At 42.5% G+C, this 67,345-nt stretch overlaps 3 protein-coding genes across 13 annotated transcripts; 1 reads left to right on the top strand and 2 right to left on the bottom strand.

The window, feature by feature from the left end:
* Positions 1 to 8,818: 8,818 nt before the first annotated feature.
* On the bottom strand, positions 8,819 to 21,030 carry LOC105475728 (chromobox 3). 3 transcript variants are annotated; one of them, XM_011731215.2, is made up of 6 exons: positions 20,476 to 21,030; positions 19,010 to 19,061; positions 15,600 to 15,742; positions 13,573 to 13,735; positions 10,395 to 10,489; positions 8,819 to 10,072 (listed from the first exon to the last, which is right to left on the bottom strand). In XM_011731215.2, the coding sequence occupies exons 2-6, from the start codon at positions 19,031 to 19,033 to the stop codon at positions 9,946 to 9,948; spliced, it is 552 nt and encodes a 183-aa protein (XP_011729517.1). In that variant the 5' UTR covers positions 19,034 to 19,061; positions 20,476 to 21,030; the 3' UTR covers positions 8,819 to 9,945. The 3 variants fall into 3 exon arrangements, with proteins under 3 accessions (XP_011729517.1, XP_011729515.1, XP_070951046.1); XM_011731213.2 differs by lacking the exon at positions 20,476 to 21,030 and adding an exon at positions 20,211 to 20,350; XM_071094945.1 differs by lacking the exon at positions 19,010 to 19,061.
* Positions 21,031 to 21,243: 213 nt separating this feature from the next.
* Positions 21,244 to 32,373, top strand: LOC105475729 (heterogeneous nuclear ribonucleoprotein A2/B1). 9 transcript variants are annotated; one of them, XR_011622248.1, is made up of 14 exons: positions 21,245 to 21,468; positions 24,208 to 24,243; positions 24,342 to 24,452; positions 24,617 to 24,763; positions 25,058 to 25,268; positions 25,413 to 25,514; positions 25,588 to 25,668; positions 26,170 to 26,232; positions 28,363 to 28,482; positions 28,717 to 28,839; positions 29,501 to 29,583; positions 29,740 to 30,656; positions 30,950 to 31,022; positions 31,617 to 32,150. XR_011622248.1 is itself a non-coding variant. In XM_071094944.1 (12 exons), exons 1-11 carry the CDS (start codon positions 21,463 to 21,465, stop codon positions 29,560 to 29,562), a joined length of 1,062 nt encoding a protein of 353 aa, XP_070951045.1. In that variant the 5' UTR covers positions 21,245 to 21,462; the 3' UTR covers positions 29,563 to 29,583; positions 29,740 to 32,150. The 9 variants fall into 9 exon arrangements, 1 of the variants encoding a protein (XP_070951045.1); XR_983610.3 differs by having other exon boundaries at positions 30,950 to 31,085; XR_003016634.2 differs by lacking the exon at positions 29,740 to 30,656 and having other exon boundaries at positions 21,244 to 21,468; positions 31,617 to 32,373.
* A 2,489-nt stretch (positions 32,374 to 34,862) lies between these two features.
* LOC105475727 (NFE2 like bZIP transcription factor 3) lies at positions 34,863 to 65,460 on the bottom strand. Its single transcript, XM_011731211.3, has 4 exons — positions 64,586 to 65,460; positions 43,750 to 43,929; positions 38,259 to 38,342; positions 34,863 to 37,485 (listed from the first exon to the last, which is right to left on the bottom strand). Exons 1-4 carry the CDS (start codon positions 65,156 to 65,158, stop codon positions 36,241 to 36,243), a joined length of 2,082 nt encoding a protein of 693 aa, XP_011729513.1. The 5' UTR covers positions 65,159 to 65,460; the 3' UTR covers positions 34,863 to 36,240.
* Between the last annotated feature and the right edge of the window lie 1,885 nt (positions 65,461 to 67,345).

The raw sequence follows: 67,345 nt of genomic DNA, 5'->3' as shown, positions 1-67,345 counted from the left end.
AGAAGTTGCAGTGAGCCAACATCGCGCCACTGCACTCCAGCCTGGGTGACAGAGCGACACTCTGTCTCAAAAAAAAAAAAAAAAACAGACAATGATAAACACAAGTAACGCCATTGTAGATTATGTGGGGTCAATTAAAGCAGGCTTCGTGATTTAGAGAGGGAAAAAAAAGTAGTGTTCATTCCTAGGACTATCTTATTAATCCAGGCATTCAGGCACCTGACTATAGCACTTTTTTTTTTTTTTTTTTGAAACGGAGTCTGCCTCTATCACTCAGGCTAAAGTGCAATGGTGCAATCTCGGCTCACTGTAACCTCTGCATCCCAGGTTCAAGCGATTCTCTTGCCTCAGCCTCCCGAGTAGCTGGGATTACAGGCACCCGCCATCATGCCCAGCTAATTTTTGTATTTTTGTAGAGACGAGGTTTCATCATGTTGGCCAGGATGGTCTCGAACTCCTGACCTCGTGATCCGCCCACCTCAGCCTCCCGAACTGCTGGGATTACAGGCATGAGCCACTGCACCCAGCAGCGCTTTTAAGTTACAAAAAAATATATATATATATATATACACACACAATTTTGCGCTGTCTAGCCTTAATATATAATCCATATGCCAAGCTTGCTGTCTTGCATTTTTAATAGTAGAACTGGCTGGGTGCGATGGCTCACACCTGTAATCCCAGCACTTTAGGAGGCCGAGAGGGGAGGATCACTGAAGGTCGGGAGTTTGAGACCAGCCTGGCCAACATGGTGAAATCCCGTCTGTACTAAAAATACAAAAATTAGCCGGGCATGGTGGTGGGCACCTGTAATCCCAGTTACTTGGGAGGCCGAGGCAGGAGAATTGCTTGAACCTGGGAGGTGGAGGTTGCAGTAAACTGAGATTACACCACTGCACTCCAACCTGAGAGAGCAAGACTCTGTCTCAAAAAAAAAAAAAAAAAGTAGAACCACTGTACTTCAAGCCCAAATTTAAATCTCGGGCCCTTCCTCCAACACTCCTTTCCCCAAATAGATGCTAGGTCCTCTCTTCCAGGTGCTAGGCATACACCAGTGAAAAAGACAAGTACTTGTTCCCATGTTCTAGAAGAGGGGAAAGCAGAAGATTCAGTCATCCTCTGCCCTGGTTTGCCTAACAACCACCTGTGGAAAGATCAGTATCTTATTTTTTCATGATACTACAAAGGAGCAGTATAATTTGCTTTAAAAATTCTGTCCTACTAGATGTCATGTTTTGGTGCTAGAAAATGGTTGACTATGGCTTTCCGTGGTGAACAACTGGGATTTCAGAGTAAATCTGAGTTTTTCATTGTATTGCCACTCTATGTAACCAACTGCAAGAAAGCTACGGCATTCTCTGTGCAAAATGTCCCAATTTTTATCCTTTTCATTAGGTCAGAGATAGGTTTCTATAATATTACCTAGAAAGTTTTCTTGGGGCAAAGAAATCAGATATTCATAAAAGTTAAATAAAAAGACTAGAGAATTAAGAGGGAGGAATCTCCCTGCAACACTGTTTGCTAGAAAGATGAATTTCCCTTTAAAATGTGCCCATCTTGGGGTCTATCCAAAGGTGTTCAGTTACTGAAATACCAAAAAGGCCTTAAGTGATGGCATGGATATTGAATATATATCTTCTTTGGTTTCTTAATTTCATTCTTAAACTTCCCAATACCCATTCTCACCTACACTTTTCCCCTTGATGTCTGCCCCTTGATTTTCTCCTACTTTCATCAAAATGAATAAGAGCATAGAGACACTAAAAGTGGCTTTAGAGCACTAAAAATATTAGCTTAATATATAAGAATGACCAATTCAGCATATTAAATTATGGTATAATGGGTGTCTAATAAATGCATAAGGGAAATAGGTAGTGGTTGGATACCATTGAGCTTGACTGAGCCTTATAGTAGAAGTTGAAATATGGCCAGGCGCGGTGGCTCCTGTCTGTAATCCCAGCATTTTGGTAGGCTGAGGCGGGCAGATCACGAGGTCAGAAGTTCAAGACCAGCCTGGGCCAACATGATGAGAACCCTGTCTCTACTAAAAATACAAAAATTAGCTGGGGCATGGTGGCACACGCCTGTAATCCCAGCTACCTGGGAGGCTGAGACAGCAGAATCATTTGAATGCGGGAGGTGGAGGTTGCAGTGAGCCAGGATCACACCACTGCATTCCAGCCTGGATGACAAGAGTGAAACTCATCTCAAAAAAAAAAAAAAAGAAATTGACATATAAGGAAAAAGGGAAGGTTGGTAGGTTGGTATGAAAGATTCTTTAATATTAGTTTCGGTGTCATATTATTTTCTCCTTTAAGGAGCTAAAATGCAGAACTTCTGAATAAGGATAAAAAGGAGTCTATGATCTTAAGTTTTCTAAAAAGTGGCCAGGCGCAGTGGCTCACACCTGTAATTCTAGCCCAGGAGTTTGAGACTAGGCTGGGTAACATAGTGAGATCTCGTTCTACAAAATAAACAAAATTAGCTGGATGTGGTGGTGTGTGCCTATAATCCCAGCTATTTGGGAGGCTGAGATGGGAGGATTGCTCGAGCCTGGGAAGTTGAGGCTGCAGTGAGCTGTAATCATGCCATTGCACTCCAGCCTAGTGACAGAGCAAGAGCATCTCAAAATTTAAAAAAAAAAAAAAAAAAAGATCTAAAAAGCAAGAACAAAAGATATTTTAAGAAGGCATTTTCGGCCAGGCATAGTGACTCACGCCTATAATCCCAGCACTCAGGTGGAACATCTGAGGTCAGAAGTTCAAGACCAGCCTGGCCAACATGGCAAAACCCTGTACGTACTAAAAATACAAAAAAATTAGCCTGGCATGGTGGTGTGTGCCTGTAATCCCAGCTACTTGGGAGGCTGAGGCAAGAGAATTGCTTGAACCTGGGAGATGGAGGTTGCAGCGAGCTGAGATCACACCACTGTACTCCAGCCTAGGGACAGAGCGAGACTCCATCTCAAAAAATAAATAGATAAATAAGAAGGCATTTGCAAATTGGCTGAAATTCCACATGTTAGTTACACATTTTGTTTATATAGGGCAAATATCCATCTTTTCCTGGAAAGCTCTCTTCTGGTGATTGATGTAATCATAGTACTCCACACATCTCCTTATGCTTGATAGTTCCAGGGAGGACATCTGATGCAAGCCGGGACAATCAGAGATCTTTTAGAGGAATTTTTTTTTTTTTTTCCTGAGATGGAGTCTCGCCCTGTTGTCCAGGCTAGAGTGCAGTGGCGTGATCTCGGCTCACTGCAACCTCTGCTTTTGGGGTTCAAGTGATTCTCCTGTCTCAGCCTCCCGAGTAGCTGGCATTACAGGCACGCACCACCACACCCGGCTAATTTTTATATTTTTAGTAGAGATGGGTTTTCACTCTGTTGGCCAGGCTGTTCTCGAACTCCTGACATTGTGATCCGCCTGCCTCGGCCTCCCAAAGTGCTGGGATTACAGGTGTAAGCCACCACGCCCAGCCTTAGAGGATTTTTTTTGTTTTTTTTTGAGACTGAGTTTCACTCTCGTTGCCCAGGCTAGAGTGTATGGCCTGATCTCGGCTCACTGCAACCTCTGCCTCTCAGGTTCAGGCGATTCTCCTGCCTCAGCCTCTCGAGTAGCTGGGATTGCAGGCGCCTGCCACAATGCCCAGCTAATTTTTTGTATTTTTAGTAGAGATGGAGTTTCATCATGTTGGCCAGGCTGGTCTCAAACTCCTGACCTCAGGTGATCCACCTACCTGGGCCTCCCAAAGTGCTGGGATTACAGGCGTGAGCCACGGCACCCAGCTAGATTTTTTTTTTTTTTTTTTTTTTAGACAGAGTTTCGCTTTGTTGCCCAGGTTAGAGTGCAGTGGTGTGATCTCTGCTCACTGCAAGCAATGTCTCCCAGGTTCCTGCCATTCTTCTGCCTCAGCCTCCTGAGTAGCTGGTACTACAGACGCCCGCCAAATTTTTTGTATTTTTAGTAGAGACGCAGTTTCATCGTGTTAGCCAGGATGGTCTCGATCTCCTGACCTTGTGATCCACCCACTTTGGCCTCCCAAAGTGCTGGGATTACAGGTGTAAGTCACTGCGCCTGGCCAGAAGATTTTTAAACTGGACACTAGAGTGAATCTCAGTCTCCTTAGAACAAACCTGGGGAGCTGGGAGTTGCTAGCAGCTGTTTTCGGTTTGTGGAGATCAGTCCCAAAGAGGAGAGCTAACGTAAGGAAAGCAGCAGAAACCAGGGATGGCAAGTCTTGAGGTTGTGCTGGGTCAAGGTTCCAGACATCTGAGGCTTACAGTGGAGACTGGCAATACTACTGACCTGGTTCTTCTTCTTGTATACCAGATAATCAGCTCTAGGTGTTTTTCACATTTCACATTTAATCCTGAAAACCTCATGAGGTAAGTACCATCATTATCCTGCCTGTTTTACAGATGAAAATATTGAGGTGTAGGGAAGTTAAGTAACTTGCCTAAATTCATACAATAAATAGCTGAGTTCGGATTTAAACTGAAGGGGTCAAGCTCCAGAGCCAGCGCTCTGAACTACTTTGTTATTGTCTCTAGGCCAGGAATTTCCTTTATTTTTTATTTATTTATTTTTTTTTTGAGAAAGAGTCTCGCTCTGTCACTTAGGCTGGAGTGCAGTGGTGCAATCTCAGCTCCCTGCAGCCTCTGCCTCTCAGGTTCCAGCAATCCTGCCTCAGCCTCCCGAGTAGCTGGGATTACGGGCCGATCGACTACTAGAGAGCTCTTGTTAAAATTGCTCCCCTTGTTCAGTGAATATTCAAGGCATAAATTCACTTGATTCAACAAAGGATGAGTCTCTATTGTATAGGTAACATACAAATACAGACACAAAACATTCACATTCCACTTCATATTAGAGATTGTTTTGTTGTTGTTGTTTTGAGATGGGGCCTCGCTCTGTTTCCCACACTGGAGTACAGTGGCACAATCATAGCTCACTGTAGCATCAAACTTCTGGGCTCCAGGGATCCTCCCGCTTTAGCCTCCCAAAGTGCTGGGATTACAGGTATGAGCCACCACACCCGGCCTCTTTTTTTCTTGATACTCAATGTCCATATTGGCTTAATAAAATGAAAGGGCCAGGTATGGTGGTTCACACCTGTAATCTGAGACAGGAGGATCACTTGAGATCAGGAGTTTGAGATCAGCCTAAGCAACAGAGTAAGACCCGGCTCCAAAAAAAGTAGCCAGGCATGGTGGCACGTGCCTGTAGTCCCAGCTACTCAGGAGGCTGAGGTGGGAGGATCACTTGCCCTCAGGAGTTTGAGGCTGCAGTGAGTTATTGTCCCACTGCTCTCCAGTGCAGATGACAGATGAGGACCCCCATCTCTGGGTAGGGGGGGGGAGATAAAAGCCTACTGTAAGAATCAAATATAAGACAGCTTATGAGTTTTTCCCATTAAAACACATTTGTCTTCATTAGCCTTCTGGGGGAATAGAGCCATACATATGAGTCCAGCTAGGAGTCTGAGGGTTGTGTGGTTAAGACAAAATAAACTGGGCTGTTTTTTGTGTGACAGAAATAGAAAAGGAAGATCTAGTAATAATCAAACTCAAATGCATGATTTCCTGTCATGCATTGCTTAATGACAGGGATGTTCTGAGAAATGCATCATTAGGCAATTTCATTACTGTGTGAACATCACAGAATGTACTTAGGCAAATCTAGATGGTACAGCCTACTCCACACCTAGGCTAGATATTGGTCCTAGGCTACAAACCCATACAGCATGTTACTATATTGAACACTGTAGGCAACGGTAACACAACAGTAAGCATTCGTGGATCTAAACATAAAAAAGGTAGTGTAAAAATACTGATATTATAATCTTATGGGATCCACTATCGTATATGCTGTACATCATTGATCAAAGCCTTGTTATGCAGAGCATAACTAATCTACATAAAAGGAAATGCAAATAGTTAAGTATGAAAAGAATGCTCAACAAAACCAAACATGTAAAATTAAACCAAGATGGCATCAGATTGGCTAAAAATTAGTAAAATCGGCCTAGCAAGTGGTTCATGCCTGTAATCCCAGCACTTTGGGAGGCTGAGGTAGGAGGATCACTTGAGGCCAGGAGTTCGAGACTGGCCTGGGCAACATAGTGAGGCCCCATCGCTAAAAAAGATTAAAAATTAGTAAGATCAATGTTGTTAATTTGTAGTACTAGTGAGGAAATGGGGTAATGGCTATTGATAGAAGAGTAAATCACCGCAATCTTGACTTCTCTGATGACTTCTGAGAATCCATCTGTCTGCTAAGTGTCACTATATGTAAGAATGAGCACTACATTAATCTTTTTTTTTTTTTGAGATGGAGTCTCGCTCTGTCACCAGGTGCGAGTACAGTGACATGATCTCAGCTCACTGCAACCTCCGCCTCCAGGTTTCAAGTGATTCTTTTACCTCAGCCTCCCAAGTAGCTGGGACTACAGGTGCGTGCCACCATGCCCTGCTCATTTTTGTATTTTTAGTAGAGATGGGGTTTCTCCATGTTGGCCTGGTCTCAAACTCCTGACCTCCTGATCTGCCTACCTCCGCCTCCCAGAGAGCTGGGATTACAGGCATGAGCCACCTCGCCTGGCCTCCCTACATTAATCTAATAGCAGGAAACTACCAACCACCTAGGTACTCATACCCAGCAATTGGTTAAGTTGGGGAGCTGCCATATGATATCCTACTATGTCCCTATTAAAAAAGGTAAAACACATCTTGATTACTAAACAAACACAAGGCACTGTTCTGTCTCACATGCATACATTTCACCCTTATACGAGCCCATGAATAACAGATGAGGGAACTAAGACACAGAGAGGTGAAGTACATTAATTTGTTCGGAATCAAAGAATAGACAGCAGATTCCAACCCTGGTAACTTTTCTGGAGTGGTTAGCAGCTATGCTAGAATATATTTTAGTGTATTAAGTAAGATGGCTCAAGATAAGAGTTGGTTGAAATATAAGTTGCAAAATAAAATTTAAAAATAAAATTATTTTTGTTAAAAACAAATTTTTTTGAGGCAGAGTTTTACTCGTTGCCCAGGATGGAGTGCAATGGTACAATCTTGGCTCACTGCAATCCCCGCTCCCTGGGTTCAAGCAATTCTCCTGCCTCAGCCTCCACAGCAGCTGGGATTACAGGAACACACCCCCATGCCTGGCTAATTTTTGTATTTTTAGTAGAGAGGGGGTTTTGTTATGTTGGCCAGGCTGGTCTTGACCTCAGGTGATCCATCCACCTCAGCTGCCCAAAGTGCTGGGATTACAAGCATGAGCCACCATGCCTGGCCTAAAAACTGTATTTAAATGTATAAAGCTGGGTCGGGCACAGTGGCTCACGCCTGTAATCCCAGCACTTTGGGAGGCTGAGGTGGGCGGATCACCAGGTCAGGAATTTGAGACCAGCCTGGCGAATATGGCGAAATCCCATCTCTACTAAAAATACAAAAATTAGCCAGGTGTGGTGGTGAGTGCCTGTAGTCCCAGCTACTGGGGAGGCTGAGGCAGGAGAATAGTTTGAACCTGGGAGGCAGAAGTTGCAGTGAGCTGAGATCATGCCACTGCTCTCCAGTCTGGGTGACAGAGCAAAACTCCGTCTCAAAAAAAAAAAAAAAAAAGAAGTATAAAGTCATATACACAGAGATATGGGTGTCAATTAAACTTTTGAGTTTGAAGCAAGGAAACTGGCGAGGTGGCCTTACTTCTACAGCATCTGAGTTGTTACAAGAAGCCTATTACACAGACATCAGAGAGTAGAAATGATAGAAAAAGGGTTTTCTCTTCATCTAAAGATCTAAGCTCCAGGAATTCAAGAACTTGAACGAATGGTTTGGCTCAATCCTTCCATAATACACCGTGGTAGCCAGGAGAGATGGAAAGAGGAAGAGGGGAAGGGGGAGAAAGATAATGCAAGATGCTCTACTGCTTGCTGGCTCTGAAGATGGAAAGGGCCAGGAACCAAAGAATATAGGTGGCCTTTTGAAATGGAAGAGACAACGAAAAAAGATTCTGCCATCAAAAACTCCAGAAGGAACTCCCGATAACCTGACTTCAGCTCGCTGATTTTTGGACTTCTGACCCACAGAACTATTTTAAGCCATAAATGGGCTAAATTTGTGGTAATTTGTTAAAGCACCAATAGGAAAGTAATACAAACACGAGTATAAAAGGACAGTATTTTAAAAAATTTTTTGAGAGACAGAGTCTGTCATCCAGGCTGGAGCACAGTGGCATGTATATACTGTCTTAAACTCCTAGGCTTAAGGGACCTTCCCAAGTAGCAAGGACTACAGGTACAAGACACCACACCCAGCTAATTTTAAATTTTTTTGTAGAGGTGCGGGTCTCGCTATGTTGCCGGGCTTATCTCAACTCCTGGGATTCAAGTAATCTTCCTGCCTTGGCCTCCCCAAATTTTGGGATTACAGGACATCAATTATTTCCTTTTCTGTATGGATTTTGGAAATCAATTAAAATGTGTCTATCATCACACTGAGCCCTATCAGAATACTTTACGTTCTTTAGAAGACAGTTACAACCACCAGATTTTAAAACCTCATTTTAATGAGACAATTCCTCCTAGTGATCACATGAAACTAACTTTTATCTCCCAACTGTGGAAACACTCCTGTGGAAATACATATTCAAGTTTAAAACTCATAAGCTCAAAAGATCTAGGATATGTACTCTAATGCCTTACTGGTATCATCCAACTTATAAACAAAGATCATCCAATGAGTGTGGGCGTTTCTATTTCTACCGTAAAGGCGTATCAAATAAAGAAAAGTCTAATAATTGCATAAAGGAATATAAAACTATTTATTAACCACTGTTCACCAGTATTTACAATAAAGTAAACAATATACAGTTGGATAACACTCTGATTACTACAAAGTTGTTCTTCCTGGCTTTTGTTGAACCAGTAAAGCAAATAACTGAAGATTGAGCCTACATGTAAGGAATCAGTTGGGGTAAAGAAAAAACATGCAGGTCAATAGATTAGATTACAAAAGGCTGTTCACACATTTATGGCAGCAGGTCCTCAACTGCCAACATCTCTAACCATCTGATTAGGTTTATATGAGCCAAATCTTCCATATTCCATTCATCATTACCTTTCAGTCAATGTAGCAACAGGGATTTCAACATTTTGTTAAGGAACGGCTCACTAGGGAAAATTTTAAATTTTCGTTTAACTTAGTTTTGTTTAGCTAGTTAAAACACACTAGCATTTGTCTAGTGTCCTCATCTGGATGAAGAAACCTGCTGTGACGGCAGTGATAAAATTTTTCCTTTTAGGAATTTTGCAAATAAACCACTGCAATTATAGATACTTTAAAATTATCCAATTTAAATTGTCCTATTTAGAATTACTTATTCTACTTGAAATGTATGGCTTCAGGAAAAATTTCAATTTAACTTGAAGTGATTATCTCTTATTTTGGTCAGAATAATGGCATCTCAGAAACATGGGTTTACCTGTGATTTTTTGTTTGGGTGAATGCTTAAAAACAAAGAAAAATTTACATATGCATTTTATGGATACACACACACACAAAAACATGTAAAAAACCTAAAATGGTCCTTAGGCTTATGAGAACACAAGTTTTGATTAATGACTATGGACATTTCCCCCAACATTTAGAAAAGCTGTTCTTCAATGAAGAGGAAATAATATACCATGGTATCAAATGTTCTTTTCTGATAAAGGAAGCAACTACAGAAAGCTTTTATTTATTTGTTCAAAGTAACCAGTGCTATGAATGCAAAAAACCCCCCAACAACTCTTCCAACGCTACTTTCAAAACAAACATATCAAACTTGATTTTCATTAGGATGTAGTTATTTCGTCACACTAGTAAATCAAAATCCAAGACCCAAATTTTATATATATATATAAATATATATAAAAAAACAATGTGAACAATTATTGAGCTTCATCTTCTGGACAAGAATGCCAAGTTAGTCTCTCTTCATAAAAAGCAATTACAATTTGAGGACACTTCATATTTGCCTCTTTCGCCAGCACCAAGTCTGCCTCATCTGAATCTTTCCTGTTTTAAGAAAAAGAAAAATTCAGTTACAAGTCTAAGTTGTTTGTCAACTGACAACCATTCATTTAAAAAAATAATAGTCCAAACAAAAGGTATTAAGTGCTCCAGGAGGGTTATATATGTATACTTGTTGCTATGTTCTAATAAACTTCATTTTCAAAACAGGCCACAGTGTGCTGACCCTTGCTTTAAAACACTACTAGTAAAACCAGAATCATCCTCTCGGCAGATAATTTTTCCCTGCCTAATGATAAAAACCATTTCACAAATTAAAAAAAAAGTCTATTCTTTCTTTCAAATCTAACAGTCCCTGCATACTCACCATTTCATAAGAAACATCAATTCTCCACTGCTGTCTGTGGCACCAATTATTCTTTCAGGATCAAGACCTCTGGCAAATCCTCTTGGTTTGTCAGCCTGTTTAGAAGACATTTTTTTCATACAGCAAACTCAAGAGTATTAAATTGTTTTCATGGCATTATTTTAAATAAACACGTTCCAATAGCGAGACAGACACGACTACAGCAAGAACCCATATTTGGTAATTAAAAACATCTGATTTCCATTAACTTTACAAGTAGAAAAACAACCTGAGTTTGATATGCAGAACACTTAAAATTTCCAAAAACATTCAGAATCAAAACTCAAGAAAATTACTGCGTTCAGTGACACCAAAGGCAGAGTTGTGTGGGCATACAGAAAAACTAATCTCTTTATTTCTGGTAATAATAAAGTCTTAAAAGTTAATATATTTCAAATTACTTCCAGGAATTAGTCTGAATTACCAATGCATTTTAAAAGCATAAACAAAACACAAACAGTGAGAAATATTAAAAATGTTAAAACTCACACCAACTATCTGTGATCATTCTAAATGATAGGAAATGTTAGAACAAACTTGTCTAACCTGCGGCCCAGGACGGCTCCGAAGGCGGCCCAACACAAATTTGTGAACTTTCTTATACTGAGACTTTCTTGGGATTTTTTTTTTTTTTTTTTTTAGCTCATCAGTTGTGGTTGGTGTTAAGTCTATTTTATGTGTAGCCCTAGACAATTCTCCTAACGTGGCCCAGGGTTGCCAAAAGATTGGACGCCCTGCATTAGAAAGTACTTAATATAAACCAGTGGTTCTCAAAATGTGGTCTACGGATTCATTGGGGATTCTAGAGTTCTTTTTGGGAGGGGGTTGTGTAAGGCCCCCTTTTTTCACCTATTTGTGACTTTGGATTGTCTTCATATACCTCCACCAAAACAACACGCCACAGCAATCAAATGTGTTTAAGTAAAATTGCCTTAAGACCCAAGTCGAAGATTTGTAAAAATGTAAAACGCTACTCAACTTTTTTAGAAAAGTCATTTTAGAAATTTGTTTTAATTTCTACTATGTTAGTATTGATAGTTATAACCCATACAAACAAAAGCTCTTTGGGGATCCTCAATAATTTTATTAGAGTGTAAACAGGCCTTAAGACCAAAAAAAGTTGGAGAACGAATGATATCAATAAATCCTTTATTCCTGTCAGAGCTTTATGTCAATGTCATAGGCTCTGGAGTAACACTGCCAGGGTGAGAATGATGGACCTACCCCACTTACGAACTGTGTGGCTTTGGGCAAGTTAATCAACCTCTTTGTGGTTTCATAAAACAGAATTTTAGTATCTACAGCACAGGTATTTCACAGCACATTAAAAGCAAAAGATTTGGCACACAGTATGGCACATGGTAAGGGCTCAATAAGTATTGTTAAAAGTTGTGCTTGATTTATTATTTAATAATTTTTGGAGACAAGGTCTTGCTCCATTGCCTAAGCTGACGTGCACTGGCATAATCACAGTTCACTGCACCTTCAACTCCCAGGCTCAAGCAATCCTTCTGCCGCAGCCTTCCAAGTAGCTGAGACTACAGGAGGCATCCACCATGTCTTGCTGATTTTTTTTTTTCTTTTTAGAGATGGGGTCTCACTAAGTTGCCCAAACTGGCCTCCAACTCCTGGGCTCAAGCAATGTTCCTGCTTTGGTTTCCCAACGTGCTGGGATTATAGGCGCGAGCCACCGTGCCTGGCCAAAACTGTGCTTCTGTTAAGCATGTGATTTACTTTCAAAACCAAATTTGTAGTCATTCTCTTGTTTCCTCATCTGTAATAGCAATTATACCTATGACCTTATACAGTTATCATGAAGGTTGTACTTCTTTGCTTCTAGTTCAAATGATCAAGTTTTAAATCATGTTTATAGTGCCTAAGCCTAGAACCTAATTCAGCACCAAGATGTTTCCCCAAATTGCCACATTAGGACAGTGGGCAACATAAGTATAATCTGTTTTACAGTCAAGGATGTAAGTAGGAAGTTACCTGACTTGCCTGAAGCCACAGAAACATAAGTAAAGCAAAGACTGGACCAAAACACATGTAGAGTGAATCAACTGAATGTCTCAATTCATGTCAAGAAAGTGTGTAACGATTATCAAAGATTATAGACTTCAAAATCAAGGCACTGTTTGGCAATACAAAGATGACATGCAAATACTTTTTGGTGGTCAATGCCATTAATGGACTATAATCAGAAAGTTCTATTTGCATTGTTTTTACTATAGTGCAAAGGCTTTCAATAATCCAATCTTAATATTGTTTGTACCTAAGATTGCTAGCCTGGGATCACAGGTAATTAATGGGTCTACTCAGGGATCAAATCCATGAAACTAAGAAAAATTGCACTAGCACAACCTAAGTGGCATAAGCACTTACTGCACATTTAACACAATATAGGCTAAACCATGCCCATCCTTATTGTCCTAAATATTAAAATATTTAAAATACGATTAAGAGGCCTTTTATAAAAGTATCTGAGTTTTAAAAAAGCAAGCCATCAAAGCTGGGCTTGGTGGGGTGCCTCACGCCTGTAATCCCATCACTCTGGGAGGCCGAGGCGGGTGGATCACCTGAGGTCAGAGTTCAAGATCAGTCTGGCCAACATGATGAAACCCCGTCTCTACTAAACATACAAAAATCAGCCAGGTGTGGTGGCGCACCCTTATAATCCCAGCTACTCTGGAGGCGGAGTGTTGCAGTGAGCAGAGATAGTGTACCACTGCACTCCTGCCTGGGCGACAGAGGGAGACTCTGTCTCAAAAAAAAAAAAAAAAAAAAAAAAAAAAAAAAGCTGGGTGTGGTGGCTCACACCTGTCATCCCAGCACTTTGGGAGGATGAGGCGGGAGGATCACGAGGTCAGGAGTTCAAGACCAGCCTGGCCAACATGGTGAAACCCTATCTCTATTAAAAATACCAAATTAGGCGGGAGCCTGTAATTCCAGCTACTTGGGAGGCTCAGGCAGGAGAATGGCTTGAACCTGGGAGGTGGTGTTGCAGTGAGCCAAGATCATGCCATTGCACTCCAGCCTGGGCGACAAGAGCAAGTCTCCACCTCATGGGGGGGAAAAAAAAGAAATCAAGCCATTGACGTTTTACAGAAGGACAAGCTGGTGGGCAATATTTTATACTTACAGCATCTCTTTTCTTCTTTGATTTGCTGTCATCAGATTCACTGTCAGATAAAGATTTTCTTTTTGTACCATCTTTTTCTTTGCCAGCTTTCTGAGAGTTAAGAAATGCTTCAATCAACTCTGGACAATCTAAATTTTCTTCAGGTTCCCAAGTATTATCAGCACTGTGTTTAGTTTAAAAGAAAAATTTGATGGAATTAGACACGATTCATCACCATTATCCAGATCCATTTTAATAGACACCTGGGGGAATAAAAAATCCTCTGTACTGCAGATACTAATAATTTCCTCCTTCCCTACATTACCCCACCCCCCCGCCTGCCTCTGCCAAAGACAGGGTCTTGCTTTGTTGCCCAGACGGGAGTGCAGTGGTGGAATCATAGCTCACTGAAGATTCCAACTCCCGGCTCAGGCAATCCTCCGCCTTAGCCCAAGTAGCTGGGACTGCAGGTATGCAACACCATGCCCAGCTAACTTAAAACACACACTTCTTTTTTTTTTTTTTTTTTAAATAGAGAAAGGGTCTCATTTTGTTGGCCAGGCTGGTCTTGAATTCCTGGTTTCAAGTGATCCTCCAGCCTTGGACCCTCAAAGTGCTGGAATTGCAGGTGTGAGCCACTGCACCCAGGCCCTACATTCTAATTTGAGACTCTAAATTAGTAAATCCAAATTACTGGGTAGAGAACAATAAAAGTCTCTGCTCTGTAGTATTATTTTCATTAAAGTCTTCTTGGCTGGGTGTGGTGGCTCACACCTGTAATCCCAGAACTTTGGGAGGTCAAAGCAGGTGGATCCCTTGAGGTCAGGAGTTTGGGATCAGCCTGGGCAACATGGTGAAACCCTGTCTCTGCTAAAATACAAAAATTAGCTGGGCATAGTGGCAAATGCCTGTAGTCCCAGCTACTTGGGAGGCTGAGGCAGGAAAATTGCTTGAACTCGGGAGGCAGAGGTTGCAGTGAGCTGAGATCATGCCACTGCACTCCAGCCTGGGCAACAGGGCGAGACTCCGTCTAAAAAAAAAAAGAAAAGAGTCTTTTACATTACTTATTACACTGCACATGGCCAAATGCAGTATAATTTTGCTAGTGGCCTTAAGTTTTGGGAGAAGAAAAAGGGAGGAGCCCATTCATTTCCTAAAGTTTTGCTGGGTAAAAATAATTTTTCATGTTTCATGGGCTTAATAAAGTATGGACTTATGATACATACTTAATTTCAACTAAAAACACTGGAGGATAAAACAGGAAAACGTAAATCTCCCATTCAACTCATATTTCCCAAACTGCTATGAATTAAATGTGAAGAGCAGGGAAAGCACGAGATAACAGATATGTGAAGCCCAATCATTTGACTACCATATGCTCTATCTCCAGCAAGCTCAGGAAATTGATCTCCACCTATCCATTTTTAATTGTCACTGCCTATGGAGCTTTGTGGTGTAACAGGGAAGAATCAAAGCAGATAAGCACAACAAACACCAAGTGTTAAAGTATGTAATTGCTGCATGTTCAAGTTATTCACATTTTGTGAAAATTATCAAGAATCCATATCAAAGAACACAAGGAACCAGAGAGCTTAAAACAAGCCCAGGCTCTACTTCTTAGGTATTAGGACATAATAAACTTAGTATAAAGCCTAGATTATAGGTAATCCTGTATGAGACCCACTAGTCTATACTATATAGCTTCAATGTTTTTTAGTACCCTCTGTGTGGAGGAAAACAATGCAGATTGTTATAATCAGTATAATATCTAACCACATTAAAATACATTATATAGTAAACTACACTCTATAATTTTACAAATTTGACTCCCCAGGGTAATAAACTAGTCTCTAGTCTGCTCAGCTTCAACTGTACAATAAAGTTTTGGTTCTTTTTAAATAGACTTCAAATAAGATACCTAAATTCAAGGTGTCTTTACATTTAAAGACATCTATGGGAAAGCAGGTAAAAGAGTCAGGTTAAAAACAAATTCTAAAACCACTTAGCTGCAGTCAAACATACAATACAGATGCACTAAAGTTTCTTACTCTGTAAATCCCTTCCACTTCAGGAAATATTCCACTTTCCCATTCACTACACGTCGATCTAGTACTTTTTCCACCACAAATTCTTCAGGCTCTGCCTCTTCAACTTTTTTACTCTTTCCATTCTGTTTTTTCCCCATTTTTTGCTAAAATAAAACAAATGAGAAATTAAGAAATATGCTTCTTGAATTTTGGGCACATTTTCAAGGCTCAATTGCTTACATTATTATTACATTCAACATAAATTTTTACTTTTTACTTCCACATCCCAGGGCAGACAGGGAAAGATTAAAAGTCAACAGACAATAAAATAAAAGAATGCTTTATTTTGTTGATTTAGCTCAAACTTATGACCCACCACCAAAATAATACAATCAAAACACTATCTGGAAAAATTACTTTTTTTCCAGTCTTTTTTTTTTTGAGACAGGGTCTCTCACTCTGTTGCACAGGCTGGAGTGCAATGGCGTGATCTCGGCTCACTGCAACCTCTGCCTCCCTAGGTTCAAGCAATTATCAAGCCTCAGCCTCCCAAGTAGCTGGGATTACAGGCACATGCCACCATGCCGGGCTAATTGTTTTTGTATTTTTATTAGAAACGGGGTTTCACCATGTTGACCAGGCTGGTCTCAAACTCCTGACTTCAAGTGATTCTGCCTCCCAAAGTGCTGGGATTACAGGTGTAAGCCACTGCGCCCGGCCCTGTAGTCTTAAAAGACCAAGTTTACTAGAGTTTTCACTCATTTTAACAACACAGCAACTATGCAGGAAGTACTTACAGGGTGATACAGAGAAGAAAATAGTAGTGACAGGTCTTAGGTGAACCAACGACAGACCTAAGAGCCTCCTTCTCAATTCAAATACTAATGTCAAAAGCTTCAATAATACAAATAAAAGGTAAGCGCAGAATGAACACGTGGTTCACAATCCTGATACCAACTGCAAGGTCAACTATGGAGACCACTAGGAGGTTAAATTAAAGGACAAGATTATTTTTCCATCTCTGTAGATAATATTTCCTACCACTTAGAACCTATAAAGCTGTCACTTCAAGAGGACAAAAGGGGAGATTTTAATTCTCTAAGGTGAAAAAAATCCTTCCTTCCTGGTTTCTCAAGACAAAGTCTATATTGGTAGCCAACTTCACTTTAAACAGGCATTTTTTTGTATGACACTATTTAAGAGAAGCAGGAGACCAACCTCAATCAGCTCTCTCCAATAGCTCAAGATTTGCTATGAGAGGATTAAAAATGGGGAAAATTTTTATGAGATTAAAAATGCGGGGGAAAAACCCCGAAATGGTTAATCAGAAGATCCTATGGGCAGAGAAGAAATCCACCTTAACATTTCATCTTAAAACAAATGCTACTGCCAGGCGTGGTGGCCCATGCCTGTAATGCCAGCACTTTGGGAGGCTGAGGTGGGCAGATCACCTGATGTCAGGAGTTTGAGACCAGCCTGACCAACATGGAGAAACGCTGTCTCTACTAAAAATAAAAAAGTAGCCAGGCGTGGTGATGCATGCCTGTAATCCCAGCTACTTGGGAGGCTGAGGCAGGAGAATCGCTTGAACCCGGGAGGCCGAAGTTGCGATGAGCCAAGATCACGCCATTGCACTGTAGCCTGGACAAGAGAAAAACTGTCTCAAAAAAACCCCCCCACAAAACCAAAAAACCCAAATACTATCAAAAAAAGATAAACCTTAATTGCCCAGTCACTAAAGCCATCCCACAAGTAAAGCAGCAAGCAGAAAAAAGTTAACAGCAACACCTCAAGGCTACAAAAGGACATTTCAAGCTATGCAGGCATATGAAGTGCGCAGACACACATGTAAGAAAGGCCTCAAGACTGCAAAATGACATTTCAAGCTATGCAAGCAAGCATATAGGTAACACACACACACACACACAATCCCCTGGAATACAAAAAAATGCAGCAAACACCTGACTTTCTCGGATACCATTTCCAAGTCAGGTCTTATGATTCTCATTAGTCAAGATACTTGAGTACTGGGCCCAAACAGATTTCTGTCATTGTACAGTACAAGAAGGTAGAAATAATAGTGGGAGAAGCAAAAACAAATTGGAAGAGACAGAAGTGTATTAGATACCTATACTACATGAAAAACAAAACAGCTACTGCCACAAAGGGAGAAGGCTAACAAAATAAAGAAGTAAAAAGTAAATATAAAAAATGAAAAGGATACACACTAAGGTTAAAAAAAAGAAAAAAAAAAGGGGCAGACAAAATACCATACAGTATTTACTACTATGGCATTCATAAGCTAGTTTCAAATGCTCACCATTTTCTTTTGTAGTATATGTTTGGCTTAACCCAGTACTTTTTTCCAAATGTGGATTTGAGTCAAAATAAATTTCCCATTATTTAAGTGAAATTAACAGTACATATATCTCACAACACTAATGAATTTTTAAAATGAAAAGTTAAAAAAAGTTTTAAAGTGGCCAACCTGTGATCCCTCACAAAATAAACTATTTAAATACCAATAAATAACAGAACCCAAAGAGTATCAATTGCATGCAAAAACAAATTCTGTTTTCCAGGGTATCTGACTTAACATAGAATCTAATGATGGCACAAATTAAAAATCACCAACGTGCCCTTTCTAGTGTGAAACCCAGAGAGAACATATACAGACCAAAAACAAATGCTTTACTTTATCTAGGAGACATTAACATTCACCTTTACGCGCTTAAGATTAATGCAATATGTTGAGAGTTAAATGTTGTGAAAACTGTAACTTTGAATTTCATGATTTTTATGTGAATATTCCAGGGTTTTAAAAAACTTGTAACATGACATAGCTGAATAAGATACAAAAAATCTAGCCTTTTCTCCCTTCTGGATCGTATTTGCTATTTCGATCATTTTAAAAAAAAAAAACAAAACACCGCAATGAATTATATTCAAGATTCTTCTATATTTCAGAGTAAGTTAAAACAAGATAAAGTGACCAAAGCAATTTGAAAGATTCACTAACTTGCTCCAACCTAGGTGCACAAGGTACCTGGTTCTTTAAATTTGGCTTTAATGAAAATACTTCTCCAGAATTCTGGGGATTTAAGAAAATTATGCCAACCAACAAGGGCTTTATTATTTTATGTAATATTTTGCAAAAACGTGGGTATTTCTATCTGAAGATAAAAATCCTCAGCAAAATCCACATTGCACTGTCCTTCAAAGATTAAACTAGTTAAGACGCTATTAAGTCAGGTCAGCAAGTATCTCCATGTAATGAATTCGTTTTGCTCCTAATTTTCCCCTATAATTATACTGGGAGAGCTGGGAAATATGTCGATGTAAATTTCTCAACCACAAAGATGCAAAGTTATACTTTGGGGGAAAAAACCTTGGGTTAAATCCTTACATACTTTAGCTTTTCATTAACTTACCAATGTAGTTTTATTGGAGGCCATTTTTTATTGCAGACTTGAAGAACTATTACTAGAAAAATGCATGACAGTTAAGAGAAGTTTGCACGACACAAAAAAGGTAACTAAATACAAGTTCTGTTTGGATTCCAACCCCCAAGTAGGGAGCGCACATTTCAAACGTTGATACAAATCCAGAGTAGATTTGCGCTCCTACCTACATTGCTTATGATGCACGTAAGTACGTGTTCTAAACATGTGAGTCTAGAAAGACTTTACTGGGGATCTTGGTACCTAAGGCAGCTTCACATGGCTTAACATAGGGGACAAATATCTTTTCTAATCTAAGTCCCATTTGTAATAAAGTCCATGTTCCATTTTTAAAGGACAATCCTTTCGGTTTAAAACCATGCACGATTACCCAAACAACTCACAACTGTAAACCCCTGTGAATCTTCTCTGTTCTGCAATCCTAAGTTTGTTTCCGCTCAGAAACCCTCTCTTTTTCCAATCAGCAGTTAACTAAAGGAAAAAACTTAACGATGCTTCAACCCCGTTTCGTGACACTTTGAAGACGCAATCACCTTTTGCACACACCCGCTCCCCCTCCGCCTCCGACCCTCTCCGCTGGAGCTCTGCGTCCCGAGGCCTAAGCGCAGCTGCCCGCCCCCACCCGGGAGCGCGGGCCTCGTGGTCAGCGCATCCGCAGGGAGAAACAAAGGCCGCGGCGCGGGGGCTCAAGGGCACTGCGCCACACGGCACGCGCCTACCCCCCGCGGCGGCCACGTTAACGGGACGGCCGCCGCAACCTCGGGACAGTCGGCCGCGCGCCGCCAGGCCTCGCGGACACGGGACCACGCGCCGCCCTCCCGGAGGCCCAAGTCTCGACCCAGCCCCGCGTGGCGGCTGGGGGAGGGGGCGCCTCCGCCGGAACGCTGGTGGGGGAGGGGAGGGAAAATGCGCTTTGTCTCGAAATAGGGCGACCGTCGCCACAGCTCCCTACTCCCTCGTGGACCGAACAGTCCCCCCACTAACTGCCGGCGCCGGCCCCGAGCCAGGTCAGCCGCGAGGCCACCGCCCGACCCTCTCCACTCCTTCCCGCAGCTCCCGGCGCGGTGTCCGGCAAGGAAGGGAGGGGAGCGGAGAACCGGGCCCCCGGGGCGCGTGCAGCATCTGATGCACCACCACCGAGCGAGGGCTAGAGAGAAGGAAAACCACCGACTTCACCGCCTCTGAGCTGCTCCGGGTCGCGGGTCTGCAGCGTCTCCGGCCTTGCGCGCCTACAGCTCGAGCCACATCCGAGGGGGGAGGGAGCCGGGAGCTGTGCGCGGGGCCGCCGGGGGGGGAGGGGTGGCACCGCCCACGCCGGGCGGCCACGAAGGGCGGGGCAGCGGGCGCGCGCCCGGCGGGGGGGAGGGGCCGCGCGCCGCACCCGCTGGGAATTGGGGCCCTAGGGGGAGGGCGGCTGCGAGGACCGCGGCACTTACCGTTCGCCCCGTGGCGCCTGGTGGTCCCCGAGGGGAGGGAGGGGGGAGGAGGGGCGAGGACGGTAACCGGAGTCTCCTCAGCGGTGGCTTTTCTGCTTTGCAGCCTCAGTGCTGGCGCCAAAACCGGACTCCGCCCACTTCCTCGCCCCTGCGGTGCGAGGGCGCGGAATCCTCCAAACGCTTGGGGAGAGTTGGGAGCTTAAAAACTAGTACCCCTTTGGGACCACTTTCAGCAGAGACCCCTCCTGTACCCCAGGGGTCAGCTGCATAGACGCGGGTCAGGGTTAGGTCAGTGTGGCGTGAACGATAATTTGACTAGAAGTTGATTCGGGTGTTTCCGGAAGGGGCCGAGTCAATCCGCCGAGTTGGGACACGGAAAACGAAAAGGGAAGGCTCATATTATACTACGATTTTTCTGGCGGGGGTTATCAAAGGCGTAGCTGCAGGGACCACCTCCCAGGTTGAGAGGGCTGGAACTCCGGGCTCCAGATTAAGCTCCTCCCGTCGGCGTTAATTTCAAACTGCGCGACCGTTTCTCACCTGCCTTGCGCCAAGGCGGGGGGCGGGACCCTATTCCGAGAGGTAGTAACTCGCGGGACTCGAGCCTTCCGCAATTCACTGAGCGCATTTACGGAAGTAACGTCGGGCACTGTCGCTGGCCACAGGAGGGGGAGGAGTACGCATTTGGCGTAAGGAGGGGCGTAGAGCCTTCCCGCCATTGGCGGCGGTTAGGGCGTTTACGCAACGGCCTGACGTAGAGGAAGACGCGTTAGTGGGGGGGAAGGTTCTAGAAAAGCGGCGGCAGCGGCTCTAGCGGCAGTAGCAGCAGCGCCGGGTCCCGTGCGGAGGTACTCCTAGCGGTGTTGTTTCTCGAGCAGCGGCAGTTCTCACTACAGCGCCAGGACGAGTCCGGTTCGTGTTCGTCCGCGGAGATCTCTCTCATCTCGCTCGGCTGCGGGAAATCGGGCTGAAGCGACTGAGTCCGCGATGGAGGTAACGGGTTTGAAATCAATGAGTTATTGGAAAGGGCATGGCGAGGCCGTTGGCCCCCTTGTGGAAGTCGGCCAGCCGCCTCCGTGGGAGAGCGGCAGGAAATCGGACCGCTTCAGTAGCAGTGGGGCTTGAGGTTTATGAACGGGGTCTTGACCGGAGGCCTGAGCGTACAAACAAGCTTCCCCACCCTCGGCCTCCCGGCGCCATTTCCCTTCACTGGGGGTGGGGGATGGGGAGCTTTCACATGGCGGACGCTGCCCCGCTGGAGTGAAAGTGGGGCGCGGAGGCGGGAATTCTTATTCCCTTTTTAAAGCACGGTGCTTCGGGGGCCACGGCGTCTCCGCGGCGAGTGTTTCGGCGGGCAGCGGGTCCCCGTGAGCGAGGCTGCGGAGCTTCCCCTCCCCCTCTCTCCCGGGAACCGGATTTGGCGGCCGCCATTTTCATGGCTCGCCTTCCTCTCAGCGTTTTTCTTTTAACTCTCTTATTCTTTTAGTGTGCTTTCTCTGTCAAGGCATAGAAGTGGTTAACTATTTTTCTTTCTTCTCGGGCTCTTTTCATATCGTTTCGAGGTGGATTTGGAGTGTTTTGTGAGCTTGGATCTTTAGAGTCCTGCGCACCTCATTAAGGCGCTCAGCCTTCCCCTCGATGAAATGGCGCCATTGCGTTCGGAAGCCACACCGAAGAGCGGGCGGGGGGGTGCTCCGGGTTTGCGGGCCCGGTTTCAGAGAAGATACTACCACCCAGGGCGTCGGGCCGGGTTTAATGCGAGCTATAGGACAAAGAAACCGTTTTGTAGTTTTCCTGTTTTTTAAATTTATTTGAGTAACGGATATATTTGGGTCTGCAGTCACTAAAACGGCAGATGAACAGCAGCAAAAATAAACACTTTGGAAGCCATCGGCCACGAGGGGCAGGGACGAGGATGGTTTTCTGGGCGGGGGAGGGATATTCGCGTCAGAAGCCTTTACTGTTCTTAAGGATTCCGCTTAAGTTGTAGAGCCGACTCGTATTTTAAGTAATGTTTTTCCTGAGAAGTTTAATCCTTACGGGACAGTTCCATGGACCATTATAGATGATTAGTTAGAAATTACGAGGAAAGCGAAATAACGATTTTATCCTTAGTTGTACTTCGGTTAAAACATGGCTTCAGAGGCTCTTTCCTGTAATGCGTGTGTATTTTTGTGCAAAATTGTTTTGGGCCTGGGCCGCTCTGTATTTGAACTTTGTTACTTTTCTCATTTATGTTTGCAATCTTGGTTGAACATTACATTGATAAGCATAAGGTCTCAAGCGAAGGGGGTCTACCTGGTTATTTTCTTTGACCCTAAGCACGTTTATAAAATAACATTGTTTAAAATCGATAGTGGACATCGGGTAAGTTTGGAAAAATTGTGAGGTAAGTAATGAGTTTTTGCTTTTTGTTAGTGATCTGTAAGACTTGTTATAAATGTACATTATCGGTAATTTCAGTTTAGAGACACCTATGTGCTGACGACAATTAAGAAAAAACTAATTGAGAAAATGAAAATATCTATTTTGGCAAGTAACCATTTCAAGACTGCGTTGTGTCTCATAGGAAGTAGTTTGATCATTTCGGTTAATGTTTTTTTTTTTTTTTTTTAATTTTTACCAGTCCTGAAAACAATTACAGGAAAAAATCCGAACTGGCATTTACCACTATTTTTTTTTAGCAGTTGGGAGCATGTGAATGGAGGGAGAGAGCTCTGTAGAACTGGGCTGAGAGCAGCAATTCTTCTTGCTAGGAACAAAAAATAATTCTTCATTCAAAATTACTTGTGACTTTTTAGTGTGCATTATGCATTCGTAGTAGTTGGTCCTGGATATCACTTCCTCTCGTTTTTTTTTTTTTTAACGTAGTTACCTTTTAAGACAGGTTTACTTAACATTCTTAACTGCCCAAAATACAGGGCTGTATAATACGACATATTTGCTTGTTTGCAGGTATTAAAGATTTCAACTCTGAGGTTTTTCCTATTGAGTTAGAAAATTGTTTCGTGCCGTGTCGCTTGCCACATGGCCAATCAAGTTCAGTAAGCTTCAGCTTTCAGTAATAGTTAGCTTAGAGATTATGCCAATGTATTTTATTGTACATAAGGTTAAGCTGAGTAATTCATATTCTGTATTGTCATATCCTGTATAGATAGTGTCCACCAAAAACCTGTTAAAACTTTTAAGCTTTGAGTGCTGCTGGTCATAAAAATGAATTTGTCTTGGTTTTAAGTAATTTTTAAGGTTATTGCTAATGCATATCATGATTTTAAATATTTTTGTCACAGAGTCATAGGGAGAAACAGTATTTTAAAAAGTTTTTTTTTGGCTAATATACTTAGAATCACCACCAGAGGGGGCAGTTAAGGGAAAATGTTACTGAATCGTGAAATAAAAACTTTGGGTCATAACCATCGAACCAAAAGTTATTTTCTGATGTTTATAAATAGAAATCTGGGTTTTTAGGTTATAGGGTTGAAATTTTTGGTAAAGATTTAGTAATCTTTTGATAACCACGGTCTACATTTGTTCATTTCTCCTTAGAAATTTTTTAAATTAAGTAATAATACATTTGTTTAAGATAATTTAATGTTGAGTAAATTTAGATCAAGCATTAATGACTTTGAAACTTGTGTAGATCAGCTGAGGCAATTTTTTTGGTGTAACACAACTAATATGCAGTTTAACATATGGTTTAAATTTGATGTAAGTTTTTTTTTTCCCCCCCAGAAAACTTTAGAAACTGTTCCTTTGGAGAGGAAAAAGGTACTCTGCCAGCAGGTCACCTCATATTTAAGAATTTAATTTCCTGCATACAAAGAGGAAAATGTAAATAAAAATTGAAATGGTATTTTCCTTTGCAGAGAGAAAAGGAACAGTTCCGTAAGCTCTTTATTGGTGGCTTAAGCTTTGAAACCACAGAAGAAAGTTTGAGGAACTATTACGAACAATGGGGAAAGCTTACAGACTGTGTGGTACGTAAGTTACTGAATTGTTACTGTATGTTAGTATCGTAGCTGTTTAAGTGAATCATGGAGGAAGTAACTATATCAGCATAGTAAAAAATTCTATTATAATGACTGTTTACTTATAAGTTATAATGAGATTAAATGCTAAAGTTTCCTCTTTGGTTTGAAAGGTAATGAGGGATCCTGCAAGCAAAAGATCAAGAGGATTTGGTTTTGTAACTTTCTCATCCATGGCTGAGGTTGATGCTGCCATGGCTGCAAGACCTCATTCAATTGATGGGAGAGTAGTTGAGCCAAAACGTGCTGTAGCAAGAGAGGTAAGCAAACCATGACTGTCTTGTGCAATTAACATAAAGAATGCTGCCTTGCTGAACATCGGAAAGTATTTCTGAATTTAGTTTTAACTCAAGATTTTATTAAAGCTCTGTTGGGTTTTTGGACCATTTTCTGAAGCTAACTTATTTGTCAAAAGCTAGGTCCCTAAAAGCTGTTGTTGTAGATGTGGTAGTTTTATGGTGGATACAAGGCAAGTATGGTACAAAGGTCGGCTACTTTGAATCATGCTTGTGTTTTTTTCTGTCGGGATGACTTTTACCCCACCAATATTTTAGGAATCTGGAAAACCAGGGGCTCATGTAACTGTGAAGAAGCTGTTTGTTGGCGGAATTAAAGAAGATACTGAGGAACATCACCTTAGAGATTACTTTGAGGAATATGGAAAAATTGATACCATTGAGATAATTACTGATAGACAGTCTGGAAAGAAAAGAGGCTTTGGCTTTGTTACTTTTGATGACCATGATCCTGTGGATAAAATCGTATGTAAGTGTCTAACCACAAATGTACTGTTCTTACCATGTATTCAATTTTGTGTATGTTAACATCTAATTTTATTGAAAGGTAAACTTTTAAAGTTGTTTAATGTTGTTGATTTAATTTAAAAGGAGTTTGAATTTTTCATTGCAGTGCAGAAATACCATACCATCAATGGTCATAATGCAGAAGTAAGAAAGGCTTTGTCTAGACAAGAAATGCAAGAAGTTCAGAGTTCTAGGAGTGGAAGAGGAGGTAATTTCAATTCTGTTTCTTCTTTATTTTTATTCATGTAAGGGCTTGCTTCTAACTGGGGCATTTATTGTAGGCAACTTTGGCTTCGGGGATTCGCGTGGTGGCGGTGGAAATTTCGGACCAGGACCAGGAAGTAACTTCAGAGGAGGATCTGGTAAGTTCAAATTCTATGTGTTTAAAGGATGAGTGTGCTTTTATTTTAAATATGATTAGGTTTTCATTAGTAGAATCAGGAAATCAACGTAAATCAAAACCTTTCCCTAAGACTTCAAATAGATAGTATCCTGGCAAGTTCCTGTGACTTGGCCAGACAAGAAGTTTAATAGGGTTGTGTTAATAAGTTATATTTATCTGGATTGATAATGTAAAATGAAGTGTCATCAGAAAAGCTTTGGCCCCATGAAGTGTCATTCTTATGTATAAATGAAATGGAATCTCTAAAATTGAGACTTGTTCAGTTAAGAGTTCAAAATTTAGGTGGTAATGAGATTTAATTATATGCTTTCATGTTTTGTGAATAAACTAGTAGCACTAGCGTGTGCTTTTCTGAGGTTCTTAATTATTGTGCTGAGGTATTAAGAGAACTGAAAAAATGAGTATTAGTAATAATGGTGAACAGCTTATAGTAAATGTAATCTTTTTTGCTCCCTAACAGATGGATATGGCAGTGGACGTGGATTTGGGGATGGCTATAATGGGTATGGAGGAGGGCCTGGAGGTCAGTTTCCTCTATATTTTGGTTTGTTTATGTGACTAATACTTAACCATATTGTATATTTAGTTCATTTATATTTTGAGTTTTTAAACATTTTATATTGCTCTTTATAAAGGGCTTAGGTGATAGTGGTCCAGTTATTTCTTTTATAAGTAATTTGACGTCTTAGTTGTTACAGCCTAAGGAATACAGTGCTATTTAAAATGAAAATTTAAAGATAATCACAGTATTCCATCTTAAGCAAAATAATTGGATCTAGATATGTTTTTGTATTGTGCTTTCTGGAAAAGTGCAGAAGACTGGATTTAACTGAGTAAAATCTAAGGGGGGAGAATACGTAGGAGAAAAATGTAAAATATGTCTAAACCCTTAACTAGATGGTAAGCATCCCAGGATAACTTTCAAAAAGTAACCTAAGGAAATTTTCCAAAATGTTCACTGTGCTCCTGGCTACAGATAAGGTTGTGAACTACCATTGAACCTGAAATGTGATATAATAAATATATCAGTTTTATTGGCGTACAGAAAAGGCTGGTGCCCAAGACAGATTTTGTGATAAGGAAGGGACATTTAAAACTATGAGCTGGTAATAGACTTGATTTCTGGTGTTGCCACTCATTAGGTGTGACTTAAGTTCTACCATTTAAAATTTTAGTGAAAGCTGAGTTCTTGTATTTAACTACAAGTAATTTGAGACTCAGCCCACAACAGAAGCCCTTTTTTTTTTTTTTTTCCTTTTTATAAGGTGGCTTTTGTTTTTTTGAGACAGCCTTGCTCTGTTGCCCAGGCTGGAGTGTAGTGGCGTGTGTCTGCTCACTACAACCTCTGCCTTCCCGGTCCAAGTGATTCTCCTGCCTCAGCCTCCTGAGTAGCTGGGATTACCGGTGTGTACCACCACGCCCACCTAATTTTGGTATTTAGTAGAGACAGGGTTTCCCCATGTTGGTCAGGCTGGTCTTAAACTCCTGACCTCGTGATCCGCCCACCTTGGCCTCCCAAAAGTGCTGGGATTACAGGCGTGAGCCACTGTGCCTGGATGTTTTGTTTTGTTTAGGTTTTGCATTATGTGAAAGTGTTTCATTTGTCCCTACTTCTGTTTACAGTAAAGAGCATACTGTGTAGAGTGTTAAGCCTATTTTTTTTTCTTTGAGATGGGGTTTGGCTTTGTTGCTCAGACTGGAGTGCAGTGGTGTGATCTTAGCTCACTGCACCCTTAGCCTCAAGCCATCCTCCCACCTTAGCCTCCTGGGTAGCTGGAGCTACAGGGTGCACCACTGTTAACCAGCTAATTTTGTGTTTTTTTGTAGGGGTGTAGGGGTTTTGCTATGTCGCCCTGACTGGTCTTGAATTCCTGGGCTCAAGCAATCCACCCGCCTCAACTTCCCTTACTGCTGGGATTACAGATGTGAGCTGCTGGGCCTGGCCAACAACATTGTTTTGTTTTGTTTCAGAGAGTCTCTCTCTGTCGCCCAGGCTGGAGTGCAGTGGCGCAATAACAGCTCACTGCAACCTTTGCCTCCCTGGTTCACTCCATTCTCCTGACTCAGCCTCCCGAGTAGTTAGGACTACAGGCGCCTGCCACTACACCCGGCTAATTTTTTGTATTTTTAGTGGAGATGGGGTTTCACCGTGTTAGCCAGATGGTCTTCTTATCTCTTGACCTTGTGATCCACCCACCTCAGCCTCCCAAAGTTTACAGGCGGGAGCCCCCGTGCCTGACCGAGAACATTGTTTTAAAAGATGTAATTCGTAGGGAGACATAATAGAAACTTTCTTTTGGGCCAGTAGGGGGAAGTGCTCTTTTACTTTCTCCCTAACCCACACTGCTAGTCTAGCCTCACAACCTTACCCACTATATACATGTAGTATTTCAAGATAACTTAAGATTTTTAGTATTGAGGGAAAGCTGTAGCGTTACAGGTATTTAAGTGGGTACACATGGTGTTATCCATTTGGCTGGGTAGGCACTCTAGCCACCACATGTTTACCAAGGGTAGGTATTCAGTCCTTCAAGCTGTTTTAGAGGAATTTCATTGAATGTTTCACATGCAAACTTGGAAATGGATGTGAGGAGACAGTTCAAAATGGCATTGAAAATATTAAGTGATTACTTAAAGGCTTATTTTATAATAGGTGGCAATTTTGGAGGTAGCCCCGGTTATGGAGGAGGAAGAGGAGGATATGGTGGTGGAGGACCTGGATATGGCAACCAGGGTGGGGGCTACGGAGGTGGTTATGACAACTATGGAGGAGGTAATTAATTCACCTGCAACCTTTATGTGGGAATTTGGAATTAATGGCTTTGTAATACTTGATCTTTTATTTCAATGTTTGTCACTAGATAAAGTGTTTGCTTTTGTTTTTGTGGGAGCTTTGTCCTAAATCCTTAGCATGTATCTTTGGTTTAATGTTTTTCTGGTTTAATGTTCTTTTGGTTTAATGTATTGTTCTGAGGTCCATTATACTAGTGTTCCAATTTTTTTATAGGAAATTATGGAAGTGGAAATTACAATGATTTTGGAAATTATAACCAGCAACCTTCTAACTATGGTCCAATGAAGAGTGGAAACTTTGGTGGTAGCAGGAACATGGGGGGACCATATGGTGGAGGTAATTTATAACAATTGAGATTTTTCAGATGTTTGTGATTAAAGGATTAGCCTTTTGTGACTTAAAGGGAAAATAACATACTAAGTAGTTTGGGTTGTGCGATATACGGTCTTAGTGAAAATAAAGAAATTTTGCATAAATCTCCACAGAAGTACTCAGCATGCAGTTACAACATCAAATTGGGATTAGGGGTGTTGGAGGTGGGGAAGTTCAGTAGTTTAATTTCTGGTGGGGGCTGGTAAACAGCTAAGTAAAATTGTAACCCACATTGCAAGTGGTGTAAATTGGAATGAGGGTCTTTGAAGTTAAATTATTAAACCATGATTCAAACCATTGCTTAGCTTATTCTTGAGGTTTTTAGCAGGAGTAAACATTTTCTGTGTCTTGGTCTTGGTGTACTTTAAAAAAATCCCTTAGTCCAAATGAGGATGAGAGGACCCTTTATTTAAAAGAATAGCATAGCATCAGCCACGAAATAAAAATGTCTATGAACCTGAGTAATTTATCTCCCAAGTAATTCTGCTAACTGGCTGCAAAGGGTTAGGATCTGCTTGTTTTTATTAAAGACTGGATGGATAGAAAATAGAATCAGCTGTAGTGTTACAGTGATTATGGGAAATCAAAGTAAGTTTGTTTTCTCTTGCTGTTCCAACAATTATAGGAAACTATGGTCCAGGAGGCAGTGGAGGAAGTGGGGGTTATGGTGGGAGGAGCCGATACTGAGCTTCTTCCTATTTGCCATGGGTAAGTAGCTTTTGAGTTTTACAATTATTATTATCTTGGGAGACATAGCTGCAGGAGTAAAAGCTTTTTAGGATCATGTTATCTTTCCTTAAAATCTGGTTAGATGGATAATTTCATAACCTATTTTTTTTTTACTCTTTACTTCTGTTGAAACAGGCTTCACTGTATAAATAGGAGAGGATGAGAGCCCAGAGGTAACAGAACAGCTTCAGGTTATCGAAATAACAATGTTAAGGAAACTCTTATCTCAGTCATGCATAAATATGCAGTGATATGGCAGAAGACACCAGAGCAGATGCAGAGAGCCATTTTGTGAATGGATTGGATTATTTAATAACATTACCTTACTGTGGAGGAAGGATTGTAAAAAAAAAATGCCTTTGAGACAGTTTCTTAGCTTTTTAATTGTTGTTTCTTTCTAGTGGTCTTTGTAAGAGTGTAGAAGCATTCCTTCTTTGATAATGTTAAATTTGTAAGTTTCAGGTGACATGTGAAACCTTTTTTAAGATTTTTCTCAAAGTTTTGAAAAGCTATTAGCCAGGATCATGGTGTAATAAGACATAACGTTTTTCCTTTAAAAAATTTAAGTGCGTGTGTAGAGTTAAGAAGCTGTTGTACATTTATGATTTAATAAAATAATTCTAAAGGAAATTGTGTAATTATAGACTTTTTATTTTAAATAAGTTAAGGAGTGGGTAGTATAATTAAGGTCCGTTGCAAAGCTGTTGTTATATTTGTATAAGATAAATGCTGGTCAGATATAAGTGTGTTGTCTGCAATTCATCAGGATTAAATTATGTAGATAACTTAAGGGATATCTCTGCAAGGAGAAACACCTTTTTAGATCTTTTAGATGCTGCTTCTTCAATGCAAGGAAAGGAAATAACCCCAGCGAGGTACTCTTCAGGGACACAGGTCTAGTACAAGAGAACTCTTGACGGCTACTAAGTTCAGCCAGTCTTAAAAAACTGTGCTGTTTCTACAAAACTTTAACTACAGTAGTTTTTAAGGATGCCAACGAAAGCTGAGGGTGTAGAGCAAAATAGTTCTAAGCTTCAGTTAAACTTCTTTAGGTAAGATCTTATTTACTTTTCCTTTCTTAATTTTCCTCCCTAAAAGATAAACTAATACTCTTAAATGGTCTTTCAGTATAGTGGTTCTTACGTAGTTTAACATAGCTATAAATTGAGTTTAACAATTTATAAACTCAAGAGAATAATTTTTATAAACCCTGTTTTCCAATCTGTCATTTACTTAAATTATTTTGGTTGTTTTTCCCTTTTTTTCCTTCTTTTCCTACCCCCTCCCCCTCCGTGTGAAGATTTGGGTGCTTAACATATCATTTTTTTCCCTGCTGGAATTTTAGCATTGATATGAACCATGGACAAGTATATTCTGCTGCCACAAAGACTGTAAAGTGCTTCATTTCAACAGCTGAGGCAAGCCAAGTGATCATTAATAAAGCTTTTCTTGGTTCCTTCAGTGGTGTTGGTAGTAAAATGGTAGGTAAAAGTTAGGCTGCAAGTTCAATAAATCATGAGATTTCCCATCGTTACACCCTTGTGTATTCACATTTCTTGGATCAAACATTTTGAGTGAACTAGGGGTTTTTATTAAAGACATTTGTTGTATTTATGGTTGTAACTGTACATGCTTATCAGGAAGAGACTGAAGGTAGGGCAAAAATGGTTGAATCTATTTTCAGATAGTAGTTCATACTTGAGTGAAGTGTCTGTCTACATTATGAAGCCTGTATGTATCCAGTACCAAGTAGGTGGGTTAAATGTGGTTATTTTAGTTCAGTGTCTTACCCTGAAGAGAAAGTTGTAGTTTGGCTGTTGAAATTCATTCCTTAGATACCATCAGTTTGATTGCCCGGCTTTATTGCCTTTACAGGAATGTGATACTCAGGGCTTACTCTACTATATGCACCAGTGAGTCTTCTTTGATCCTAAGACCACCACTGAAGTTGTTTAGGTTCTTTTGGACAAACATGATAAACTTCTTCAGATACTTTTTTTTTCCTTTGGCAGGAAGGTGTCTTGCTGCAGGTAACTAATGAAGAAGTGGTCAACCACAGAGTCTTCAAGAAATAAGAAATTCTGTACCATCTGAAAGTAGTTCTTGTTGGTGCCTTCATTTAAAAAGCACTCTTTAAAATAAAAGGGAAATGTTTTCTGATAAAACAAACATTTAGTTCAGGTTCTTGATATAAAACAATTAAAAAATGAGTATTGTTTGTAAAACTAACATCAAATTGGCTAGAGAGAGAAATGTATCATGTTTTAAATTAGGTTTTGTGAGTAGACAGATTACAATTCTATTTTAAATATAAAGTTTATAAAATAAATATTTTTTGTATCCAAATACTTGGTGTAATGTTTACACATAAAATGTGTGAATCTTGTTCTATAAACATTCGGTTGTCTAAAAGATCACCATCCCCTAAATTTTTTAAAGCAGTTTGGGGCTATGCATATTTTCTTTTAATATTAACAGATAAATGAGAAGAGCATTGTGGACATTATTGACTGTCCCCAATAAAATGCTGTTCATTATGCACTGTATATTCAGCGTTTGAGTACTCCTACTAAAGTTTCTGGCTTTACCTTGTATGTTCAGCAATACTGGTGGCATTTTGAAAATCATGGATTTTAAAGGTGAACCGGCCAGAGTGGTCTAGATTAACTGGCTTTGCAAAAGCACTGAGGGCTTAAAATATGTACTAGATTGTCACATGTTAATTAGTTTTATTGTGTTTCACACAGAGTAAATGAATATCAGTGTTTTTTTTTTTATGTGTTTATTTGGACATTATCTGAATTAAGAAAACCAAAAAATAAGGGCCAAGTTAATTGATTTGTTTCTATGATTTGTTTTGGTTTTGATAATTTGAGATCTAACAGGTAAGTCACACTAACAGTGGGTAACACATAGAAAGCACTTTTCTGTTTTAAATAGCTGAATTCATCACAGACTTGTACAAATATCCCAACTTCAGGAAAATTTTGAAGTTTTAAAAATGTTTGGATGTACAAAGACGAACTTTGAAATACATCAGGTTGATATGCATAACCTCAAAATACCAACTCCTATCCAGCAAGGTCAAGGGAATATCACACAAATAGGGGAGAATTAGGTAATTACACAATAGACTGAAATGAACTGATGGAAGAAGAGTTTACTGAAACATAGTGTAATGTTGGATATTCAACATAGGCTTATTTCCTGTGTGTATAGTGTTGAATCTGTTTTTCTTGGAGAAATTGAAGTTTAAGGTAGTTCTTGTGCAGCTTTGAGACAGTGCCCTAAAATAAAGAAAGGCTGCCTTTTGTCCGGGGCTTTATATTGTTGCTGTGTAACAACTTTTAGAGCAGTTTAGAGAAACAAACTTCAGTATTTATGGGTCAGCAGTTGGGAGCAACTTAACTGATTCTGGGTAAAGCTCACAGTTTGCAATCACAGAAAACTAGGATTGGATAATTTTTTTTTAATATATCCAGAGTGGCATACTAACAGGGCTGAAAAGTTAATGCTGGTTGTCATCTTCCCTCGGTGAGTGAGCAAGAAAAGCTGTAAAATGAACACACTACAAAGTAGTCATGCCATCTTACATCCTTTATGGTCACAGAATGTGGTGGGAGGGTTCTATTCACTGGTAAATTACCAAGCAGGCAAGGATCATTGGGAACTATCTTAGATGCTGGCTGTCACACTCAAGGGTGTGCCCTTATTCAGTTTATGCATGAGTGTAAAACCGGATTTCCCTGTGTAAGGTTTTCCTTGTAGCCCAATTCGGTAGACGCCAAATTGCTTGACCTAATAAATGTTAGGTATTGGGAGCTAACAATGTAAGGCAACAAGTCTGTCTGTCACTGATGGTTGAAAAGTGCAAAAGGTAGAAAACACCTATCTCAGGTCACCTGGAGTGCATGTTATTTAAATTTGCTATCTTTAAGGTTTGGAACTAAAGTACTGAGATGGTTGACAGGCCCTACATAATTTTGACATTTGTACTATTTAGTAATGCACTAACACTGGCTTGTTTTGGGAGGGGAATTGGGGTAACCAGTGAGTTGCATGGATTTACCAGAGAACAAATAGTTCGAAAACTGAGATGGGGAAAGAAGGATCTAGCCACTTGAGTGCATTTAGGGAAGTTAGTATTACCACAAAAACCATGTATACTGGTTCTGTAGCTCTGCTCAACTGAAGCCTGCCTTTTCCATACAATTGGCCTAAAATCTGATCACACTTCGGAAGATGCTCAAGTGAGTTTTAATTGGAAAAGATATCCTACCCACTTGGGTTGTCTTTATCCCTATCTTCCTCATTCTGATTAAGACGTTAGATACTGTAATCAAGATTACTCAACTAGGTAGGTAAAGTGGAGGGTCCTAGGCAATGGTGGTTTGGTTTTCGGCATTGACTTTGTAATCTAGTTGGTTTGCACTGGAAAGCAAATGTGGAATTCCTTCTACCTTTAAAACTGGACTGTCGGAAAAGCAGTTCGTTTATATGCCTTGAATCCAGCATGTTAAGATGTAGACGGGGTTGTGTCAGGAAGCCAACCCATAGCCAATTAGATCTTGTAAAGCTGGCTGCTTAATGCACCAATTAAAAGTCCCTTGGTATGGGAGAGGGGACATCAGTTTCAGGAACCTACACTACCAAAATATACAAAGTAGTCCTCTTGTATGAAACGTGTATTTGCACATGACCTAAGCACGTCTCATACACTTGAGTTGTCTCTAGGTTACTCTCATTTAATCCAAGATAGAAGCTTGGTAAATAGTATGCTGCATTGTATGGGGAATAATTGACAAAGTTCAGTACAGACATTAAATATATTCCATTTGCAGTTACTTGATCTGTGTGCTGTATTTAAGGTTTTTTATAGCTTAAACTTCAGGCCAGACATGGTGCATAATCTGAGCAGCTTGGGAGGCTGAGGTAGGTGGATTTGAGTTCGAGGCTGGATCTTTGGGGGCCACTGCACTTCAGCAGTGCCAAGACTCACCATGATTACCAATTCTGCTCTCTGCTGTCCTTTCCTTTTAGAGGTTTGAAGAATGCTATCTGATAAGCAGGCACTCGTGCGAGTGCACTTAGTCAACTTTGAAACAAGTAAATTGGTACTGTAGGATTTCCTACTGTGGACTGAAATGTTTTACGTGTGTCCTTAAATTATAACTATCAAAAGCTTAAGACATTTGAAATACTCCCTTGTAAAAAGCAGCTCGTCAGCAGACTAAACAAATGATCATTGAACACCATGAGTCATTGAATGGGGCAATAATTTTATCTAGAAGCATTTCTGGCAAAATAACAGGTCTTGGGGAAAAAAACTTTTATTACAAAAATCCAACGGTATATATAAACTGCGTTTCTCTAGCCCAAGATATTTATGTGATACTCTACACTGTAACGGCAGAAATAGCATCTGAGAAACTTCATTTTGAAAAATTGGACAAAATTTTATGTACACATTATAGTACACATAATGTGTTGATGTTCCCCGGACTTGACAGTCATCTAGGTGAGGTCATTGCTGTCTTCAGAAAACTCAATCTGTTTATTGTTAGAGTGAACTTAGTGAGGTTTTCATTTCAAATGCCATTATTTCTAGAATTTACCTTACCCTGGTTTATTTTCACATTCACCTGTTTTTTCCCCCCAATAGCTTTTGCCTATTTTAAACAATCTTAGATGGTTTCACTGTTACTCTTCCCCTACTGTTGGTTTGTTTATATGGCTTACAGTGTTCTGGTGAGATCTCAGTATTCTAAAATGTGAGGCCATCCCTTCAGGCTGGCTTTACTACTGCCAGAGATTTTATGGATTTAATACACGCACAAGGAGTTCTGTTTATGCAAGTAGCCCATTCTATCTCTGGTTACATGAGGAAGGCCTGTGGCTTAAACTACCAGTGACTCCAGGTCTTCAATGCACTCTATATCACATAGTATTCAGTGTGTTAAGTATTGGGATGGAGGGGGGTGGATTTGCCTTACTTTGGCATACTATGTTGGCCTCAATTTGGCTTGAGTCTGATCAATTTGCTATGCTGCCCTATTTGTTATTCATCTATATTCCTGAATGTGGATATTTTGGAAGGAAAACAAATTTGCTTGAGATTTCTGTATAAAAGGGAAAAGTTAATTTTTAATACAAATACAAAATTTATTTCAACAAAGCAAAATTTATAAGTTAAATATAAAGATTAAAATAGTGTTTGAAAAGTTTACTATAGTGCTAACTAAATGAAAATAAGGCTATTTTGCATTTAAAAAACTGAAATACCTCTTAAAATAATTTGATCCCCAGTGTTTGCTCTTTCTGAAGTAACTGACTTACTAAAAAGGATGGCTGCCAAAAAGTCTTACTGGGTTTTCAAAATGTTAACCTATTCTTTGGACATAACTGAATTTTGTATACAATGCATTTCATGAAAAGTTGTGGCTCCCCCAGATTTCCCACAAGTGTGATCTTGAAGTCCTAAACATTTGTCCATATAAGCTTCAAAACAGAGCCTTAACTGAGTTATTCAGGTAGCAGTACTTAAAGATAATTTTCGAAGCAGTTTCGATGGTTTCTGATCCAAATCAGTTTCCGAACATTACTACTTCACATAATGAGTCCATCTTCAGTTTCTTCTCACTTTCTCTTTCCCTTTTGGGTTTCCTTTTTGTGGCCTGAGGCCCCCAGTTCTTTGGGTACTAACAAGACACTTCCATCATGAGTACACTGAAGTGCATAGTGGTTTGGATTGACTGGCCTACCTTCGTCATCTCTTAATCTACTAAAAACATCATGATAAAGGTCATGCAGTTTCTGTTTCATTATGTTAATAGCTTTGTTACATTGTGTTCGCTCTCTCTTAAGAGTTTCCTTCTTTGCTTGCAAGTTACATACATCATTTTCTAGATTCAAAATTATGTCCAATTTGCGTTTACGACAGTTCTGTGCAGCAACTTTGTTTTTCCCTCTTCGTCTGATATCACGGATAAGTGAGACTTGTAGGTCTGTCAGATAGTACCTACTTAACATGCTATTGAAAGAATCAACAGGCATGCCGACAATTTCATCTACAGAAAAGGGGATATGCAAAGCTTTAGCACGCCGTTCATCACGGCTCAAGTTTCTATCTGTGTCTTCGAGGTACCTACTCCTTATCTTCTGTGACCTCCCAGGCCACGAAAAAGGTTCAGAAGTAGATTCTGGTGCACTTGGCTGTAAGTGGTAAGTGTGGTTATGAAATATGTGTTGAAATGTAAGATCCCCATGGAAACCAGAATCACTGTGATCCATGTGACAAAGCTTACTAGGTTCTGGGTAGTCGCCGCCTACGGCACCTTCTAAGTCATGGTGGGAACTAGATTCATGGTCAGTACAATAACCTGTAGCACCTTCACACACACAGTGAGAGGAATTAGACTTGGTGACAGAGGTACTATTGTGACTTGAATCTAAAGAAAGGCCAGAATCAGAATCTGGTTCATCAAAAAGCTGAGAAACATCGATTGGATCAAAGTCGTCTTCTGTGGCCAATGACATTAAGTTTATCTCATCAAATATATTTACGTCAAGGTCATACAGTAGGTCTTGGCTTGTTAGATTCCGCATATGATTGTTAACTGGTGAAAGAAATCCTGTCGAGTTAGTTCCAGGAAGGGTTTGCTCAGGATTGGTGGTATGAGAATTTAACTGCAGAAATGGTTCTTGTGACTGTGAAGTCCTTGTTGGATTTCTTCTAAATGTATTGTTGGGACAAAGCAAGATGGCCTCGTGAAGATTCACATCCTGACTTATAGCCTGGCTGAAGTTTACATGATAATGTGCTGAAGAATTCATGCCATCACTGATACTGCCTGGAAGAGGAGTATCTCCCAATGAGATGCCCTGAAAAACGAAGGAAAAACACTTTAAACATGAATAGCCCTATTTCTGAAGCAGTCCTATTACCTAACACAACTTTTGTTTCCTCTCTTGTCAGTTCCTTTAATAGATGCTGTTGGCAGTAACTTCCTGGTTAAAGTGCAGTCAATACATGATGTGAGTCCAAATCAGAATACTTGGAATTCTGCAGAATACTTGGAATTCTGAGTAACCTAGAAATTAAGATTGATTAGTATAAAAGCTAACTGCATTTTTGTATTAAAAAGTCTAATGTTACAATCTTGTAATTTACTACTTTATAATAAGATGTAACTCTCATCCTAGCAGGTTGGTAATCACATTGTGGCGGGTCAGGGATAATAAACTACAGTGTAGTAGTCTGGAGGAAAGAGGTTGCTTAAATGCCTCTAAGCACTAAAATGATAAGCTATTATGAATGTTGCTGCAATAAACATGGGGGTGCAGGTGTCCCTTTGATACACCGATTTCCTTTCCTTTGGATAAATACCTGATAGTGGGATCACATGGCAGTTCAATTTTTAGTTTTTTGAGAAACCTCCATACTGTTTTCCATGACCAGTCTAAATTTGATTACACCTTTGGGATTTGGAAAGAGGAATGCTATACATACTTGGTTAATTCTAAGCTGAAGTGCTTCTATAAAAATAAGCATTACTTTAAACTGCTGTGTCAACCAAGTAAAGGAGTTGTATTTATTCACCAAAAAGTCAGTGCAGATACGTTCCTGCAAGGATAAAAGCCAAGGTTCCAATTACCTCCAGTGAATTTTCAGGCTGCGATGAAAGCAACTGGAATAAATCTTCCAGAGAGAAAGAAGTATCTGTCCCATTCAGATGTCTCTGTAGAGAAACACAAAAGGTGCATCCTTCACGTCAAAGACCAAACTGGTTGTCTGGGGCTTTAGGCTTTATCTTTAAAGGATCACCAGGTCTTATCTCCACACTGGGTTTTTATCCTATTATGTTCCTCGGTTGTAAGTTTTACTTTTTATTATTTTTTGAGACGGAGTCTCACTCTGTCGCTCAGAATGGAGTGCAGTGGTGTAATCTCGGCTCATTACAACCTCTGCCTCCCAGGTTCAAAGGATTCTCCTGCTTTAGCCTCTGGAGTAGCTGGGATTATAGCCGTGCACCACTATGTCTGGCTAATTTTTGTATTTTTAGTAGAGACAGGGTTTCACCATGTTGGCCAGGTTGGTCTCGAACTTCTGACCTCAAGTAATCCACCCACCTAGGCCTCCCAAAGTGCTGGGATTACAGATGGGAGCCACTGCAGGTGGCCTATTTCTTTTCTTATAGTAGTCAATATTTCAACATGCATACTTAAAGAGTTAATCAGTATTTCTATACCTTCCATAAACAACTTCCATATAATTTTTGGCTAGTTCTTAGTTTCAGCTTATTTTTGCCCCTCCACAGCCAGCCCTCCCAGTTGGTTACACAATTACGTAATTTTGGCCAGGTGTGGTGGCTTACGCTTGTAATCCCAGAACTGGGAGGTCAAAGCAGGCAGATCGCTTGAGCCCAGGAGTTGGAGACCAGCTTGGGCAACATAACAAGACCGTCTCTACAAATAAAATGAGCTGGGTGTGGTGGTGTGCACCTGTGGTCCCAGCTACTCCGTGAAGCTGAGGCAGGAGGACTGCCCGAGTCCAGGAGGTTGAGGCTGCAGTGAGTTGTGACAGCGCTGCCACACTCCAGCCTAACAGAATGAGATCTTGTCTCAAAAAGTAATTTTTACAGTCAATACTTATTTACATGTACTCCAATTTTTTTTTTTTTTTTTTAAACCAACTTATCAATGCTTCATCTCACTCCTGGCCTTCATGGTTTAGCTTCTTTCTAGTTGAAAGAACTCTTCAGAATTCTTTTTAGAGAGACCCTGAGCAGTAAACTCAGTTTTTGTTACATGGAATTATTATTTCACTGCAATCTCTACCTCCTGGGTTCAAGTGATTCTTGTGTCTCAGCCTCCCGAATAGCTGGGACTACAGGCATTTGCCACTGCACCTGGCTAATTTTTATATTTTTAGTAGAGATGGGTTTTTGCCATGTTGGCCAGGCTTGTCTTGAACTGCTGACCACAGGTGATCCACTGGCCTTGGCCTCACAAAGAGGGGATTACAGGCATGAGCCACCATGCCTGGCCTACATGGAATTATTTTGCCTTCATGCTTAAATGATGAGTTAACAGGTAAATTTAAGGTTTAATGTTTTCCCTCACTACTCTGTCTTATGGCATTTATTACTAATGGTAAGTTTGCTCTCAGTGTTATTTATAATGAACCTTTTCTATCTCAGGTAATTTAAAAGATTTTTCTTCTTAGTTCTTGATGTTCTGTTTCAATCTGATATGTCTGGGACTTAATTTGTCTTTATTACGAGCTCTATGTACTCCTTTAATCTGAGGACTTTTCTGGAAATATTCTGCCATAAACTCATTTTAAATATTGCTTCTCTTTCATATTTTATCTCTCTTCTGGGACTCCTATTAGAAGTAATGTAGATTTTTCTCTTCTATCATTGTCTCAATTTTGCTTTCATATTTTGCATCTGTGTGGTACATTCTAGATAATTTTCTTAGATATGTCTTCCAACTTACCCTTTTCTTTAGCTGTTCACACCACTTCCACTGAATTTTCAATGAAAACGACTATTTTTCATATCTAGAATTTCATGTGGGCTCTTTTCTAGATCTTTTTCTTTTTTCATGATAGTCTGTTCTTGCCTTATAGATTCTGTTCCTTCATGAACAATTTAAACACTATTTTAGAGTCTTTTTCAGAGGACTAGGAATCCTGACTCTTGCATATGCTGACTCATGGCTATTTATGTCATTTTTAATTCTTAAAAGGTGAGCTTTTCGGGGAGCAGTTTTGCATTCTTCTCTTCAAGAACCAGTGTTTGTATCGTTTTCCAGACTGTACTTCTCTTGTCTGAGGATTCTTGATGGTGATGGTAGTGTGAGTTCAGATCTTATATCTAGCTTTGGGGCCCCCACTGGGGTTCTGATTTCTAAAGCATAGCCAGAATTGTACCAGTCCCCATTTCCTAGATATTCTTCCAGAGTTGTCATCTGGAAGAATGGAAATGCCAGTGATTCACTGGTCTAACTCATTTTTATTTCAACAAGCTTTAAAAGCACCTTCTAAGTAATAGCCCAATAAAAGAACAGAAATATATTGTCAGAACTACCATAAGAAATGTGACTGGGTGCCATGGTTCACACCTGTGATCCCAGCACTTTGGGAGGCCAAAGTGGGCAGACTGCTTGAGCCCAGGAGTTTGAGACCAGCCTGAGCAACATGGTGAAACCCCACCTCTACTGAAAATACAAAAAATTAGCTGGGCATGGTGGTGTGCACCTATAGCCCCAGTTACTTGGGAGGCTGAAGTGGGAGATCACCTGAGCTCGGGAGGTTGAGGCTGCGGTGAGCCATGATAGCGCCACTGCACTTTAGCCTGGGTGACAGTGTGAGATCCTGTCCTCCCCCAACCCAAAAAAAAAGTGTAAGTACACAAAGATGTGATGTAAATGCTCAGGCTAGGAACATGGAGATACACAATGAGGAACCTTGAATGATTAGTGTTTTTCTGAAAAGTTTTGTCCAAATTGATGTTTGTCCTATGTCAAATTATATTTTTAATTCTCTCCAAGGAAGCTCTCTACTTCATTTGTCTTGTCATTAATATTTAGTAAATGCCTATTCTGTGCCTAGCTGTGAATTAATTTGTTACAGGTAGAGGTAGAGAAAACAGTTCTTGCTTTGCTGGGAAGCCCAGTGAGGGAGTAAAGATGAAGACATACCTCGGAGAAAGGCAATATACAATTCAGTGTTAAGTAAGTGAAAGACTAGTGAAAACATCTTTTCCCTCAAAGAGAACTGTGAACACTCAGGGAAGTGGTCAGAAATGTCCCCTTCAAAATACATATGGTTCTGTCCATATTTTAATGTAAAAGTCCATGGGTAGTGATTTGACAATACAGTATGTATGCTGTGGGGAGAGTGGTAAAACCATACAACGCATCCAAATATAAATATAAAGCCTAGATAAGTCAGAGGAGCTGGGGAGAAAACCAGCTGGGAAAAAAGAACAGGCAGTTGCCAAATGCCAGGCTGCAATTGAGGGTTACAAAAGGGTTGAAGCTGCAGTGGTCAGAGTGAAAATGGGAGGGTTCCTTGGGGTGTGCTCTCTACCCCTCCCCTTCATCTGAAGAATAGCAAAAAGAGCCTCAAGGAGACCATTTAGAACTTGGTGTGTGTTCTCTGCACTTTGGGGACACAGAAGCTTAGTGTCCCACTTTTGCCTGGGAAATATAAAGGGTGAGAAACCATGCAAGAGCCATAGTTAGGGAACTGAAAAAGGGTCTAAGGTGCTAGGTGGCCAGCAAATGGTTGAGAGGGCCACCTGGAGAGGTGAGATGCATGTATGCCACAGAACATTCAGGGAACAGCCCTAAAGGACCAGCTGCAGTGGAGATGCATTTGCCTCTGTCAAGAGGAAGACTCCCAGCTGTGGGGCCAGGGGTCTCCAAAGAACCTATACATGAAAAAGTGCCCACGTGACAAAGAGTTGTATAATATTTAAATGTATGGGATGGTCAAGAGAAACAATTTCCTATGTTCTTAGCACCCCACACCCTCAACCCCAGAGAAATCAGGGCAGGCCACACAAAACTGAGGGAAGATGCTGACTTTTAGCTCAGTGTTTTTTGTTTTGGATTTTTCTTTTTTGAGACAGGGTCCTGCTCTGTCACCCTGTCTGAAGTGTAGTGGCATGATGACGGCTCAGTGCAGCCTCAACTTCCTGGGCTCAAGTGATCCTCCTACCTCAGCCTGCCAAGCAGCTGGGACCACAGGCACACACTACCACGCCCAGCTAACTTTTGGTTCAGCATTCTTGAAAATTACACTGGGTTATACCTTTTTTTTTTTTTTTGAGACAGGGTCTCACTCTGTTGCCCAGGTTGGAGTGCACTGGTGTGATCACAGCTCACTGCAGCCTTGACCTCCCAGGCTCGGGTGATCCTTCCACCTCAGCCTCCTGGGTAGCTAGAACTACAGGAAGACATCACCACACCAACTAATTTTTGTAATTTTTGTGGAGATGTGGTTTTTCCATGTTGCCCAGGCTGATCTCCCACTCTTGGGCTCAAGTGATCTGCCTGCTTTGGCTTCCCAAAGTGCTGGGATTATAGGCGTGAGCAACTGTACATGGCCACATTGGGTTATTCTTATCAATTGCTGCACTGGGATGGCCAAAGGGATTTTCATGAGTATCTAGAATTTATGGGACCTGCCCTAGATTTCACCAAGGGGCTCTAGGTGGAAGCTGGAGGGGCAAGGGAGTGGCAGGTAGGCAGAGAACAAACCTGTTTTCTGATTTCATGCCAAATAAGTAATGTTCCATGTAATATTACAAGCCCTAATAATACGCAGCCCTAAACTCCACCTTCTGGGAAGGGGACAGGCTAAAGCAGGTGATGGCTAAGAGAACCATTAGGGCAAGACCTGTGAGGGTATGCCTTCCAGGTGGAAGTGCCACGTGGTTATTAAATATCTCTGGAGTGCCTGTTTGCTATGCTGTGGGCAGGACCTCAGCAGGGCTGAAGAGAAACCACAGTACAGCCCAAATGAAAGGAGAAGGAAGCACAGATCACAGGAAGCATCCATCCCTTCAGCCTGGCTCTGGGAGTTCATTTGTACACCTCTTCTCACAGCTAAAGAGTAAGGTTAGGCAATGAGGAGTTAAGGAAGTGGTCCCACTGGACCATGGATGCCCAGTCGTTCGGCCAGGCCTGCCAGGAGACTGAACAAAGATTTGAGTCCAAGCCTTAGCTGACATCATGGGTGTTTGGCTGTCGGGCTGGTCCTCAGCTTGCTCTCCTGGACTAGGCCAGCCTGGCTGCCTGTTCACGTGGCTGGTTGAGGACTCCTAGGTTCACCATTTCTTCATCCCTTGCCTTGGCAAACATAACTAGCAAAACCTACTAGCAAGGTCCTGGAAGGGGGTGTGTGCACACAGACACAAAATCTTGAGTTTAACCAGAGGAAATAACTGTATGGGCTAACTCATTTATAAATCGAATTGCTACTCCCATAACTTAAAGACAGAGGTATTTTCATATATGATATTTGTTAACAGTAGAGCATACTTACATGCTCATTCTTAACACAAACTGTCAATGCCACAAAATCTACATTAAAACCAAAATGGCAAGGCTTGAATATTCTGACAGGCGTACCTCATTTCTAGATTCAGTGGTCTTTTCTGCCTCCCAATCAGGTTTCTCTGCTACTTTGTTTTCATCTTCATTATTCTGCTGAAGTGAGTTCTCCTTCTGGGCTGACACCCTTTCTTCATTTTCCTCACGCTGGGAACTATGATCCACAGCTTCGTGCTTTTCTCTTAGTACCTCGTTCTCCTATAAAAGTAACAAATTGCATCAAATAAGCAAACAGTCTTTAAAACTGCATTGTGCTTATTGTTCAGGGACCATGAAACCCACAAGTCAAAAGCTAAGACTGGCATTTCATTATTTTAGTATCAAAGAAACATTTAATTCAGAAACAAAGGTCAGTTTTATATCCTGTCCTGAGACAGGCTGTTCGAATCTGTGCAATTTAAATTAACACGCACTTATAAAGCCCCTGAATTTAAAATACTCATGAGTTAGATTAGATATGGAAATTAATATTGCCAGTAGGCAGTTTTAGTTTTCTGTTCAAAATCAAACAGCTAAGTTGGAAGCAAACACTGATCAAATATGGAAACTATTATTACAAACTATTAATTGTGGTTCTCTCTGCAAGGTTGGGAACAAGGTGGGAAAGAGTTTACTTCACTTTATACATGTCTATAACTGTGAATATTTTACAACACACACATATTGCTTTATTTATTTTTGAGACGGAGTCTCACTCTATAGCCCAGGCTGGAGTGCAGTGGCGAGATCTCGGCTCACTGCAAGCTCCGCCTCCCAGGTTCACACCATTCTCCTGCCTCAGCCTCCTGAGTAGCTGGGACTACAGGTGCCTGCCACCACGCCCAGCTATTTTTTTAAATTTTTTAATTTTTTTTATTTTTAGTAGAGATGGGGTTTCACCGTGTTAGCCAGGATAGTCTCAATCCCCTGACCTCATGATCCACCTGCCTCGGCCTCCCAAAGTGCTGGGATTACAGGCGTGAGCCACTGTGCCCGGCCATATTCCTTTTATAATCAAGAAAATGATAAATATAAAACATCTCCACAGATCTACACTTATTTAGCCAGATATGTCCTTCTACCTTAATTTACTTTATAAATAAGGAGACCTAAATAACTAAAAGGCTAGAGAATTCCTCTAAACATTCAAATATGGTTACCATTTAGAGTGTACTGCATGTTCAGATAGTTTCAACTATGATATCAAAAGCTCTCTGGATATATTTTTTTCCCCTATAACATTAAAGCTTGTCAAACTTTTTCACAATTTCTGTTCTTCCAGGAACAGACACACACTGGCACACCCCCTTCCCACCAAACCACAGGAAAAAAATTTTTAAGTGAAGGTTGAAGAAATGGAAATTTACAGATGCCAGAAGAAAGGAGAAAAATCATGGCAAGATAAGGAAAAAAGGAGGCTGATATTCTGCTGGCCCACTTGGTTTACTGGCTTCTCTGTCTGATTGTGCCTAATTGTGACACTGTGCCTTCCCTCTAGACACTGTAGATGATGTTCGGTCCTAGCTTAGTCTCTCCCTTTGCACATTCTGTTACAACCCTGCTCATGTGCTCAAGATACTGCTCCTGCTACTCTCCCCTTCTTCTGCATCAACAGTTGTTTCTCATCTACTGGACAATTCCTGTCAGCCTACTATCATACACGAATACCCCCACCTTTAAAAACCACTCCCTTGGTCCCACACTAGTCTTCAGATCCCATCCCATTTTTCTGCTCCCCTTTAAACCAAAAACCTCCTAAGAGTTATCTGTACTCAGTGTATTTTCTCTTCATCCATCAGCAAAATTTGACTTAGTTACCACCTCCTCCTGGAAACAGCTTCTTCACCTGGCATCCAAGTACCTCTCTATTCTCCTACCTCATCAAGAACTTCTGCTTTGCTGATTCTTCATCCCCTTGATATCTAAACATAGCAATGTCCCAAGGCTCAGTCCTCAGGTCCACCAAGCACTCTCCCACTTCACAGCCCTTGTATTTGCAGCCCTTTCTGCCTATAAGCTCTCTCAACCCTCTTATCCTCCTGCCCCCAGGTCTCTTCAAATATCTCCCATCCCAGTTTTCTTTCTTAATCACTCTACATAAAAAACTACACCAAAATCTATTTCCCTTATCTTGCTTTATTTTTTCTCCATAGCATTTAGCACCAGCTGATATATTACCATGTTTATTTGTTTGCTGTTTGTCCTACTAGAATGCTAGTTTTTGGAAGGCAAGGGCTTTGTCTGCTTGGTTCCTGCTATTGGCCACTTCCTAACCCAGATTCTGGCACATAACAGACCCTTACTACATATTTGTTGAATAGCTGAACTCTTAGACACAATATCCTAAGACTTTGATAGAGATCCTACTTCTGATGGATTGTTCTTTCCTGCAACAATACTGATAAAAATCTGGGGAAGGAAGAAAAGGTGACTGATCACTTTTTACCTCTCATCTTTTGCCAAGGGTAAGGTTTTCTGTTGTTGTTAAATCTGAAGATAATCAAATTCAAAACTTTGGATACCTGAGGCAGCTAACTTTGTTTAAAAATTTGCTGTTGGTAGAGAGAGAAACTTCTAATCTCTAAATCAAATGATCTATTTTAGAACCATGAAGCAAACTCCCCTAAATATGTAATATATGCATTAATACAACACACATGGACACACACAAACATGTAAACACAAGAATGTCACCTATATTACATAAATAGTAACAGGGAAACAAGTGGTTGATATAGATCAAACCCATAGAGGAACTGATCAAGAAAACTTTAGTCTGGGAAGGCTTTTTTTGTGGGGGAAACTTTTTGAGTGTAATGAATTGGTAACAAAGGTATGTAAGATGTCTTGCCTGAAAACTCAGGAAGAGAATGACTAGAGGCAGAGAAATTCTATATGGTCAAAATTCACACTACAAGAAGCCAAAATTAGGTCAAAAATCCTATAATAATGGTCATAACTCATTGAATAAAATGAGTTGAACAAAAGAATCAATGAGTGAACTCAAATATAAACAAATAAATGAAGGAAAGAGGAAATCTCTTTCTTAAAGTAGAATACAAATAATAAATATAAAAGGAGAATGATGAATTAGAAAACCATCAATGGATGCTTAACTTAGGGAGTGAAAATTTTATGAGAAATAAGATACTTAAATAGTCTCAAAGTATCACTCTGCAGATTACTTATTACAAATAATAATAATAATAATAATAATAATAATAACAACACTACAGGAGAAATCTGGCAGACACCATCTAAATCAAATGGTCAACTCTATCATCAAAATACGGAGTTAAACCAACATTGTGCTCTCCTGATATGGAGGGCACGATACCATTTCTGTGGTTTTCTCACCAAAAATTCATAATCTCAATCTAATCATTGAGGAAACATCAGATAAATCAACATTGGGGGTCATTTTTACAAACTAACTGATTGATGCCCTTCAGCAATCTAAAGGTGAAGAAACACCAAGAGTGAGGAGTGTTTCCACATTACAGGTGACTAAACAGACTTGGCAACTAAATACATACTGACAGATTCGGAAAATGGACTGTAGATTAGATAGTAGCCTTACATTCATATTAAATGTCCTGATTTGATAACTGGCTATAGAAAAGAAAATCACTGTTCTTAGGAAATATACACTAATAAGTATCTGGGTGTTGAGGGATGCAATGGTTTCAATTCAGGTATGCAATGGTTTCAATTCACTTATAAACGTTTCAAAACAGAATTACATATGTATACAGAGAGACATGGTTATTAATATAGCTAAATGAGGTAAAACATAAATAGGTAAATCTGGGTAAAGGGTATATATATATATGCTATTTTTTAAAAGTTTGAAATTATATTTAGCTAAAAGGTTCACCTAAAAATGCCTACATAGCAAAATCACTTTGGCCAAGGCAACAGCAAAGGGTTAGCCCAGAATAATTCTCCCATTAAATTTTCTGTTTATTTGTATTTTGCCCCCAAGTGTATAGACATATAAACTTTAATATTTTCACATTGCTTTGGCTATGCTTCCCAAATAATGCTAAATAATAACGGTATATTTTTGCTGATTAATTTTAATGAGAATGCTTCACCAATAAGGATGACTTGTATTTGAGATACAGTCAGTCATTTTAAATTGAATATCGAATACAACACTAGTGCTGGGAATACGATAGTAAAAAATACAATCAGACCCTGCCCCCTTCACATCTTACATTCTATTTTTATTTTTTTGTAGAGATGGGGTCTTGCTATGTTGCCCAGGCTAGTCTTGAACTCCTGGCCTCAAACAATTCTTCCTCCATGGCCTCCCAAAACACTGGGATTATAGGTGTGGGCCATCACTCCTGGCCAGATCTCACATTCTAAAGAGAGAGGGAACCAAAAATACAAGTGAACTAATGAAGTAACTGCAAGTTATGGTAAGTGAGAGAGCTAGCTATGTGAAAAAAGGAGACAAAGGAATTCAAGGCATAGATAATATCCAAATGGTATACTCATTTGCCTCTTACTATAGTTTATTTAACTGACTTTTTTTTCTCTCTTTTGAGGAGTTTTGATCTTGTTGCCCAGGCTGGAGTGCAATGGCACAATCTCAGCTCACTACAACCTCTACCTGCAGGGTTCCAACGATTCTCCTGCCTCAGCCTCCCAAGTAGCTGGGATTACAGGCACCTGCCACCACACCCAGATAATTTTCGTATTTTTAGTAGAGACGAGGTTTCATCACGTTGACCAGGTTAGTCTCGAACTCCTGGCTTCAGGTGATCCACCTGCCAGCCTCCCAAAGTGCTGGGATTATAGGCATAAACCACCACACCCAGCCTAACTGGCTTCTTAATGGTGGATAGTTGTCTGTAATCTTTTCTTGTAACAGATATTAAAATCTCCTCACCCATAGTTCTTTGCACACGTGTGCAAGTAGGATACATTCCTGGAATTTTTGCTGGGTCAATGGATATGTGTATTTTTTATTTGATGGAATCTACTGAAAAGGCCTTCAAAAAAGGATAAAAGTGCCAATCTGATAGATGAAAACTGGTGATCATGGCTTACTGCAGCCTCAAACTCTTGGGCTCAAGTGATCCTCTCACCTCTCAGCTTCCCTAGTAGCTGGGACTACAGAAGCATGCCACCATGCCTGGCTAATGTTTACTTTTTGTAGAGATAAGGGTCTTGCTGTTTTGCCCAGGCTGGTTTCAAAACTTCTAGGCTCAAGTGATGCTCCCCACTCAGCCTTCCAAAAGGACTGAGTCATGCAGGCCAAAAGTGATTCATGGTTTTCTTTGATGTGCTTTTTTAGGCCTTGGTATCGTTGTTATCCTGGTTTTGAAAAATGAATTGGGAAGGTTTATTTAACATCGGAATTCTTTATACTTGGAATATTTGAAAGAATTCCCCTTGAATGCTGTCTGTGCCAGGAGTTTTTTGTTTTTCTGAAGAAACTATTCTGACAACTTTTTAAACTTATTTCATGGGATATACCAACAGACATCCAAAAAGGCTGTTCCAACCTACACTGCCATCTGGTATGTGAGCACACCCATTTCCTCACAGCCCACCTACCCTGGGTTTGTTTCTCAATATTTGCTAATTAAAAGGTGAGAAACACAGCTCATGAGCAGGACAGTCTCGCGGGTATCAGTGTACATAGGAAACAAGGGGTGACTATGAAGACAGTCAGGGCACAACTCTGGACTGAGGTGGGGATAGATTTGAAATGTTAGAGTGTCTGCCTGCTCTTAAAGATGAGCAACTAAAAGAGCCAAGGGAAGGAAGGTAGTGGCTACAGTGGGTATTTTTTTTTAGCCGGGTAGAGAGAGGCAGGAGAGGAAGGCAGCAAGACCTGGGGGCCATGTCACATCAGTGTTGAAAACCTGGTTTCCTGAGAAGGCCCCTTCCAGCTCTGACACTCCAAAGGTCTATGAATAAGTGACCGTATAATTTATCACCAAACGCATCCACTTTTGAGAGGGTAAGAGGGTACTATTAACAATTAGGCTGGGCAACAAGCATAAACCAGGACTATTCCACATGGTGACCCACCTGAGGCCACAGGGGAAGAAGAGATTGCATAGCTCTTAAGAAACTTTTTTTTTTTTTTGGTAGAGACGGGGTCTCGCCATGTTGCCCAGGTTGGTCTTGAACTCCTGGGGCTCAAGCAATCCTCCCACCTCAGCCTCCCAAAGGGCTGGGATTACAGGTGTGAGCCACTACACCCGGCCACTCTCAAGAATCTGGATAGCAGACTGAATTCCACAAACTGAGGGAAGAAAAATACTTCAACCTGCACAGACTTAGGTATTGAATAAGTATCTTCTTAGATGATCCTTCCTGTATCCATTCGACTTTTCTTTCTTGAGAGCCTATTATGAAGCAAATATAATAAACACAACAAGCATCGTAAGTGATAAACGAGAGGAAGCATTTCCCCCAGGGCTAGTGGGATGCATGTGGAGATGTGCAGCCCAGGTCCCCTTCAAAGGAGGACTTGTGGCTATTCCCGGATACCTGTGGGCGGCCAGCCTCCACCATCCAAGAGCTGCCTCCCCTAAGGTCACACCCGTCCCAGTGTGCCCACATCCCATTACCCGTCAGGTGAGAGTAGAGAGACAAGGCCATCTAGGCCCAATGTGGGACAAGTCTGATGCATCCGTGTCAGCCCAGGTGCTGGGTTCTGCCAGCCTGCATCACAATTCGACTTCTGCTTCTGTCTAATCCCGCCTGTCTCCAGTTATTGATCCCAAGGGTTCCCTCTAATAAACCTCTTTCACCCTAAAGGTAGTCTCAGAGTCTGCTTCCCAGAGAACCCAACTTGTAACAGTTAGCAATTATTCTACCTTGAGGGAGAGAAAGGGAGAATCTCAAGGCAGGGAGGGGTGGAGGATTTGCTACTGTAATATTTACAAAGTAAAAAGGGCCTGTGGAATTTGTAATATAATTTGCAATTGCTTCTCAGCCTTTTGGCTAGAATCAAGTGTAATATAATATGCAGTCTGCAAAGCCCAAAACAGCCTAGTGGCTAGGAGGGCCCAAGTTCAAACCAGCTGAGTAAAAAGGCCTATCCTACCCAATAGCTGGGTAACACTGGGCCAGCTGCTAAACCTCTTTGACCCTCAGTTTCCCCATGTGCGAAATGAGAAGATAATATCTAATTCATATTTTAAGGAATTAGTTGAAAACAGCCTCTTCAGGAACACTTCTACACTGCTGGTGGGAAGTGCACTGCTGGTGGGAATGTAAACCACTATGGAAAACAGTATAGAGATTCCTCATAGAACTAAGAGTAGAACTACCATTTGATCCAGCAATCCCACTACTGGGTATCTACCCAGAGGAAATGAAGTCATTATACAAAAAAGATACTTGCATATGCATGTTTATAGCAGCACAATTCGCACTTGCAAAAATACGTAACCAGCACAAATGCCCATCAATCAATGAGTGGATAAAGAAATTGTGAGAGAGATATATATAGAGAGATTTTATATAGATATATAATATATATATATTCCATCATATATATATGTATTCCATCATATATATATATTTTATATATATATATAATCTCTCAGCCATAAAAAAGAATGAATTAATGGCATTCACAGCAACCTGGATGGAAATGGAGACTATTATTTTAAGTGAAGTAACTCAGGAATAGAAAACCAAACATCGTATGTTCTCACTCATAAATGGGAGCTAAGCTATGAGGATACAAAGGCATAAGAATGACAAGAATGGCCAGGCATGGTGGCTCACACCTGTAATCCCACTGCTTTGGGAGGCTGAGGCAGGTGGATCACCTGAGGTCAGGAGTTTGAGACCAGCCTGGGCAACATGGTGAAACCCTTTCTCTACTAAAAATACAAAAATTAGCCAGGCATGGTGGTATGTGCCTGTAGTCCCAACTACTTGGGAGGCTGAGGAAGGAGAATCACTTGAACCCAGGAGGTGGAGGTTGCAGTGAGCAGAGATCACGCCATTGCACTCCAGTCTGGGTGACAGAGTAAGACTCTGTCTCAAAAAAAAAAAAAAAAAAAAAAAAAAAAGACAAGAATGGCACAATGGACTTCAAGGACTTGAGGGGAGGGGGGAAGGGCAAGGGGGGTAAGGGATAAAAGACTACAAATTGGGTTCAGTGTATACGGCTTGGGTGACGGGTGCACCAAAATCTCATAAATCACCACTAAAGAACTTACTCGTGTAACCAAATACCACCTGTTCAGAAATAAAAAAATTAAACATAATTTAAAAATTAAAAAATCAGATATTCATTTTAAAAATAGCCCCTTCATATGTCTAAGCTGCTATATAAACATGAATTACTCCTTTCTACTGCTTTTTGATTCTGAAGATTTGCAATTAATGATTAACTGCCAATAACTCAATCTGGATTTCAAGAGAAAGTGAAACCAGCTAGCCCTGGTAGCCAGTAACTATTATCTCTGCTTTCTTTTTCTGTTTTTCTTCTCAACTCAGTGACAAGGAACTGAGACAGAGTATGTTTTACTAGTTCTATTGTGTATACTTGAGGTTTATAGTTCATGCTCTTTATTTAAAGAATAGGCAAGTTAAACCCATCATTAGGTTACTTTTTATTTGTGAACAGGTGACTTTTACTCTTGTGGGGCTGGGACAATTAAAAAAAAAAAAAAGTACATTTTCACACCTGCCACACAGGAAGCTATCGTAAACTTGTGAGCTGGGGCCCTTAGTCACAACTAAACACCTACTGACTTGTACAGAATTGGCACCTGCTGGAAAGGCCCGCCCCACCACATCCCTCTGTGCTGGTAACTGAACCATCCGTGCTCTGCAAGGATCCAGAACATTCTCAGTTTGGGCCCTTTAACCAAAACTGGGTTCTCCTGTCTCTAAAATCCCATGTCTTCTAGGTTTTCTCTTATGGCACTTATCCTGTTCTATCTAAAATCACAAATTATATGGGTCTTTTCTTTCCTACTGGCTGTAAACATGATACCTGCCCTCCAGCCATTCACCTTTGCCACCTGTGTAAGGAGCAGAGCAGAAGAGTCTTGCGCGAAGGTTTTCTGAATCAGTAATGTAATGGAAAGGGGAAGAAAAGCTAGGCTTTTCTCTTCTCCTTGCAGTGTCTCTGAAACCCCTGTCAACTGGCAAGTGTGCTGCTTATGCTGTACTGGGATCTGAGTCATGTGGTAGAGGGTCTGCCTCTGAAAATACCCTTTGTGAACAGCCTCAGCTGCCTTAGCTAGGCCTTTCATTTATTCATCTGGAGGAGGAGGGATGGAGACCTGCTTTGACCTCTAGGGTTGGGAGAACCTTCAAAGACAAAGAACAGCGTGGTGCCTATGAGAAGGATGACATCAGAGGGAAAGTGGTAAGGCCAAAGCACTCTGAGGCCTGTCTCTAGGCTGGAGGCAAGCTGGAGTCATCAGGGCTAGAGAGAAACATGGAGCCAGATAAAGAGAGACTGTGTCCTGTTTGGCCTGGGTGGTTTTTAATAGCAGTTTGTAATAATTACAGCTTGTGTTGATTGAGCACTGGCTGTAGGCCAGGCCCTATGTACATTATCTCATTTAAGCTGCTCGGCATCCCTGTAAGGTAGGTATTGTTATTACAGAGGAATATTACAGAGGAAACTGAGGCACAGAGAGGTTAAGCAGCTTGCCTTAAGTCACACAGCCAGTAAATGACAGAACCAGGATTTGGCAGCAGGCATTTTTATTTCACAGCCAGTTCCTGGCCACAGTACTGGTTCTTGTTTGCCCCTCCAGGTCCATGTGTGTCCCTGAGCAACTCTAGGGCTCCTGTGCTGGCTGGCTTCCAGCTGGGTTCACCAGGGGAAGGCTAGAGCAGAACACAGGTGTAGCCAAGGGGGAGGGAGGTCAGAGCATTTCCTTCATGATCCACGATGACAGCCCCTCATCCTGGGCTCCAGCAACTCCTTCCATCACTTCTCACCGGGAGCCTCTGGGCACTCCAACATCCCTGTCTGTCCCTGACCACATGGCTGTAAGAAGTCATTCATTTAAGTGTCTTCCTTTGAGCCATCCAGGGTGAATTCTGCTCCCCCGCCCCCCGCCCCACCCGCTCGCTTCACACTGCATCACACAGATTACAACAGCAGTGCTGGCAGGAGCTGACTGCATACAAATCCAGTGAAGCACCTGTCTGCTTGAATATTACTTTATCATGCAAAAGCAGCTGGATACAATGCAAGGTATGGATCTCATCAGATTGTGATTCAAACCAACTATGAAAAATTATTCATGAGATAACAGGAAACTTGAACAGTGACTAGATATGTGATGATTATTAAAGAATCCTGGCCGGGTGTGGTTGCTCACTCCTGCAATCCCAGCACTTTGGGAGGCTGAGGCAGGCAGATCACCTGAGGTCAGGAGTTCGAGACCAGCCTGGTCAATATGGTGAAACCCCGTCTCTACTAAAAATACAAAAATTAGCCGGGCTTGGTAGCGCACGCTTGTAATCCTAGCTACTTGGGAAGCTGAGGCAGGAGAATTGCTTGAACCCGGGAGGCAGAGGTTGCAGTGAGCTGAGATTGTGCCACTGCACTCCAGCCTGGGCAACAAGAGCAAAACTCTGTTTCAAAAAAAAAAAAAAAAAATCCTTGTAAATTTATTTTAGGTGTGCTAATGGCATTGTGGTTATGTTTAGAAGAGTTCTTATGATTTGGGAATATATATTGAAATATTTACAGAAAGTTTTGAGTTAATGGAGGTAGTGGAAGAGTAAGAAAGGAACAATGCTTGTCTTTTCTCTTTTCCTTGCTAAGAAATGTCTGGGATTTGTTTCAAAAGAATAGAGGGGCAGACAGAGAGGGCGAGAGTTAAAGATGAAACATGACTGGCCATGAATTGGTAACTGTTGAAGCTACGTGATGGGAAGGGGGGCATTATCCATCTCCATTTTCTCCACTAGTAATAAATGCTTGATATTTTCCATAATAAAATGTGATATGGACCTGTAATCCCAGCACTTTGGGAGGCCAAGGCAGGTGGATCACTTGAGCCCAGGAGTTTGAGACCACCCGGGGCAACATGGTGAAACCCATCACTACAAAGAATACAAGAAATTAGCCAGGTGTGGTGGTGCGCACCTGAAGTCCCAGCTACTCAGGAGGCTGAGGTGGGAGGATTACCTGAGCCTGGGAGGTCAAGGCTGCAGTGAGTCCTGATTATGCCACTGCACTCCAGCCTGGGCAACAGAGTTAGACCTTGTCTCAAAAGAAAAAAAAAAAAAAAGTCAAATAGTCTAAACTTACTTCTAAAGTCCCCTGGAGAAGGCAGGGAAACAGCTGAAAAACTTGGCAGACATACTCTAGGTAGCTGAAGCTAAGACACAGAGGCCCATGTTCCATGGGGGCGGCAGTAAAGAGCATCACTTATGATTCATTTATTTAGGGTTAAATTATCCCAGCAGGCAGAATAGACCAACTGGTCCTCAAAATACGTATTTTTGTATTTTTCCTTATTATGGAAAATTTCAAACATGTAAACAGAATACAGAATCATACAGTGCACTTTCCATGTAACTATTACCCAGTTTCAACAATGATCAGCACTCTTTTATCATCAATACCTTCACCCCTCCCCACTGAATTCTTCTTTAATAGTTTTTAGGTAGGATTTATACACGCAGAAATGCAGCACTTTGACAAATGGAGGCACCCATGTAACTGACACCCCAACCATGATACAGAACATTTCAGAAAGTTCTCCCCTCCTGATATTTTTAGCTCAGCTTTGCCTGTTCTAGAACTGAAGAACGAATTTTTTTTTTTTTTTTTTTGAGATGCAGTCCAGCTGTATCGCCCAGGCTGGAGTGCAGTAGCGTGATCTCAGCTCACTGCAACCTCCACCTCCCGGGTTCAAGCGATTCTCATGCCTCAGCCTCCCAAGTAGCTGGGATTACACGTGTGTGCCACCATGCCCAGCTAATTTTTGTATTTTTAGTACAGACAGGGTTTCACCATGTTGACCAGGCTGGTCTCAAACTCCTGACCTCAAGTGATCTTCCTGTCTTGGCCTCCCAAAGTGCTGGGATTACAGGCATGAGCCACTGCGCCTGGCATTAAAAGCATGAATTTTAAACTGCACTTATGTGCAAGCTAGTTCTGCATTCATTGTTTTTGAATGCTAGATCCCCATTCCCCAACCTACCTCCACCCCCACCCAGAGAGATGTTCTTTAGAATATATCAGGAAATAATAAAAGGAGCTAGGGAAATTGGGCTTTGACTTTTAAGTGCCTGGTAAGTCACTTTGGCCCAGTTTTTTAACTGCTCTGGACCTTAAATTCCTAGAAGGGCTTTCAGCCAGACACTCCTTCCATTCAGGTATTGCTGGACACTGAGGAGCCCTGGGGGAGGAGCACCAAGGCAGAGGACTTTAAGCTTGGGATGGCAAAAGAACCACCTGGGGGTCTGGAAAACTCCAGAGGTATTCATTCAGCCTGGTGGTAGATGGGTGGGCCTGGCAATCTGCATTTTAACTAGTGCCCCAGGAGGCTCTCAATTTAGTCACTGAATTGCCCTTAGACCCTTGGAGAAACTCTAAAGAAAGGCAAGGCCAAAAAAAAGAGAGAGAAAAGCTAGGAAATTAAGTTCTTCCTGTGGTTGAGCTTTAGCAGAACTTCAGTTGGCATTTAGAGTTCTGCCTCCTCAACAAGTCCAAGGCCTCCTTCACATAACAGCTCTTCAAATATTTGAAGTTGGTGATCATGATCCTTCCTCAGTCTGATATTCTCAGCATGGAACTGCCTCAATTCATTCAACCATTTCCAGTGTGACCTCCCCCTTGGGGAGGGAAGGGTTCCTTTCATGCTGAAGTGGATTCCAGTCTTTGGTAATTTCCTCTAGAAGACGAGGGGTGTCCTGGAGGTTTGACCTGGAGCTCAGAAGCAATAAAAGCGAATCATCTGTTGACCATCTATTACTATGCCAGGAACTGTACCAGCCCTTAAACATACAGTGTCATTTAATCCTCATAAGAACTCTTCAAGAAAGATGTTAATTTTCTCCATCTACCAATTTGGAAACCATGATTTCCCAGGAAGAGGTGGAGCTGGATGGCGTCATGGTCAGTTTTAAATGTCAAGGAGCTAGGCTATTGTTCCTAGTCATTCTATTAAGTGCTAAGCTATGTGTTGCTCTGAAGGTATTCTGTACATGTGGTTAGCATCTACAATCAACCAGCTGACTTTAAGTAAAGGAGATTATCTTCAATAATCTGGGTGGGTCTCCAATTAATTGAAGAGCTTTAAGAGCAAAACTGGGGTTTCCTTGAGAAAGAAGAAATTCTCCCCGAAGCCTGCAGCATCACAGCTCCTGCAGAGCTTCCAGAGTTTCTGGGTGCCCTAGAGAGTTTGAATTTGCCAGCCTTCCCAATTATATCATCCAATTCCTTGAAATAAATCTGTGTGTATGTGTGTATTTATTTTTCACATTCTACTTGTTCTGTTTTTCTGGAGAACTCTGACAGATAAAAACAGGAACCCAGTTCTCCCCAATTTCAAAATATCACATCTTGCCTCTGTGACTTGCCCACATTCTGCCAACCACCAGCTGCAACTCCACCAAAAACAACTCAGGGATGTACCTCAGCCTAGGCAGGCTTCAGCTGCCCAGAACTGTATTTGAATGTCAACATAGATCCAGCCGGGTGCGGTGGCTCACACCTGTAATCCCAGGACTTTAGGAAAAGAGGCAGGAGGATAGCTTGAGCCCAGGAGTTTGAGACCAGCCTAAGTAGCATGGCGAGACCTTGTCTCTGCAAACAAATTTTTAAAAAATTAGCCAGGTGCAGTGGTGCATGCTTGTGGTCCCAGCCACTTAGGAGGCTAAGGCAGGAGGATGGCTGTGCCCAGGAGGTTGAGGCTGCAGTAAGATATGACTGCACCACTGCACTCCAGCCTGGGTGAGCAAGACCCTATCTTGGGTGCCTCCATTTGTCAAAGTGCTGCAAAAAAAAAAAAAAAAAAAGAAAAGGAAAGGAAAAAAAAAAGTGACAAGATTTTGAGAATAAATTCTTCGGATCACAAGGCTGCCATGAATGGGAGAGACTTTTGTTTTTACCTTTGAAGGTTTATAGTGAGCAGGAGGTGTGGTTTACTCAGTGCTTAAGAACGGTGACCTGTTCTATTCCTAGCAAGGTCACTGACGTGCTATATAACTCTAGGCAATCCCAAGTTTCACCACTTGATTAATTATAATGCCAGCCTGAAAGTCTGCTTTCCACTGCCCCATCCACTCAGACAGTTGGCATTAAATAGTCAGATGGCCCATTAGGATTTCAGATCTGACCTACTTTCTAGTTGAGACTCGGGCCTTGAAGGACCCAAGACACCTTCACACCCGTGGTGTCTTTGAAGTTCTGCAAAGCCAATGTCATGAATGATAAGTGCTGAACAGACAGACACTGGCTGAACTGACCTCTGCTCCTAACCCTGTCCCTGGGTGCTGTTTCAGGTGAAAGCCAAGACCCAGTCTCCACACTCCAGCCACTGCAGTTCAAAGGAAAGGACGCCAAGTCCTATAGAAGAAACGTTACAGAGTGCAATAGGGCTCAAAGGGAAGAACAGGAAATGTTTTATGGATGAGGTGATGGTTGAGCTGAGTTTGAGAATTTAACCATAAAAGAGAGGAATGAAAGGAAGGCATTCTGGGCAAAGGTAAGAGAGTAAAGGGCAGGAGATCATGGCGTTGTTTGGGGAAAGGGATGGAGAAAGTTTTCTCCTGGAAAGAAGGCTACATGGAGAGGCCCAGCAAGAGCAGCTGGGGGCTGGGTCACATAAGCCACAAGGGCAGCCGTGAATGACAAAATACTGAATAAGTAGGCAATGGCGAGCTAGAGGAGGCATCCCACACAAAGCAGAGAGATGAACCAAGGTGTGCTTTGGAAACCTGCACCTGACAACGCAATGGACAGGAGTAAACTGGGGAGGAAGCAGTAGGAGCCCCACCTAAATTATTAACAGTGTATCAACCCTGCTCAACTTGCACTATTTCATTCAATCCTCACCACCACTTCCTAAGATGCTCTTACTATTCCATTTTACAGATAAGGGAACCAAGGCTCAGAACCGTTAAGAAGTGTGCCCCAGATCACACAACCAGTGTGGCACTGGGATATTCCCCAGCTGGTCTGATTCCAGGGCCAGCACACAAGACCCCTAGACCAGCCTGCATCAAGTCAGGGCTTGGGCCCTGCATGCTCATTTCCCACTGTCTGGGTTGAGAAGTAGGGGTCATAGAAAGAAGGAGAATGACACAAGAGACTTGGCAAAGATGATTTCTCCACAACCTACTAATGGAGGGGAAATATTGACTGGAAAAAGATGGTTTGAGCCAAGCTTTCCCAGGGTTGCACATCAAGCCAGCAAAACCCCAGATTTTCTCAGGAGCATATACCAAGTCCTGTGCAAATGATCCTCCATATAGACCAGCTGCTTTCAGAAACAGCTCACTTAGCTTTTAATCATAAGCAGGCTGAACACCCTGAGAGTTGATGGAAGGAAGATGGTGATTGTTACAGACTGAACTGTGTCCCCAAAATTCATGTTGAACTCCTAACCTCATACTTAGAACATGATCTTATTTGGAAACTGGGTCCACTGCAGATGTAACTAGATAAGTTAAGATAGGAAGGAGGGTAGACCCTTATCCAATGACTGACTGATGTCCTTATAAAAAGGGAAATTTGGCCAGCCTGGGCAAAATGGCAAAACCCTCGTCTCTACAAAAATTAAAAAATTAGCTGGGCGTGGTGGCAGGCGCCTGTAATGCCAGCTACTCAGGAGGCTAAGGCAGGAGAATCGCTTGATCCGGGGAGGCAGAGGTTGCAGTGAGCCGAGATTGCACCATTGAAGTCCAGCCTGGGAGACAGAGCAAGATTCCGTCTCAAAAATAAAAAACAAAACAAAACAAAACAAACCCAACAACAAAAAAGGGAAATCTGGATACAGACATGCCCATAGGGAGAACGCCATGTGAAGATAAAGGCAGAGCTCAGGTGATGGAGAAGAAACCAAGGAATGCCAAAGATTGCCAGCAAACCACCAAAATGCAGGAGAGAACTGTGGAACAACTTTCTCCCTCACAGCCCGCAGGAGGGCCAACTCTGCTGACACCTTGATCTTGGACTTCTTGCCTCCAGAACTGTTAGAGAACAAATTTCTGTTTAAGCCACCCAGTCTGTGGTATTTGTTATGGCAGCCCTAGCAAACTCATACAGTGACTTAAATGACATCCTTTCCCATACAAAGACAATAGTGCACCTTTAAACTTCCTTTAGTAAACAAAATGCAAATCCCACTGTGAACGCTTGTCATAAACGCCATGTATGTAATTTTAAGACTATTTCCGTAACATAGCTGTGATTTTAAAACGGGCAAATGTCTGAAATTTCTTTTCCAATTGCCCAGGCGTTAGAGACTGTTTTTTATTCTGAAATGAAAAACAATTTTTACTTTAACAATCAAGGACCTTCTTTCTCTTTCCTTTACTCTTAGAATTAAATATTGAGGCCAGGTGCAGTGGCTCATGCCTGTACTTGGGCCCAGGAGTTTGAGACCAGCCTGAGCAACATTGAGAGACCTTATTTCTATCAAAAAAAAAAAAAAAATTAGCCAGAAGCAGTGGTGCATGTCGGTAGTCCGAGCTACTTGGGAGGCTGAGGTGGGAGAAGCGTTTGAGCCCAGGAGGTTGAGACAGCAGTGAGCCGTGATGGTACTACTATACTCCAGCCTGCGAGGCAAAGTGACCCTGTCTCAAAAAATAAATAAATATTGACTAGATCAGATTCTTTCTGTGCCCTGAAGAAACCAGCCCAACAGTTTCTTTTCTCTTTTTTCCTTTTGAGATGGAGTCTCACTTTGTCACCCAGGCTGGAGTGCAGTAGAGCAATCTTGGCTCATTGCAACCTCCACCTCCCAGGTTCAAGCGAGTCTCTTGCCTCAGGCTGGGACTACAGGCACGTGCCACCATGCCCGGCCACGATGCCCGGCTAATTTTTAGTATTTTTAGTAGAGACGGGGTTTCACCGTGTTAGCCAGGATGGTCTCGATGTCCTGACCTCGTAATCCTCCCGCCTCAGCCTCCCACAGTGTTGGGATTACAGGCTTGAGCCACCATGCCCGGCCCAGCCCAACAGTTTCTTCAAGCAGTTAATCAAGAGGTCTTACCAGACCCCTCACCCAGCAGAAGGTCTCTGTACCAGGATAGGAAACCACATCAAAATGACCACAAGCCCTCTCAGTTTCAAAGTGGCAACAACTCTCTGAAATACTGAAGCTGGCTGTAAGCAGCTGTTCCATACGTTTACACATTCAATTCTACAAAAACTGTTCATTTCTTTGTTTAACCCGTGTGTTACTTGGAAGAATGCATGCTTCATCCGTTGTGAATGACTGTGGTTATGAAGGGAAGCGTGTCGGCCCTGGGGAATTCCAGAGTCGGTTTTCAGATAATGATAAGCCCCAGTAAGAAGTGAAACCAAAGCAGTACTCCTTCTGATACTTGGAAAATCCCCTACTCCAAAATATTTTTGCATATGTACATAAATTAAGGAAAATTATACTATAAAACTCCTGCAACTCAAATGTAAGCCATTGGAATTATCTATTTTTTAAAATTAAAAATTATGTTCCTAGGGGACAAAGCACTTCCTCTCTTTGAAGTTAACAGTAGCTAACATTTACTAAGCACTTAAGTGACAGGCAAGTTCTAAGCCCTTTACATGGAATGAACTTTTTAATTCTCACATCAACCCTCTGAGGCTAGCACCCTTCTGATTCCCACTGTGCAGGGGAAGAGAATGAAGCACAGAAAGGTTAAGCAACTTGTCCAAGGTCACAGAAGTAGTAGAACTGGGATTCAAAACCAGGCAGTCTGGGTCTAGCACACCCCACTTCTTTAATAACCAACCAAACTAGATATGTAGACAAAAAAGCCAAAAGGAATCCAGTGAGCAGGGACAGGTGAAGGAGGGTGGGTTAAGGACGGAGGGCAGAAGAGAGCAGCTATACAATCCAGGCACCATGCTGCCCTTCCCAATGGGCTTTTCCCACTTAATCAGCACAACTCCCTCTGGAGTACACATTCCTCTCCCACTTGACATGAGACCCTGAGGCTTGGAGTGATTCAAGCAGTGTATGGAAGGGCATACTAGCAGGTGATGCTCCCAAACCCAGGTCTAGCTGACTACAAAGACCAGTGTTGTTTTTCCAGCCCATTTTCTCCCCAAAGTCATGGTTCTAAATTGCAACCTCTTCATTATGAATGGCACAGTCTAGCACTGGAGAGTGGTTAGCGTGGGCAGTGGGAGGCTGAGTCACCCCATCCCAGATGCACTGAGACGTCCCAGATGTCCAGAGAGCCTGAGTACAGTGCAGGTACTTAATTAATGTGCCAGTCTGGGAGTCGGGAGACTCAGGCTCTAGTCCCTCTTTTTGCACTGACATGTGGCTTTAGCCAAATCCCTGGGCTTCTAGTTTTCTTCTTCTTTTTATTTTTTTCTTTTTGAGACAGATTCTCATTCCGTCACCCAGGATGGAGGTCAGTGGCACAATCTCGGCTCACTGCAACCTCCGCCTCCCAGATTCAAGCGATTCTTGTGCCTCAGCCTCCCAAGTAGCTGGGACTACAGGCATGTGCCACCACACCCAACTAATTTTTGTATTTTTAGTAAAGATGGGGTTTCACCATGTTGCCCAGTCTGGTCTCAAACTCTTGACCTCAAGTGATCTGCCCGTCTCAGCCTCCCAAAGTGCTGGGATAACAGGTGTGAGCCACCACACTCAGACCTATTTTTCGTAAGTACAAATTGTATATAAGGGTGCCTGGCCAGTGCATCACACAAGGTTGATGTAAAAGGCTACAAAAGTGAACTGGCCGTGACAACTGTAAGGAGCCAGACAGCTGATTTTTGCCAGATTGAATGTAACCAGGTCATCCCAGAAGTGAACATGGTGCACACATGCCAGCCCAGCCAGGAAGGCACTGCCAGGAGAATGGTTATCGGGGAACTTCACTCTCTCCCCTAGGAAAGCTGGACTCAGAGCCTCCACAGTGGTTTGGCTGGCCCAGGCTCCAAAGCTGCCTCTAAGGCAGGCCTGCCAGTCTAGGCCACCCACGGTGGCCCATGCCTGTAAACCCAGCACTTTGGGAGGCGGAGATGGGATGGTTACTTGAGCCAAGGAGTTCGAGACCAGCCTAGGCAACATAGTGAGACCTCTCTCTACAAAAAATTAGCCAGTATGATGGTGCACACCAGTTGTCCCAGCTACTTGGGAGACTGAAGTGGAAGTATCGCTGGAGCCGGGGAGGTTGAGGCTGCAGTGAGTCGTCGTTGCGCCTTTGCACTCCAGCCTGGGTGACAGAGCAAGACCCTGTATTTAAAACCAAACAAACAAAAAACAGCCAAGGGAAGGCCACCTTGTCTCCCAGGTCATGTAGGAGGGAAGTTTCTGAGGATTGAACAGCTTCCTCTCTCTCCTCCCTCCAAGTCCCTGTACACTTTGCACACGGGCTGGCATTCGGGTGTGGGTGGCAGAGTGCCATCTGCTACAGCATCCAGCACTAGGTTTCAATTCTGTGTTACAGAACCAGGAATGGTGGCAGTGCAGCATGTACTCGCTTATTAGAGGGCAGAGTATTTAGGTGAGACAGACCCCATAAGGTCCAGATTGGATAAATGAGCGGGGAAGAACCTTCCACAGTATATCCTGAACACAGAAGGATCCCTCCAAGACTCTCACAGGCCCCCACCCCGTTGGTTCCGGTCCCCAGGAAGAGGAAGGGCTCAAATCAGCATAACAGTGAATCACCGAGCACTTCCACACAATGACCCCTCCGGGAGGGTGGAGAAGCTTGTCTGGCAACTGCCTACACAAACGGCAATTCTGAAGAGCAGCAAACAAACCAGTTTAGCCCCAAATCCCATTTTGCATAAGAATGCGCCCCACAAAAACAACACCCGAAGAACACTTGTTGATCACCACTGGTCGATCGATACCAGTTGCAAACACTAAAGTTTGAGCCAAGACAGAATTTTAAAAGTCCCGTGGAAGGAACTTTGAGTAAAGTGGTTTTGTGGAAATTGGTGCTCAAGTGTCGTTACACTGAACTCAAACGTTCCATGGGGAGCACCAGATACTTCAACCAACAGATCTTGGTAAACTTGGTTTCAGAAAGAAGTTAAGCCAGAGAAGGGTTTGGACCCATAAACCAAAGGGTACTTGTTAGTCACTAGGTGACTGTCAAGGTACCTGTTTTCTTTATGGTAATAAGAGGTTACACAAATTCCAGGAAGAAGGATTGCTAGGTGCAGGGGATGGTTAAGTCACAGGGGGACCGCCTGCCAGCTGGCCTCTGAATAGACCCTGACCATGGCTCCTTAATCCAGGGAAGCAGCAAAAACGAACAGCAATTGGGTTGAAATCAGGGCGAAGGCCCTTGCGTTAGGCCGGGAGAGTCGTTCTTAAAAACGTGCATCCTCCCAGAGGTCACGGCTTCCTTCACATCGTCCAGGTCGGGCACGGGTCCCAGAGAATGACATCCCAGTGTACATGAGGTACTCAGCGAAGACAGCGGGCATTGCTTCTCCCCTCCCCATCCCCGAACTACTCTTGCCAGCCATCAAACACAAGGAAAGATGTTCTGTACAACCAAACGGATGATTTCACCCGCTTCTTCCTTAAACACCTAAAAGCCACAGCAACAGCACTAGTAGCTTTGCGAACCTGCAAAGCCCAGGGACTAAGGGTGTCAGGACACAGCGAGAGTGGCCCCTGCCCAGATCCGACACAAGCCTCGGGGGCTCCGGGCGGCGTAGACGCCACACTTTGCTCGCGTCCCGCTCTGCACCTACCTCGCTCGCACATCCGCCAGCGTCCGGCACCTGAGCCGTCGGTTCCACAGGTGCCTTCTCCTCTTCCTCGGCGTCCAACGGGCCACTCCGAGCCGCTCGGGGGTCCCCGCCGGCCCCCTGCACAGCCTGGCTACCGCCGTCCACGCTGGCGCCGGCTCCTCCGGCGGACGAGGCGGCGGCGGCGGCGCCGAGCAGCCCGTGGGCCTCGTCCGCGCTCCCGGCAGCCACGCTGTGCACCAGCCACGCATCCACCCGGGTGCGAGGGATGAAGGGGACCCCGAGCGCGCGCACCTCCCGGAGCAGCTGGCCCTCGGGCAGCGCGGCAGGGTCCAGCTCCCGGCCCTTGGGGTGCAACTGGCCCGCGCGCCCCCACCCTCCCGAGGCGGAGAAGGGGTTGAGCGCGTAGGCGGAGCTGGCCGGGCCGCCCAGGAGCAGCAGCTCGTCCCGGAGCAGGGTGGGCGGCGGCAGCAGCAGGTAAAGGTCCAGGTCTACGCGAAGCCCCGCCAAGCTCAGCAGGAGGGTGAGGTGCAGGAGGCCGCCGCCGGCCGACCACCACCGCTTCAGGTGCTTCATCGCTGCCGCGCGCCCGGGAACGCCCCTGCCGGCGCCCGCAGGTCCCAGCGCCCCAGCCGCCGGGGTGACACGTGCGGACCCCACACGCCGCCCGCACCTGCCTGGAACCCGGAGAAGCGAAACAATGAACCGGGGCGCGCGGCGGCCGTCGCGGGTTCCCAGGACCGGGCACAAAGGTGTTCCCTCGGCAGCCGGCACCGTGCCTGGCACGGCCGGGAATCGGGAGAAACGAAGGAGGAGCCACCTGCGCACGGAGCCCGTTCGCCCGGCCGCCCGCAGCCAGGCGCGGTGGCCAAGCTCCGCCCCGGGCCGCGGGCGCAGCCGCCGGGAACACGCCCTCTGCCGCCCCTGGCCCGCGCCCGTGGGAGGGGCCGTGCGGGGCGGGGCTCCCCGAGCTCAAAGCCTCTTTATGTTCGGGGAACGCAAGGCTTTCTGGGAGCAGAAGCTGTTCTAGGCACCAAGCGGCCCCTTGCCACCCGTGAGCTGCACCATCCTAGCTGAAAGCCAAGGGCGGGAGTTGGGGTGGAGGACTAGGTGGAGGGTAGCTGGGTGGGAAGGGACAGGACGTGTAGATTAGGCGGAGAGTGACTGGGCAACTGCGAGGCCTCTGGCAGCTTGCAAAGGGCTTCCACCTCCACGTGAGGACACTTGGCGGGCACAGTGGGCAAGAGTAACTTCTCTCAGTTCCCCTCTCTGTAAAATGGGGATCATAGCGCCTGTCAAACAGGGATGTGATGAGGTCAGATGAAATATTTTGTGTACAGTTCGGAGTTTCACATATAAATTACACGTGAAATTTATATGTGCCATTGGGATCAGTCATCCTACCACTCTGCACACCCCAGTCCCCGCCTCACAGACCCCTCTCTCTTCTCTGGGCGTGCTCTGCATAGTGCTAGACCTCCTCTCTTGGTATCCTTTGCTCTTTATCCGTTGTTTCCTTGAGGGATGAGAGCACCAGCTCTACAGTTACCCTGAGTGAGTTCAAGTCCCCCCTCCACTTGAGGGGTGACCTTGGACAAATCTCTCCTTTTCTCTGTGCCTCAGTTTTCTCACTGTAAAATGAGACTAATAATAGCACCTCCCCAGCAGACCTTTTGTGAGCCCCAAATGAGATAATGCACGTAAACCACCGACCACAGCACTGCATAGGTAGGAAGTGCTCCCTGCTACCCATTGTTTGTATTACTCACCCTCAAGGCTTAGCTCCAAAGCTACATCCTCTGAATTTTCACCAGTTGGCATTAATCTCTCCCCGATCTGTTCCACAGTGCTTTCTCCGTTCGCCAACATTATAACAGTTGGCTCATTCTACTCTGTGTTGTAGATGAGAATCAGTCTGATTTGCCCATTGTAAATTCTTGAGGACAAGGAACCTGTTTGGTTCACCTTTGTGCATGCACAGTACCCAGCACTGGGCCTTGCAAGGGTAGATTTTACTAACCTTAGCTCCCTTCCTTGGAAGAAAAGGGGAGAGGAGGGGATGTCCAACTGAGAACGGCCAGTTGTGTAAAAAGTTGAGCAAGACTTGTTTTAAAAGGCCCCTCCCTCCACCTGGGTTTTTCATCTCTCTCCTGGGCTAGTGTAGTAAGAAGAGAAAAGAACGGGGACCAGGGGAGCAGAAACAGACTTCTTAAAGTTGCTTCCTCTGTGCTAAGCCTTGGAGGATGGGTTGGGGTGGCAAAGAGGATGAAGAAAGGTGATTGCCAGGTTACCAAGACCCCGTTCACAGCATTTAGTCTCTGAACAGGGGATTCAGAGTCTCAGCTTAGTAAATGCTGCCTTCAGCTTTTTACTGAGAACCTACTAATTGCCTGAGGCTGTGCTGGAGGCATGAAGGATATGAAATGGAGTACTTTCGTTCTGTTAAGTTTATGGTTTCACTGGGAGATGAGATAAAAATTTGTGAGATACCAAGAAACAAGAGAAATAATGTATTCGATTGCCAAAATACTTAGATGTAAATTACTTCAGGGTTTATGTAGGGAGCTCTATAAACTGTTGAGAGTAGAGGCAGTGCCTTCTTCAAAGTGGTGCCCTCAAGAATCTTACACACAGTTGATGCTCAAAAAAAATATTTATTAGTTGAATTGAGGAGGTTACACTTGAGATGTATTTTGAGAAATCTGAATAGACTAGGAACAGGAAGCACATTCAAACTTCTAACATTTGTTGGGAAGTGGGCTG

Source organism: Macaca nemestrina, chromosome 4, assembly GCF_043159975.1.
Source record: "Macaca nemestrina isolate mMacNem1 chromosome 4, mMacNem.hap1, whole genome shotgun sequence".
Classification (NCBI taxonomy): Eukaryota; Metazoa; Chordata; class Mammalia; order Primates; family Cercopithecidae; genus Macaca; species Macaca nemestrina.
This window is presented reverse-complemented; position numbering and strand designations above follow the sequence as displayed.

Bases quoted from the DNA above. Each gene is read 5' to 3' on its own strand.
- LOC105475729 (XM_071094944.1), top strand. The intron at 24,453-24,616 runs GTACGTAAGTTA...TTGGTTTGAAAG, and splicing joins GAAAGCTTACAGACTGTGTG to GTAATGAGGGATCCTGCAAG. The intron at 25,669-26,169 runs GTAAGTTCAAAT...GCTCCCTAACAG, and splicing joins TAACTTCAGAGGAGGATCTG to ATGGATATGGCAGTGGACGT.
- LOC105475727 (XM_011731211.3), bottom strand. From the start codon at position 65,158: ATGAAGCACCTGAAGCGGTGGTGGTCGGCCGGCGGCGGCCTCCTGCAC. The intron at 43,930-64,585 runs GTAGGTGCAGAG...TTACTTTTATAG, and splicing joins CTGGCGGATGTGCGAGCGAG to GAGAACGAGGTACTAAGAGA. The intron at 37,486-38,258 runs GTAATTGGAACC...TTCGTTTTTCAG, and splicing joins AGCCTGAAAATTCACTGGAG to GGCATCTCATTGGGAGATAC.
- LOC105475728 (XM_011731215.2), bottom strand. From the start codon at position 19,033: ATGGCCTCCAATAAAACTACATTG. The intron at 15,743-19,009 runs GTAAGTTAATGA...GTTTTATTTTAG, and splicing joins CCTCCAATAAAACTACATTG to CAAAAAATGGGGAAAAAACA. The intron at 10,490-13,572 runs GTAAGTATAAAA...TCTTCTAAACAG, and splicing joins CAAAGAAGAAAAGAGATGCT to GCTGACAAACCAAGAGGATT.